General features: G+C 45.8%; 7 protein-coding genes across 7 annotated transcripts; 4 read left to right on the top strand and 3 right to left on the bottom strand.

The window, feature by feature from the left end:
• Positions 1 to 8,068: 8,068 nt before the first annotated feature.
• Positions 8,069 to 9,088, bottom strand: ACET3X_004716 (uncharacterized protein; the record flags this gene model as incomplete). The annotated part of the gene is made up of 1 exon (XM_069451151.1): positions 8,069 to 9,088. The coding sequence occupies one exon, from the start codon at positions 9,086 to 9,088 to the stop codon at positions 8,069 to 8,071; it is 1,020 nt and encodes a 339-aa protein (XP_069306760.1).
• Positions 9,089 to 16,787: 7,699 nt separating this feature from the next.
• Positions 16,788 to 18,732, bottom strand: ACET3X_004715 (uncharacterized protein). Its single transcript, XM_069451140.1, has one exon. The coding sequence runs from the start codon at positions 18,496 to 18,498 to the stop codon at positions 16,948 to 16,950; it is 1,551 nt and encodes a 516-aa protein (XP_069306759.1). The 5' UTR covers positions 18,499 to 18,732; the 3' UTR covers positions 16,788 to 16,947.
• Positions 18,733 to 22,784: 4,052 nt separating this feature from the next.
• On the bottom strand, positions 22,785 to 23,145 carry ACET3X_004714 (uncharacterized protein; the record flags this gene model as incomplete). Its single annotated transcript, XM_069451128.1, has 2 exons — positions 22,785 to 22,924; positions 22,980 to 23,145. 2 exons carry the CDS (start codon positions 23,143 to 23,145, stop codon positions 22,785 to 22,787), a joined length of 306 nt encoding a protein of 101 aa, XP_069306758.1.
• A 257-nt stretch (positions 23,146 to 23,402) lies between these two features.
• On the top strand, positions 23,403 to 23,986 carry ACET3X_004713 (uncharacterized protein; the record flags this gene model as incomplete). Its single annotated transcript, XM_069451117.1, has 4 exons — positions 23,403 to 23,452; positions 23,506 to 23,579; positions 23,665 to 23,837; positions 23,894 to 23,986. The coding sequence occupies 4 exons, from the start codon at positions 23,403 to 23,405 to the stop codon at positions 23,984 to 23,986; spliced, it is 390 nt and encodes a 129-aa protein (XP_069306757.1).
• A 693-nt stretch (positions 23,987 to 24,679) lies between these two features.
• On the top strand, positions 24,680 to 25,938 carry ACET3X_004712 (uncharacterized protein; the record flags this gene model as incomplete). The annotated part of the gene is made up of 4 exons (XM_069451106.1): positions 24,680 to 24,765; positions 24,845 to 24,890; positions 25,063 to 25,109; positions 25,191 to 25,938. 4 exons carry the CDS (start codon positions 24,680 to 24,682, stop codon positions 25,936 to 25,938), a joined length of 927 nt encoding a protein of 308 aa, XP_069306756.1.
• A 6,292-nt stretch (positions 25,939 to 32,230) lies between these two features.
• ACET3X_004711 (uncharacterized protein) lies at positions 32,231 to 34,668 on the top strand (the record flags this gene model as incomplete). The annotated part of the gene is made up of 5 exons (XM_069451095.1): positions 32,231 to 32,511; positions 34,194 to 34,273; positions 34,338 to 34,402; positions 34,583 to 34,600; positions 34,657 to 34,668. 5 exons carry the CDS (start codon positions 32,231 to 32,233, stop codon positions 34,666 to 34,668), a joined length of 456 nt encoding a protein of 151 aa, XP_069306755.1.
• A 16,118-nt stretch (positions 34,669 to 50,786) lies between these two features.
• On the top strand, positions 50,787 to 51,744 carry ACET3X_004710 (uncharacterized protein). Its single transcript, XM_069451084.1, has one exon. It carries the CDS (start codon positions 50,876 to 50,878, stop codon positions 51,710 to 51,712), a length of 837 nt encoding a protein of 278 aa, XP_069306754.1. The 5' UTR covers positions 50,787 to 50,875; the 3' UTR covers positions 51,713 to 51,744.
• The last annotated feature ends 9,890 nt before the right edge of the window (positions 51,745 to 61,634 follow it).

Raw genomic sequence — 61,634 nt, 5'->3', positions numbered from 1 at the left:
GGAGCCGAAGACTGCTTCGTATGCTGATGCAGATGCGTATATCCGATACATTTTTCTCTATTCGTACCACAATGCTAGCTTCCACTTGCTCCTAGGCTATCTCAGCCTTGGGCCAGCAATGTGTTCAAAATCTCGTACCATGAGCTGCATGACGGTATGGGGCCCGCTCACAGGCCATTGCCTAAGAAATCTCGTCCCACGATCATCAACACTGTTACCATCGCCGCATAGCGGGTCATAACGGATCTCGATGTGGCTGGATATCTTAACAGCCTCGTTCATTAGGGGTCACTTTGCGGTTTGCGACATGTCACGCTGGGCTGATGTTGCATTTCTACAAAGCCTTACTGCTATACCGATGCTGGCTTCGATCTGCATTCGCAGATGGCGCTGTCCTGCATGTAGCGATGAGAGAAGCAAAGGCGTAAGTTGAGCATGCGGAAGACAATCCTCAGTCGCCTGACGAGACACCTGCCTGCAGTGGATAGGCAGGCCGAAACGGCCGCCAATACTCTGCGACTGCACGCCCCTTTATTGGGAAAGACCGCGGAAGTGAAGCGCTGGGGTGAGGTCTTACAGCTAAACGATTGTGTCGGAATCTCAAGCATGTATGCTCTGTTTGTATTCAATATGGCGCTGTGGATTCTTGAGCAAAGACTTCGCTCAATCGATGACATGCGTGCATCATCCCCTTGACCCCATTTTTCGTTGTCACCACTCCTTCATGGGTGTGACCATCGAAAAATACACTTATAAAGGCAGTCCGGAAAGCCTGCTCCTCTTCCAAGTCCGCTCAAAGGTGGCTGAACAAACATGTCGATGGAAGGCCCAAATTCGGGCACTGCCAAAACTCGGACTTCCGCTGCCAATGATTTGCCAATCACCTATTACACGGGGGTTTACTATACTTCTCTAAGCTTAGTCTGTACTAGGGCGAGATAGGCTTAGGTGATAGTCTATAAGGTAGTGTATAGAATAATTAGGTAGAAAAGAGTTATTATTATAACTAAGAGAATAATAATACTAATTTTATAAATAATAGAATAACTAGTTAATAATCTATATAAGAGATAAACTATTTAAGTTAACTATAATAAGTATAATAATAAGATCTAATATATTCTTATACCTATTACTTTAGGTCCTACTATCCTATCTATCCCTTCTATAGTAGATAGTTATAATAGCGCTACTATCCTAAGGTACTCTACTATTCTAGATATTAGTCTTTAGTGTAATAGTATATTATATAACTTAGTACGCCCTATACTTAGCCTTCCTTCCTTTATCTATAGCTTTCCTTATATAAGGAGGATTCACCCTTTTGTTACTTGTAATATCACCCCAACTCTTCTTCCAATCGGCCCTGATCGGGCCGAACACTTCTCGCTTCAAGCCAATCGTTATTGCAGATAGCGAGGATCTGCCCCCACTCATTGCCCCATTGTGTCCAGCAGAGCCTTCGGCTCCAATTCGTGTATTCTTATGATAATACTATTCCCCAAAAAAACGAATGCGCAGGACTCGACAATCCCATACCTTAGCAAGAGTCGCGCTCACCGCATGTCTATCAGCTGTAATCCACCCGATTTATTTCCTCCATCGAGAAGCAATGTTTTCCATGTTCCAAGCCCTGATACCCGCTCTTGCCTTTGGTGATGACGCAATCACGCCACGCACCAATCGCCAGCTTCGCCCGCGCGACGCCATGCCAGCTCATGCCGTTGTCGCATCGTGCTTTCCTTGACTGCGACACTCACCAACCACCGCCTCCCCGAAGTGATCACGAATATCGTCCATCTCTCTTGCTGATCAGCTTGCTTCCTCACTCGTTACCTAACGGAGCCCACTTGTTTACATTTCTACTTTGAGGAACCCTGGCCCTATCAAGCTTCCCAATCTCTTCGAAGCTTCGTGATAGTAGCGGAATCGTCTTCCGACAGCTCAGATGAACCCTCGACGGTAACTCCCTCATGGCTAGCCTGACAACCCATGGGTGGCAACGCCCCTGCTACTAAGAAACCACGACACGTAAAACAAAGCATTGTCGACACACAGTCGCGACAGACCCAGTAGTCTTCGGGGTACCATGATTGCCCCAGCAGCTGGCAATGAGTCCTCGAGACCGTACCTGCAATAAGCGATTCAGAATCGCATTGGCGTCCGTCGCATGCCATCGAAGCATATGAAGGGAGGTGGTGATCGTCTGGCGATTCGTCTGGAGTGAAATACTTACCTTTCTCAATGGCTTTTAATTGGCCGTAAGTCTTTTCGTCGAGAGGGAGGTCTTCAATGAGGTTTGCGTTCCTTTCCGCATGCACGTCCCAATCCTCATAGATTGTCCGTTCACCGCACTGGGGCATTTGGACTTTTGTCCATACCCGTGCGGCGACCTCTTGACCAAGCACCGTCAATATCGACGCCAAATAGAACCACCCAATATTTGACAACGACTCGTCGTGGCCTTGAAAGATCATCGCAAAGGCACGGGTCGAATGTTCTTGGAGAACTTTGTGCGCCTCGTCTTTGTTTCCTTGCGCCATGTGTATCCTTGCAAGACAGAGACTAGTCCGGAATTGGAGCTTGACGAACTGAGGGGCCTGGGAGGTTTTACCTATCTCAACCAATCTGATGACCCTAGCCACGATGTCAATGCTGTTCGGGCTCCCCGGACTTTTCAGGACCTTTTGGACATACGCAGAGCACAGATACGTCACAATTGGCAACATGAGCACAATCTCTGTAGTAGCAGGGCTACGTAGAAGGTCTTGGATGAGGTTTTCCCAGACACCAATCGCCTCATCGAGCTTGGAGTGTGTTGATTGCAGGAAGTTCAGCCGGCCAAGCCAGAATTCAAGCTTAAGTTCCGTAAGGGTTTTCTGTTGCTCTGAAAGTACGTCTGTACTAGCGTAGAGGGTTCGTGAGTTCCGATACACCTCACACAAGGTGGAAAAACAAACACCGTCCGCGTCGTTGGCGATAGTATAGCTTAATGCAAGATGCATGAAGCTGTTGCACACCTTGTCTGCATGATAGGCGAATGTTTCGAGAAGGAGGTCCCAGTGTGACTTGTAGAAGGACTTGAAGATTTCGAAACAGCCGTCGATGTCTTTTACACGAATAGCGGTTGCCAAGGTACCATAAACCATCTTATAGGACAATAAGCCACCATTATTGCATGTGTTTATTTCCATCGCTAACTCTCTAAAAATATATTTATGTGAGAGTCGAACCAATGCTCTTGCCAACTTAGCATGTCGTCAATCGCCCTCATCACTAACTCACGATCAGCCTTACTGCGATTCATGAGTTTCAGAGCTTGATTGCAAAGGCTGTACGCTTTGCCAAGTCGTTAGTCCTGATCCGGTTTCCTCCAAGCCGTCAAGGACGTCGCTTCAGCCATCAACACTATAGCCCGCCAATCAGTCTCAATGTGAGCAGAGAGTAAATCAGCGGGTAGACTTGTCTTGACGCCAAATGCACATAATGTTGCGGCGGTATGAATGTCGAGATCGGCTTTGTCGGTTATTTGAACATTTCCAGCCTCAACCCAACTCAAAATCCTGAACCAATTTTGTGGATGGAACCATTGGTTGCAATCTGCCCCGTTGTAGGGTTCACAGCCCCTTGTCCGAGTGTTATTTACCTGTCCCAGCTGACGTGTGATCGTGAACCATTTGAACATATGCTTAAAGTCTTCTCTTGCCCAGAAAGATTTGCTTTGCAACCATCTTGTGGCTATCATTTGACTTGTGATCTTTTTCAAGTCATCAGCACATCGGATATCTGGTCGAGTTGAACCCAAAGCCTATGCTGAATCCTTGTAATCATCTAGGCCGACCTCCATGTACTTAAATGCTGTCAGGCCTAGCTAACAATATATACTATCCCGCACTATAATTAGTAGTTTACTAATTATATATACCTTTTTAGTTGTATAGCGTAGTAGTGTAGAGCTATATTCTAATATTATAATTAGTAAACTACTAGCGTATAAGGTTATAGAAGTAATAGGGCTAAAGGTCTATCATTTAATCCCTTATAAGGCTAGTTTAGTGTAAGCTAGCTTATTATAAGCTACTAGAGGGTCTAGTATTACCTACTTATCTATTATAGGCTTACGCCTAGTAGCCTACGTAAGAAGCCTACGCTAAAAGGTATACACTATAAAGAAAGGGGATATTATTAGGCCTAGCTAATAATATATACTATCCTATACTATAATTAATAGTTTACTAATTATATGTACCTTTTTAGTTGTATAGCGTAGTGGTGCGGGGCTGCGTTCTAACAAATGCTGCCTCAAAATATTCCTTATCTACGCCCCAACTGTCGTTTGTCTCCTTCTTTGCTTCCACAGGCAGAAATACGTTCAACATATCGCTCTCGAGAAAAAGTGTTGCGAGACTCTTGCCTAGATTTACTCCCACGTCGTCGCTCAGCCTGACTGCCCGAAGTCGAAAGAGGATCTTTGGAAGCAGATCACGAGCTAACGCAGACAAAGCGGTTGACTCCTTAGTCCAATGACCGTCGACATCTTTCTTCAAATTTCTCAGACTTCCAATCAGGCGTACCTTTGTGGTCGCCATCGCAGTGTCCCAATCAATGATGAATTGCGACAGCACAGATATTTGGTTTTCCTTGGATTTGAAAAACTCTTCATTGAATCCATATGTATCCAGGGCCTTTGGAGTGAACGTTGCGGTCAAATACTCTCGAATGGCTCGTAGTTGAGCGTGGCTGCCATCCTGCAAGAGCCAAGGCGCAGCTAAAGTTTCGCGAGGTTCAACCAGCAGATACTCCGGAATCTCGATTGCGGCAAAATCGAGGTACTTTCGACAATCTATCGTCAACAAGCAAGAGTAGGTGGATTCTATGGTCGACCTGACCAAAGTGGAAGTGCCACCATCTCCTGCGACAAAATCTTGAACGGTCGCTAAACGCGGCATCGTCACTCCTAGATGATGTAGGACCGCTAGCAAATGAAGGGTATCTTTTAGCTCCAACGAATCTTTTTCTGGTAGTCGCTTCGCAAGACGGGATAGATCGTGCAGAACAACATCACGACGAGACTGATGTTTTTTACTCATGACTCGCTCAACTTTTGACCGTGACGATGCGTGGCGAATGCTTGAGGTATACCAGGACAGAATATAGTAATCGCCTGATACCATCTCGACGAGTTGCTCGCTGACGTTTGCTGGGAAGTCGTCGTTCCTAGGTGTTTCTGTGAAATAATCGCATCTCGAAAGTGAATCCTTCGCGACTAGTGCAATATCTTTCGAAGTGGGATACCCTTCGCTGAGAGAGATTGTGGCAGTTGTGATGCTAGTGTGCTTCGTGACGGTGCCTAACTAGGTGCGGTTACCTGTGAGTAGAAAGCGCATTCCTAAGCTTGCTGGGCTAGAGCGTTGCAATACATCGTGCAAACTTCTAGATTCCTTCTCCTTCATGTGGTCTAAGCCGTCAAGGACTATGTAGTAATTCAATTCCGGCATTTTAGGTAGTACGTCCTGAACAATCTTGTCCTACAAATCCTTACACTGAGTGTTTTTCTGTTTCGGATCCTCTAATGTTTCTTGGGCAAGCGTGAAGAACTGGGCATTCTGGATGCAGAGCTGAAACAAGACTGCACGCATGACGTGCCTGGTAGTCGATGGGATGTCAGTACGATCAAACAGATAGTAAGCTACAGCTGCACGCGTTGGGCAGTCTCTAGCATGTTCCTGGAGGTGTTTGATTGCAGTAATAGCAAGATACGTCTTCCTAGTACTGAAATCAGCCTCAAGTGCAAGGACTTGCGATTCTTTTCCAGCTGCAGCCCAAGCCGTTAGAAATTCATGCTGCAACAGCCACTCTCCTGTGCCACGCACACGGTGGTCCGCGCATGTGCGATAGCGAGAAGTCCAAGGCTCACTGTCGATGTGGAGCCACTCCTTCAACTTGCTGACCTTGCTTGGTTCCGACATGGTATGCATGATTGTGTCGACGTTTTCGCGAATCGTGATGACGTTCTTGTGGGTTTGAAGGACCGTTGACAGAACCAATGCTGCTGACAGTGTTCTTTCTTCTTTTACAAGTTTTCGTAATGTTGTCAAATTCTGGCCCACTTCCTGGTCATCTCCTCCCATTATATTAAAGAACATGTCTGTAACTTCGGCAACCTTTTTGCAGCCATGCGCCCTCTCCGCATCCTTCGTAAATTTGATATACAGAGCGACGCAATGTACAATGTGCTTGAGGATAACGTTCAGGAGTTGCACCTATCGCTTAATCAGTCCAGATGTTCACCCGAGATGACCGGCTCGTACAGCAAGGATACGGCCATGTTGTTCACTTACGAGTCTGGGATGCACTGTTGCCCCAGCCTTCTGAGCTTCCATCACTATGTCAAATCTCATAGAGAAGAAACCGACCTGCTCAAACAGATCTGCCACGTTCGTGAAGATCTTGTAGTAGTTCTTAGTCGTTTCGACAAGTAACTTAATAGACTTCAACAACAGTGTAACGCCAGCTCCCACAAAAGGAATACTAGCAGCTATGGGCAGAAGGAACTCTTGGAGTTTCTAAATCACCTTGAACACCGACTTGAAGGTCTTCTTGGCTATCGTGAACGAGCTCTTTAATGTGTCCCTTATGCTGACGCGTTGGTGCCCTTCTTGATTGGTAACGGCGTATCCTTCCGGTCTAGCGTTTAGAATCTCGTTGATCTGGGCGCTGATATGAGTTTGAAACCCGTTCTTGTCCTTCTGCTGATCGGTCCTGTCCCTGAGGTTGATGCCCGTCTTCGTGAAGAAGTCTTCCTATGCGGACATGTTAACGGGTGCTGAATTAAGTGGGGTCACTTAGCAGTACTACCTCGGCTTCTTCCCATAATTTCTCGAGATCTTCCTCATTCTTGTTGTGGAGTGAAAGTCCATTGCTTCTGACTTCTATTTCTAGAAGCTCCCTCGACTTGCTAGGTTCCATGTTTTTTGCTGTTGACTGAAGCTTAGTGATAAACAGAGACTGGTTGTTTCTACAGATAAGCTGTAGAGCATGCGCAGCTATAAAGTGCGGTAGTCTCACACAAGCGGGGTTGCTGGTAGTACACGCAACATCGATTAGCGCAGTGCGGCTGAACGTCTAGAACCTAAGACAGGGAGGAATTGACCTAATCGCGCATAGATTGACCCCGCAATGTCCGCTAAGATCGAGCTGATGTTAAGGCGCAAGCTAAACAGTCGATACCTGCAGCTAGTAGCTTAGGTAGTAAGTACCCTTTTGAGCGATGATTGGATTAAAAGACGAGCGTTCGCTGGAAGGTAGGGTTCTGACGAGGCGAGGGCGACATCGTACCTAGGTGGTAGGGCAAATCATTAATGACTGAGGCATTGATCAGGAAGTCGACTTTATCGAAGCAGTTCTCTACTGTCCTGTGGCTATATGACTAATCGGAAAACAATTAAGACAAAAGAAATACCCACTAAAATAGTGCTGAGGAACAACTCGAACATTCCACCAGGCCTACGAATTGTTGGGGTTCGGATCGGATTTCTTTTTCCTTTTTCCATGGGGCAAAAGCCTATCCCGGAGCTCCTCAATTCTATCGTCATCGACCCATGTGTTCTCCATCTGATCCATCTGAATCCATTTGGTTTTCATCAGTTTCTGGAACCATCAGCCTCGAAGAATGGTTCACAGGTCTCCAGTCACTATGTTAACACGCTTTGACGTGGTCTTTCAATTCGAAGATAAGGGAGGTATTGGCTGTTCTCATGACGAGTGGAGTTAAATCTCCGCCAAAGTTGAATAGGCCTACCCTCTAGTTCTCTAATTTTGTACGTCTCCTTCAAAGTTGCCTGCCAATGTTGGAAGTATGCAGATGGCGCTCTAACGAATATCCAACGCTATTTCGAAAAAGCTAAAGCCGGTCTTGTTCGTACATCAAAGACGAGTCACTCGCAGTAAGGAGTGGGAGACGCGCTGTCTGTGCTGGACACACACTGTGATATGTGGGGTCATGAATGATGTAATAGTCTAGGTCTTATATTTACATACCATGAAATGCAGCCTTATATCCTCATTTTTACAAAACAGCGTTTCCGATCGCCTGAGGATTCCAAAACACAGCCTCTGAGTCGACGTCACGCTTGATCTTGACGAGCTTATCGTAGGTGGCAGGGCCGTAGTACAGGTCTGCAGCCTCCTCAGGTGTCAGTGCTGGATCGAGGTAGTTTGGATAGGCTAAGAAGTCGCCGTCGGGTTGCGCGGCAGTGAGTGCTGCGTTAAGGCCGTTGACAAAAGTCGTGATTTCTGGCGGGAAGGGTGGTAAGCGATCCGCGCTGGAGCCGACGTTCTCGAAAGGTGTTAGCCTCAGTGTGCATATCAGAAGGCGCTCTTTGCTTACCTGGAATACCCACAGAGAGTCTCGATGAGAGTATGCGGCAGAGTCGGCCGCAGGCGTATTGATCTGGCTGTCCTTGCCACCGTAAAGCGAGATGAAGGTGTTCCAGGGAAAGGTCGCCGTCAGCCCCTTGTCGTTAATGTACTGGAAATAGCTCGCCAGAGCCACTTTAGTCAACGGCTCAGCCTCCCTTGTCACGACAGACTTGGTGTAAAAGGTCTGGTGGTTGTTGTAGCCGCTCAGTGGCTCGACGAGCGGCTCGCCCTCAGCTATGTCCTCCAGTGCCGTAAGCCAGCCGTACTCCTGGACAGTAGTTTTATCAGGCGTCGGCATTCCGCTGAGCATCGCTGGAAACACGGTTTGAGTAAAGTACGCCTGATCGCCAAAATACCATCCGCGGACACTGAACTCGCCAAAACCGCTGGTGTAGACCTCGAGAGTAAGATTGTGATTGACGTATGGCGATGTGGTGACGAAGGTCTGAAGCTTCAAAACAATATCAGCCGCCGCATCGGCTGTCTTGAGAGCTGTCGAGAAGTTGGACGAGTAACTCACGACTTGAGCCGGTGCCGGATGCGTTTGGAGATGGAATGTTGTGATGATGCCAATGCTGTCTGCCGCACCTCTCAGGGCGTAGTACAAGTCGGGATAGCTTGCTGGCGTGACATGCACAAAACGACCGTCTGCCAAGACGACATCCATGGCTACGATTGTGTCGAGCGCGAGGCCTGTTAGAGCTACTAGTCAGCCATGATGTCACGAGGTCAAGTGTAGCCGGCGTTGAGTTGCAGCGTGCGCCCGAAATAAAGGCCTTGCGGGAGGGAAGGGTCGACAGATGCGAGATACATACCCCAACGACGAGATGAATAGCCGAAGCCTCCATGAGTGTAATGTCCACCGATCCCGACGCCTGGAAAAGTTCCATGTGGGAGCGCTCTCTGGCCCTGATTGTATATCCCCAAGCCAAGATTGCCGAGACGAGCACCTCCTCCAACGGTTACAATGCCAGTCGCTTGGTGGTTGTCAGCAGTGCCGTGGCAGTAGATACGGAAGAAACATGAAAACTCACAGTTATCCAGAGAAATGGTGTTGAAGTTGCGCAAGTCTACCACCAGACTGCCGTTTTTTCCGCCGAGCGAGAAGCTGCCGTACGAATGTCCCCCCGATCTTGCCTGCACTTTCACACCGGCTGCCGCAGCACACACAACAGCATCAGAGACCTGCTGAGAAGTTTTCGGTAGCGTGACGGCAGTAGGAACGTATTTGAGACGGAGGTTGTACGGATCGATCAACGAGGCCCAGTCCGAAGATGAGTTGAAGCTAGTCGGGACGCTCTTGCTTTCGAGACAAGCTTGCAGGCTTTGCGTTGAGGCAGCTATATATCCATCATGAGGACTAGAACTTGCCACCATGGAGGTGACAAGAGCTGAGAGGGTGCTGACAGAGAAGATCATATTTGGCAAACAGATACGGTCGCGTTGGTTGGTGAGATACCTGAAAAGACTCTCGCCCAGAGTGCTTATATACGCCCTATACATGCTAGCTGCCAAAACCTTCTCGGAACTTTTAAATGCGCCATAGGTCTCAATATGCTGCGCATTACGTGTTGCCCACGGTATGCTGACCTGGACGCGAAGCGCAGGCTTGTCCCAGTGCTGATTGTTCTCACTGAGTTACGACCTAGCTGCGCCAAGGAGACCGGCTCCGCTAGTACGGTAATTACGAGAGTGTAAAGTCGCTTTTTCAGTCTCCTGAGAGGCCTGCAATGATTATTGGGCTTAAGCTTTGGGGAACGTTTGAGTGTGTTCGGTAATTACGTCGGATCCGTATTGTTAAGCTATGCTGCAACATGCTGGAAATAGAAGAAGGGGCTAGTGGCGAGTTGGGGTTGCTGAAGTCCGAGAGAACCTTGAAAGCTAGGTGACGAACCTTCCGATCGATCTGCAGGTTTACAATATTCGCCCACGACACCCACTGCGCCGATTGTGTACCCACTCCGACTCGCATTGCATTGAATGCACGAAAGTGAGAGCGAGATCGCTCATACCTCCTGATCAGATCTGTAGATGTTAACCCAGCGAACCAAAACCAAAGCCATACGATATACCGTTCCCCAAAGCTCAAACGCAATGATTATCGCGATACAGTAGGCCTCTGCCGCCAAAAAAAGCGACTTTCACTCTCGTGGATGAGTTTCGGGCCTGGACCGTGCTGCTCGGAAGTCCAAGATATCCGAGTGCAACGGGCGACAGCAACTCCGTCCTGCGAAAGACTGGGTATGCCAGCAACAATCTGATGACTATGGAGCCGAATTTCTGTAGGATCCACTGTGTGTCCGCAGCCATGTGCGACGAATGCGGCAACATTGCGTAGTAGGACTACATGCAGCTTGACTCGGCGCAACTTGAGCACTAGTTCTGGCAGGTATCGCTCTTCAATTCGTCCGAGGATGAAGTTTTTCAGTGTGCACAGGCACGTGCAATTGTAAATTGAGTGGCAGTGCAGAAATGCAGCCCGACAGCTAGACCTATATTGCTGCGTTGTTGGCACTCACACGACTCTGCTGCTGGACATACCGCAACTCTCTACCATACTCGTCTTTCCGGAGATCCCAGGCTCTTATCATCACACGAATCCCAACTTACGTCGTACCTTCTTTCGCATACGAGGGACTTTAGCGGCAAGAATGACAGTCCCACCTCCGGCCCCCGACTTCTGCACACAGGTCACGCCAGAGTGTCCTGTTGAAGGAACCATATATGGATACTATCCTTCGCTTGGATGGAACGCTGCATTTGCAGGTTTCTTTGGTCTCAGCCTTGTTGTCCACGTTATCCTCGGCATCCGGTACAAAACTTGGAGCTACGCACTCGCTGTGGCGCTTGGATGTTTAGGAGAAACGGTTGGATATATCGGCCGCATACTGATGTGGAACAATCCATTCGACGAAGCTGGCTTTCAGATGCAGATCTGCTGTCTGATTATTGCACCAGCATTCATCTCTGCTGCCATCTATCTTACGCTGAAGCACATTGTGCGCAGCTTCGGTGATAGCTGGTCCAGAGTGCGGCCGGGCTGGTATACTTGGATCTTTGTTGGCTGCGATCTGTTATCCTTGATCTTACAAGGCGCCGGCGGCGGTATCGCTGCATCTGCCAAGTTTGGCAGTGACTTGCAAGACGTTGGCACCGACCTCATGCTTGTAGGTGTTATCTTCCAGGTAGTTTGCTTGTCTTTCTTCGGCTACTTCCTGGGGGAATACCTCTTCCGCACCTATCGCCATCGAGACGAGATTGGATCGGAGGGAATGGCGATCTTTCGCGACACCAAGTTCCACCTATTCCTCTTCGCCATCGTTACAGCGTATATCACTATCCTGATTCGCTGCGCATACCGGATTCCTGAGCTTGCTGGGGGGTGGCGGAGCGAGATTATGAGGGACGAAGTGGAATTTATCATTCTTGAGGGTGCGATGATTGTCACTGCGGTAGCATTGCTGACGGTGTTCCATCCTGGGTATTGCTTTCCTGTGTTGGCAAAGGGAAGATCTTCGCAAGGGAAAAGTGACTTGAGCGAAGCAAGCGAGAGCTTTGTCTTGGATGATCTCGCGTAGAGAATTACTTGTATAGATGGCGTTTAGCCTGGCCGGTAGGAGGGGGTATTCCTGTATCATGATAGTACCGTCCATTTAATACCCAAATCCATCCACAGCGATTTTTAGAAGTCGTACTCAAGTGTTGACGCCCTCCACTGCGCAGCAGTATTGCTGTGGAACTGTGATTATCGCGATACAGTAAGCCTCTGCCGCCGAAAAGGCGACTTTACACTCTCGTAGGCTACCGATGTGTTGACAAACATACTTTCCTGTGGAACGTGCATCCGGTGGTCGGAAGTAAAAGTGATAGAGGTTGGACCGCGACGCTGCGATTTGAGTAGAGACGCGTCTTCAATTCATCTACATCCAAAGACTGTTCTATACCGGCTTGTCGAACCTCTATCGCGCTGTCGTGTGATTGGCGCATTTCCTCCGCGCAGCCTTGACTGTTATGATTTACCGGCTGCTCGTTGCTGTGATCGTAGAAGGGGACCTAGGTTCCGAATCGGAAACAAGATGCGTCCGTGACCGAGCGATATCTTTACGACGTCCGGAATCCGCAATTCAATGCCGTCGACGAAAGCAGCACTTGCATGCTGCACTTTCGCAAAGTTTTTGCTACCAGCAAAAAGCAAGCATTGTGAAGTTTTCCATTTGCGGAGGTGCTGGTTCACTCTGGGTCATGTCTGACGTCACGAGCTGTGGTGTAAGTGATGGTCACGCTTATTAAGCCAGTAGATGATTTTTGACAAGCCCCTTGTGCTCGGAAGGTGCCGAAATTCGCCTCGCTCCAGGAAAGCGACGCCGACAACGGCATCTCACGTGCTCAGTGTCTGCGCACACCTCTCGCCCACTGTATATCGCGATACAGTAGGCCTCTACCGCCGAAAAAGCGACTTCACACCCTCGCGCACACCTCTCGCCAAAGCCATGGCAGCATCCCGCATCTAAAGGTGCACATGAGGCACACGTCCACACCGGCAGCGACTGCGTGGGACCGGTTCGCATGGCAGCATCGTCTTGGACGACTTGACGGGACTTGTCGGCGGTGAGGGCTCTACAGCGCCTACCCCAAGTCGACCAGAGCGACTCACACATCTGAGGTCGAGAGATGCGGGCGCGACTGCTATGCGCGCTTGGACGATAGCGATTGCGATGGACTCCAGGCGGCTCATGCACGCCTCTGGGGGGCTGAAGCGAGGCTCTAAGCAGCCAAGCTCAACCCCAATGATCATCGCGATGCAGTAGGCTCCACCAAGACCGAAAAGCGAAGTCTACACACTCGTGGCTCTGAGCAGCTGGCACGTCTTGCGTAAAGACTGTAAGGCCGACAAGGAACTGCCAAGGATTCTTGCTGATGACTCCAGATTCATTTCGCCATATTCCACCGAACAACACGTCTGCCCCCCGCTCCGCCCCGCCCCGCCCCTACCTCCACGATGAGACCCGCACTACGTGCAATCGACCGCATACGCATACGCATACACATCGACACGAACAGGAGATACAAGAGAGCGGGGGCGGGCAATGTCAGCCCTCGGTCATGACAAATGCGTGTTTGAGGCTCAGCACTGCGCATGCTGCTAGCTTCTCCTCCTCAGCGACATGATGTTTGGAATGAAGAGGGCCTTGTTCGCTGGTCGCGCGTCGCTAGCCTTGTATCCTTGCCTGGGCTCAGGTGTGGCCTTGTCAAGAGCAAAGCCGTGAGCCTGGGTTGTCGTTGGGGGCTTCATATTGGTGTGCGTGAGCGGGAAGCCAGCAGCAGCAGCAGCAGCTTTATGTACTCTCGTACACGAACATTTCGACTCATCGCTCGACCAAGAACCTCCTCCACAGTCATCAGATGGCACGGTACCACGCCGAGAACCACAATCCCAGGCGAAGCAGACCTAGCGACTCAACACCAAAGTCGTACGATCAACCGTCCTCCAAAGCACAGCCTAGTGATAACCGCGGTACGGTACGCCCCCACCAGGTGACTAAAAAGCGACTTTGCACACTCGTGGAGCTCAGCCCTGGAGCAGCCCAGGCCTCTGCGGCGCGGTTGGTCTGAGACCACGAACGTGGCAGATGCAGGCACGACGGAATACCACCTCTGCGAGCTTCATCATGGTGGGCGCGAACGGTTGTCCATGGACTCACGGCGATGGCAACTCTGGAGGAATGCCAGCTTGGTCTGGTGTCGTTGGTGGGACACATGCGCACGCTGCTCCTCAAGGTTCCTTCGCTGCGAAGCATCTTTGAGACCATCAGCCACCAAATTCAAGCTCTCTGGTCGACCACATCGCCGAGACCACGTCGCTCTACTTTGCGCAAAACGATGCGGGTGACACCGATAGGACGCCACGATGTTCCTAGCGACGAGCGAAACTGGCGGCTCAAAGAGAGCGCCACCCTCCACAAATTGGCGCGCCACTCGCGCACGACGAACAACGACCAAGACGACGTAGCTGGTGAGCTTCTCATCAACACGAACAATGTCAGCATCCACAGAAGCCTCCCAGTCTCTCAATCCCCGTCGCAATCCTTTCGCTAAAGATCGGGAACAATCTCGAGATGCGGATGGTGGAGAAGCTCATGCAGTTCCTCCACGCAGCCAGCGGCAACAGCACGTGCAGTTCCTCGTCACTTGGCCGGCGTTGGTCCACGTGCATGCGAGTACTCAGTCAGCCTGACTCTGAGCATACGACATTATAGCGGAGGTCTTTTCGCTCGGTATGTGCAGTCATGCTTCCATGCAGACGTTGCGTCAACAGCAACAGCATCATGGCCTTCACTACAGAGCAAACTGATGGAGAAACTGGCTTGATGGTGGCTCACACGCCGCTTTTCATCACAAACACTTGTGTGATGAACTTCAGCAACTCGACCAGTCATACATACTGACTTTGCTTTCGGCCTTTTGCTGCCGCGCCTGAGTACCGGCGCGCACCGATGGCCATCGTCATCGTCCCGATTATGCCGACGTTCATGGCTGGGTGGTTGGGACTTGTGTCGTCATTTCACACCAGAACTGTCGTTGTTGAGTCAGTCCGTATCTCAGCTGCTCTCAATGGAACGCCTCATCTGGAGCTGCAGGGCATCAGGGACGGCTTCGGTAGTAGCATCCTGGATTGTGTCCTAGACGACGATAATACTACTGTTCTTGCTTGAAGGAACCATGCGTCTCCTTACTCCACTACGATCTGACGATGATGGGATGCCTAAAACTCTTGCACGACTGCATTGGTGAAAGCCTTTGACTTCTTCCAACCGGGTTATGTTGCTCGCTCTGGCACTAACAAACATCACATTGCTTCATGTCCATCTCACCGGAACGCGGCACTAACCCCGACTGTGTCTTAACCTTACCTCTGCGGCAGCCCTTGGTGAGACCTTTATGCCTTGTTTCTTCTACGCTCTTAATCTATGTTGTAAACGCTCTAGATCTCTATGTCCTACTAAACACCACCGTCCTAACGCAGCGCTCTTTAGTAGCTATTACGCTGTCTATGTGGGATAAACTCGAAGCCCCAGCCCTACTCCGACAGCAATCCGACCAAGCCTTGAACAGTTGGACTCTTTAATCTAACTGGACTGCTGCGATGAGCTGGAACCCTCCACCCTAATGGACTCCTCCGCCTGATTGGCACCCTCCGCTTGACTTTACACCAGTCGCAAACACGGCGCATGTCCGGGAGTTGATGGGATTACTTGAGAGAGCGATTATTGATCCTGATTCGCGAGCTGTGAGTTGCATGGAAATCTACGGTGTTTGACCGAATAGCTCACGCGTTCGGTTATTATAGACTTCGTCCGTACTGCCTGAGGGGACGCTCTATTAGAGGATGAAGACAAAGATTAAGACGTTGGCGAAGTGCAAGGGAAATATTGTTGACGTCAAAGAGAAGAAGCCGGGTGTTATCAAGGATTTCGCAAAAGCGGTACGCGCAGCGGTCTTGGGAGCTTTCAAGACTACTACCTCCGAGGGATGAGTCGTTGGAGGAAGCAACGGGAATCGTCATTTGGGTACTGTTGGATGAAAGTATAAGGCTCGTTGGGATGTCTTACGAATAACGCTGATGCGATCCATCAACGAACATGCGGATTTCCAATGTCTTGAATGCTTGCATACGAAAGCTGAGTGCTTGCATGCAAAGGCTCTTATGCTATGTCTCAGGAGTACGCATAGGAAAAGACATTTGTAGCCTTGCAATGGGGTGTTGAATGGCTTGTCCCCGCTGGCATCCTGTATCGCTGAAACTTGCTGGGTCGCAATGTCATGACAGCTCCTTTCTATCAAGTCATTCCGGACTCTACGTTCTACACTCGTTGGAGGAAACATTGTTAGGAGAGTCGTATAACACTTTTCTTGTTACTGCTCAAACATCATGGCGTTAGATCTTACGTTCGTTGAATAATTAGAGTAGTTCTACTTTGGTCCTAGCGGCATTCCCGTCCCCAGTCCAAGCCACGGCCCGAGCCGCAGTCCAGCCACAGTCCAATCACAGTCCAATCACAGTCCAATCACAGTCCAATCACGGTAGTACTCCACTTCAGGCCCAGTTCAGTCCTGACGTAGCAGGTACAGTACCAGGTTCAGCACACCAAGAGCGCTTCAAACACTGTCTCTACTCCTTCCTGTCTTGTTCCAATGCATGACAGAAGTCAAGAGTAGCGAACAAGTCCTGGCTAGAGCGGCATGCCCTTATATACATCAAGAGACGTTACAGGTGCATAGAAGACGACAAAACCAGAAGAAAGCAACGGCCAAGTGTCACGCAGAATCTTGTTAGCTCTTCGAAAACCAGTGTAGTCATGTACAATGCGAACAAAGTGTATTGAGAAGAAGAATATGTGGGTATCGTATAAGCAATCAACCGAGCAACCCCCTTCGTCACGTTATCTTCCCAAAACGTGATGATCAAGCGCGCGAAGCACACCAAAGAACCCCTCACAGGCCCCTTCCCCGAAATATATATTCCATCTATTCCGCCACCTCACCTCCTACCCTCAATCCATCCTCGCCCCCCACATCCCTCACCTCATACCCGCTCAGATCCCAAAACCTCGGCACTTCATGACTAGCCATGGTCTTGCCAGCCCAGACTTCTCGCAACCAGCGCATCTCCTCTGTCCAGGTCTGTTCGGGATCGGAGCGTTGACGTTCTTGTTCCAGCCATTTTTGTGCCAAGGGGGAACCGTGGGATACTATCGCACACGATTCTTCTGCGTTATGATCAGAATGGGGGGTGGAGGATTCAGTCAATAGCGCCGACGAGACGGTGGATGAGAATAATGATTGCTCGGGGATAGGCGACGATTTTCGTCGTTTGCTGCTTGGGGGTATTTGACAAGGCGAAAGGGGTTCGTGGTCGATGCATCCGATCGAACGTTTGCGGAGGTTCGTCGCTGGAGGAGATGTGTTCGTGTCGACATGCCTGCGGACCTCAACATCGTCAACACTATTGCTGTCGACCACATCCTCGTCCGGTTTCCGTTTCTTCGGGCTCACCGACCGCTTCCTGCTCGACGACATGGAGAACCGCTCACACGCCGCGGCAGTAAAGTATCCGCGCGAGAGAATCTGGTCGTTTAGAGCGGCGCGCACAGCCAACCGGCGTTTCTCCTTACACAAGAGGAACGCGTCCAGCAGTGGAAACAGCGTCCATGCGAAGCGCGCAAACAGCATCTCCACCCCGACGTCCGACTGGTGCAGCTCCCGGTTGTGGTAGAGATGCTCAAACTCTGGTGAAGGCTCGAGCAGATGGAGAACCAACCGCATCTTCCCGTCGTCACTCGACGGCTTCGGCACAAAGACGAAGCGGGGCCTGTCAAAGGCAATGTGGAAGCTCGCTGTCAAGAACATGGCATTGGCCGTATCGTCCGTGCCGCTGGTCAAGCTCCGGTTGTAATTTGACATGCTGTTTGCCTGCCACCAGTCCCCTTCCGCCTGCGGCACAATGTGCGCGACCTGCAGCTCTTCTCGGTATCCACTTATACGGCAGCTTCCGTCGCGCATCTGCAGTGCCATTGTGAGGTTGGAGGGTGGACGCGCCGAGTCGAGCGACGTCGCGTTCGCGGAGAGCTGCTCCCAATGCGCTGGGATTTGGTCGTGTGGGAAGTGCCATTCGCGGAAGTTGGGGACGATGCGGTACGGGTCCCCAACAGGTCCATCGATGGCTTCGTTGTGATCGAGGTGGTAGTAGTAGCTGCGTTCGACCAACGTGCTATTGGGGTCGACCCGGGTGTCGCGCGTGTCAGAGTTGCGTGATGTCGAGAGCCAGCCGTCGAAACGATTGCCTGCAATGATCGCGCAGGCGTCGAGAGCGAACTGCGCATAGAGGCCTGGGGTTTCGGGTCGCTGCGACGCCTCTTCCCCGTTGCCACGGCCGCCGCCCGTCTCCATATCGATCGCATATAGTTTGAAGAGGACATTGATGCTGTCGTCGTAGCCGGGGTGGCGGAAGAGAATCTGCGGGCGCCGCGGTAACTTGGGCAGTTGGGGCGGCGTGGCTGGGGGGCGAGCGTACGGCATCGTCGTCGTGTCGTTGGGCGTGTAAGAGGTTGCGACGTCTTTGGCAAAGGCCGCCAGAGTTGAGCATGTGTGGTTGACCAAGCAACACGACTGCGCCCACGGGCATGCCAAGCCGCTACAGTGACCCCGCCAGCACGAGCAATATGCTGACCATGGAATTGCAGAGCCGCTGCATGTCGCGAAAATGGTGGGGCAAGCTGGTATTTGATGATGCGGATAGTCGTGCTTGGGTTGTTTGTGTAGAGCTAGCGATGCAAGCCTTCAGGGGACGGCCAAGTGCCCCACGAGCCACCGCTAGTCCTCACTAGCCACCATCAGCCACTATCAATGACACAACGCCGCAGCCACCCCCAGTGCAAGACCGATCATGCTGCGCTTGAGGTTCCAAATATCTTCGAGCCTGAGCAAGGGCTCTGACAATCCTATATCCCAAAGACGCTCGGCGCTGATCGCAACCCTCGCACACAACTGCGTCAAGGTTCCACCACCTCACGCGCTTTCCGCTCTGAAAACCACCCACAAATGTGTCAAATTGCGTTTGGGTCTCATAGGGACCTGATTTGCATGGCCTTCGGCATGGAGGTAAGCTGTGAGGAACGGTTGAACTATTGTGTGGCCTTGGTTTTTCGCACGACCATCATGCATTTCATTCACAACGGGAGATTTGTCCAGGCTGGCTCCTACTCTTTATCGCCATCCCTGTAGAGCTGACTCGCGAAGCTAATAGTTCTGCGGCTACACATCGTGGGGTTAGAGGTGTGTGCAGAGTCCACGGCTTGGCTGCTTAGTAAGCTCCATTTCGATCTTTCACGTGATGAATGAGTAAGTACAAAGTCAGATTGCACTACACATGCGAACATTGGAGGAAACAGCTTCGCATGTGAACTTGACAGTCTCCCAAAGCTTTCCAAAGCTGTCCTCCATCGAGTGTCGTGTTTGAGTCAATTCCTGAGCATATTCCATACAAGGCGGTACCCGGCAGTGGACCATTCCCGATCCTTACACCGGGCTCACGAATCCCATTCGAACGGAGGTCTTACTGACCCGACAGCTTCTAATTTAATGCGAGTCGTTTGGTCTGGAGACTTCGACTCGGCAAAAGAAGTAGAAACACGAAAGACTACAATGTTGTTTCGATACGGCCCCAAAAGTTTTCGAACACAGCGAATAGACGTGTACTTAGTGGTTAAAACGAGCTTACAGACCTATTCGAAAAGGAAGATAGCTCTTCATAGTATGCAGTCTATTGTATCAAGGATCTTGCAAGCCAATGCCCGGATATCGCACACTCAGGAACGAGTGTGGTCGGGTTATCGCTGTTCGTGAGCTGAGATCAGTGGCTATCTGGAGTAAGTAATGAACTGGATGATTGCAGCATCTCCTTTGTATCGCATTCAAACAGCTATCCAAGATTGGTATTGTTGTTTGTTTACTCACAAGGTGACAAGACCTTTTGATCCCTATAGCCGGAGCAAAGACTTCCCCCCGAGCCCTTCAGTGCGTAAGGCTTACGAACAGCTCGTTATCGGGGTCACTGTATGAACTTTGGCCGATAGGTTTCTCTATTCGCCAGCAGTATCCCTTCATTAGCCATCAGTTTTGGTCTCCGGTCGTGAAGTCTGGCCTCAAAGCGATCAGATCACCGTCATTTGATCCAAACGCAATTGTTTAAAGATCTGTATTCAGAAATCCGAGGACTGATAGCAGAAGGTCCTGGACATGTCCAGCACATGTGATCAAAGAAAGGTCGTGCGGTTAGTCTACCGCGAAGCCAACCTTAAGGAGAGCAGAATGACCGCGCAGCCTAATCACCCTGTTATGAATTCGAAACAACTTTGCGTGGGAGCAGCCACCTATGGACCAAACAATCACAGGTGAAACTATATTGAGGGCAAGCATGCAAGGATCGAAATCAGGATCATAGAGCGCCGATGAAATCATCGGCCGAGGAGTCTGAATGCATGGAGTGACGTGAGGAAAGGATCCGAGCGGCGATACCATGCTTCGCGATGGAGCGACAACTCTGAGTCCATGCTGGAAATTATTGTACGTACTCAGCGTTTCCATCACTGCTGTCATCCAGCCTCTCATCCAAGTTGACCGTCGGCAGACGCTAACAAGTTACCTAGACCAAGAGCCCTGATAATCAGCGAGGTGAAGGATTGACGAGTGTGATCTGCCCTGGTGGTATCAACGAGAGGATTGGGCTGCTCTCCTCCATGGAAATAGGCGTACGCTGACGAGTCCTAAGTATGAGCTTGTGGCCACGGTCCATAAGATTGGAATGATGAGGGCAGAAACCATCAGAGAGTAGAGGCGCTTTCCAGATTCCTGGGAGGCTTGCGCGTCGCGATAATCATTGGGTTGAGCTTTGGGGAACGATATGAGGGCAGAAGCGATGGCGGTAAAGTGGGTCATATGGGATCAAGACCGGGTATGCTCACCTCAATGATAGAACCCAGCTGGAACACTGAACGATCATCAATAAGCATGGCTTGCTGGGAAATGAAACAGTGGGGAAGGGAACAACGGCAAAGGGCAGCGACATGGGGCAGCATCCAAGGCTTCAAGCCGTTGGGTGATCATGTTGGCGTATGGTTGGCTGCGTGCCCGCATGGCTCCCATCCACAAAGTCCTACTTGTGTTGCTCTGCGCCGCGTTTTAAGTTCAGATTCCTGCGATTACTTATTGAAACTTGCTCTTCCTCGAGGGAAAGCTGTTGCAGAGAGCTGCTTTGCTGAATGGATGCAAGTTTGCCCTCGTACTCGTCTTACCGTAGGCGATACCGCTACTGCAACATGTATCAAATGCGCTGTTACAGCTTGGAAATCAGCTACATCGTCGGATGTCGGAATCCGTATGTCGGTCACGATTTGGTCGATGAATAGGCCTGTCGACTATATTAGCTTGAGCTAATTACAAGTTCTTCATTTCTCAATGACCTGAGGGAGAAGGTTGTAGATGCGTATATATATGGTCACTTCTGACAACAAGTAGCGTTGGTGATTCTGTAATTGTGAGTTGCTCATCGTCTGAAGGTCATTGCCGTACCATGGGTGCGATGCTGTTTCAACGATGTGAACGAACAGATTCTCTCAAAATCAGAAAATTCGCAAGTATAAGCATACATCTTATTCACCCCTGAGCACACAAACTCGGGATTTCGTTTGTGCGGCTAGGTATATGGCGTGCTTGAGCAGGTAGTAATTCGGTAGAACATGGAAGGATGCGCGCTGGGGGTAATATAAGGGCAGTGCAGTGTATCCTTCGTCCCGAAACCCGTGTGTCGTGTGCGCGACTCGTGCGAGATGGGAAGACGATTGTGAATGAGGTGTTTACGTGCGTTCTGGCGTTGATTTACGAACAAGTACTCGTATTGCCTGTGGAGTCTTTAGCATTCATACTTGGCTACGTGCCGCAGCATCGTGTTTGTCTCTCCACAACGCCACGTACTCCAGATAGCCTGAGCGCTTAGTGTCTTTTTCAGTTGCGCCGACGCCGTCATCTCGGCCATTGTCCTGGTCAATGGCCCTTGCGCGATCCAAAGAGGGCTTTGCAGTGTCCTCTTCCCCAATGCGCACAACCGTTGCAACATGTGTCTATTGATGAGCCAAGGGCGACTGCAGTCTCATACTGCCCGTGTTGACCTTGCAGCATAGCAGAAGAAGCCGTCCATGTTGTTCCGTGGCTACATGCCGTACCGACAGGAGTATGTCCACAGTCGCCAAGACGTCAAGTTGTGGCCCATGCATCGATATGCCCAAGCTGGCGCTTTTGGTGCGTGTGTGCTGCCATTGGATCGGTGCTCGCGTGCTTCGGAACGGTCGTCTGCTCGTGAGCTGCGGTGGTATAGGGCGCGCAATCGCGAAAAATGTTTACGAATGGGCCGACGACGTGTATAGCCGCGAGTGTGTAGAGTCGCATTTGAGTCTCCTGGTGGAGGTCTGGCATGGCGGTGGTTGTTGGGTTGTGCGTTGAGAAGAATTGATTGTATGGCTTTGGCGTTGACTGGTTGGGATTGTCTGGGTCACCGCTGTACCATGGTCCTCGGCATGTCACCGTGGTTCTCGTGAGTCGCATACCCCAGAGAATGCATCCAACAACCGCAGTCATTCACTAACGATACAGGATGACAGAGTGCTGCCGCATGACGCGTCCAGCGAAACATGTGCATACATCCATCGACCAAGCATGATGGACTCTGCATGCTCGTCCCCCACGACCCTCTTCTGCGCGTGATGCGAATGTAGTCACACCGTTATCACAGGGTTGTATTCCACTGATTGCTATCTTGTCTGTTGTGTCCTCCCTAGAGGGCTGGAGCCATGTTCGTGTTGGCGGGCGGTCGGGTGGCGTGTCGGAGGGGAGGTGGGCTTGTTCGATGCGCCTGACGGATGGGAGATGGGTTGACGAGAGCCGTGAAGTTCTACCGTTACAGTTAGCTCATGTGGTACTGGGAGGGAGGTATTGTGTGCCCGTACTTGGAGTACCTGGACCTACTTGGACCATGCATAGCCCGGGGCGGCATCGTAGCTCGGACACTGTCCGCGGGTGTCGCGACTCCCACCGTCGTGCGAGCTCAGTCGCAGACGTGCCATGTTTGCCCAGGAAGAAGAAGTGGTCGAGCGCGTCATTTGCGCGTGCCATGGGCGTTGTGAAGGCGGCGGTGGTTATGGGTCGCGTGTTGGTGTTGATATCGGTGGGCGAGGTGTTAGCTCCGGGCGGGTTGTCTACGCCATTGCGCAGCAACACCAGGCCGACACGGTGCCAACCACGAAGCGCCAAGCAAGGGTTGTCCTTTGACAAGGAAATCCTCCACACGCACGACTGCGCCGCTGCGGATCCAAGCACGCCCCTGATGCACAACCTCGACACTGCACTCTTCGCTGCTGCACACGGCGCACATGTGCTGTTTCCGCCGCAAGCCCTCTTCTTCGGCTGAGAACAGGCAGAGGTACGCAACAGGCGCCGTGGAGAGGCTGTGCACAAACATCTAACCCACGCCAGGACCACGCTATTCGCACCCCGCGCGCGCATGCGATACCCCGGAGCAGATCATGGAGAGGATGGGCGGCCGCCTCGTCATCCCCTATCCCGACGGGGACGGCTGGCGCGAGGGCATCGAGTGCCGCCATGAACCATACAACCCGGAGCTGACGACTCCAGATCACCACATGCATCTCGAGGCGGGTTGGGACAAGGAGTTTGAGAGTTTCGCCGAGCGCAGAGGGCAGGCTGTGCCGTCGTCGCCGGACACGAGGCCGACACCGCGGCGTATTGCGAAGCTCGATGCTGTGGAGCGAGTGCATGGGACGCAGTATCGAAATGCGAAACCAGAGGTGTCGTCAGCCTCTCACCCCCTTCCTTTCTACCACCGCTGATCCTTCTCTTCAAGCCACGGCACCATGTCGCACCTTTCCCGCCCAACCCACCAAACGCAGATAACAGCAGCGGGCCGGAAACCACAACGACACTGTCGAAACGATAAAGGATAGTCCACGACTACGGCACAGCAAGAGGCCGTCGGTTGCATCATATGGGGTCGACTTGGACAGGACATCAGGCTCGCGAGGTCATTCAAGGGATAATAGTGCGACAGGCGAGTATTGGACCGGAGGAACGGCACCTAAAGAGGACAACGGACAGAGCCAAAGCTGGCTTAGAGCGGGGGGTTCGCGACGGCTGTATTTCGGAGCCATCACGCTCTTTTCCTTGGTCCCGCTGCTTCGTTGGCTTGCTTGGGCACCACAGCAAGGTCCTGGTACCGTATACCACGACGGTGCAGCCGGCCCAACGGAACGGACCGCAATAACGGAACTACCCTCTGCCTTAGCACCCCTTCTTCGCGTGCTTCTTCCTGCCAATTGTTGCTCGTCTGTGTTGCTAGCATCTTGGCCATGTGGGTGCCGCTAGGTTCGTTAGCGACACGTGGCTCCAAGCTCATACTCGAGCCGACGACTTCACATTGCCACCCCACCTACATGACGACTGCCCCATCGCGTCCATCTGCCCAGCACCTTGTCTAGGTACTGTTGTCATAGCTTACGCTGATCATACCAGAGTCACGCGGTCCAGATTGAAGATCCGCCATCAGTGGCGCACGAAACGGAGATAGTAGAGGACAGCAGGCTTGACGCTGCTGCGCTGATCACTGAACAAGGCTGTTACCGGTGTCGCAACTATGAAAGAACTATTCAGATGGCTACCAAAGACATCCCAGATGGGCGTCTATGGATACCAGAAGCCAAGGTTAGGTGACGCGACGCTGTACGTAGCATATTCAAGTTTGGCAACTCATAGCCTAGTTTTCGATTCAAGTCCCATCACCTATCTCAATCCATGCAAGGCACTGCTTCATCGTACACATCCAGCGTTACCGACATCTGAGCGAGGTATGACAGGCGAACTTGAGGTTTGCTTCACCTGTACTACCCAATACAGTTAGGTCTTTGCGCTAACACGAGCCACATCCTTCGCTTGCGAATTTTATACACCACCAACACTGATAGTCTGCGTCGCATATCTATCGGCATCCAAGATTGTTAAACAACCAGCACTCAGTAGGCGGAGCATCACTGGATATCTTCGTGGTCTGCAGAGCGCGACACGCGGTAAGCTCCACCTCTTTGGGTCTCGTCGCCCGCTGGCCCACTCTACCCACGCCTCCGACTGTGTAACTAATAACCATTCAGACAGTACCGACGTCAACTCGCCTATCTTCACACCTTTCAAAGACACGCGACCAATCGGTTCAACAACAACAACACTTCCCCTGCCATGTCTTCCAAGTCCACCCCCAAGCGCGCTACCAAACCGCGAAACTTCTCACCGCCTAGAGGGTACTCGCCACTGCAATGCTCCATCGATCCAGAGCCAGAGGGCCTGGTGTGGCCCTTCCCCTCTGCCCAAAAGGAACCTGTCGCCTCTTCCTTCTCCTTCTCCTCCTCTGCTAGTCCAACAAAGATGACCTGGGATGCCGCCAACGACCGCAAGCTCTTTCTTCTCACCTTTGGTCGCACTGTCATCCCCGCCGACTACGCGGAAATCTCGCGCGCCTGTCCGGACTCGAGTGTGGGTAGTATCCGGAACCGGGTGAGTACTCTGCGTGCAGAGAGCCGTAGCATGCGTGAGCTTGTGGGATACGACGAGTCTAATGCTGGTATTGGTGGTGGGGTTGTACAGAAGATGACTGTCACTCCTAAGAAGAGCGGGGTCAGTGTAAACAAGGGCGGACGGGGCATGAAGCGGGGCATTGCTAACGACGAAGACGATAACGACGTTATGTTTGTGAAGAGCGAGGAGATTGTCAAGGATAAGGAGGGTGAAGAGGACATGGGTACACCAAGTAAGAAGGTCAAGGTCGCTGTGCTGAGAGCTCTGCCAAAGAAGTCGAGTGGTGCCAAGCGCGCTGGTCTGACCAAGAAGCACCCTTTTGGCTAGTTGGAGCTGGAGAAGCGGGAAGAGCGTGTTGGTGACAAGGTCAAGAAGGTTGCTCGGAAGTCAAAGTCTCGCCCCGTCGTCGACGACTTTGAAGATGAGGTCTAGCGGTGGGGCTGATGTGGTCCATGCGTACTTTTCATAGACATGGCGCTGCGAAATGCTGCAATTGTAATGACTGTGATCTGTAGCTTAGCCTTTGGCGCATGAACGAGACTAAATGTAATGCTAAAGATGTCCACCTGTATAGAATCCGGGATCGATATTGTGCGCTGCAACGAGTTTCTTGGGAACACGTATACACATTGAACATGGGAAACAAATAATCGCCTTCGCTGCATGCAAAAGGCGCATGAGCAGTACAACGACATGGAAAGTGGGGTCATTGCGCGCGCGACGACTGCCACCATGCCAGTGGTCTTCAGCATCCTCCAAAAGACTTTCAAGAACTCCTATAGAAAGCTTTCCGCTGGGCCGACCTATATATCCCCTCACCATCTTTCTTATGCTCTCACCCTCAAGAAGGGCTTTGTCTACGCGCACGCCGTTCTCCTTGGACGACTCCATCTCCTTGACCACGACCTCCATCTTGGCGATACACTCTCCGATCGACGCACAGCGGAGCTCGAGCTGGTTGATCTCGTCTTCACAGCTGTTCTTCGATGCTTCAAATGCAGCCAAGTCGCGAGAAGCTGATGCGACACCAAGAGTAGCAAACCGTTCAATTTCTTTCATCTCACGTGATAGATGAGCAAGATAGGCTCGGTGGTGTTGCCGTCGAGTTGTTACATCGGCCTTCGTGTGCTCTAACATGGCTTGGTTGGGCGCAGAGTCGAGCTCTAGTGCCTCATACATTTGGGATGCCGTGGTACAGAGGGCGGCTTCCGCTTGGACAGAGCGGGCTTTTGCTTCAACAGCGTCGTTTTTGAGCAGCCGGTAGCTTCTTTTCTCTTGCAAGAGCAGTCGCATGATGGGTCCATAGTGCTTGTCGTTTTTGAGCAGATTGAGAAACCTTGAGTCTGCTTCAGCCTCCTGAGGGGTGGAGATGCTGTTGTCGGCGTCGTTGGCGTCGTCGGCGTTGGCGACAGATTGGTCGTCGTCATTCTCCGGCGACATGTTCTGACCTAGGCGGCTGTCCTCATCTAGGGTACTATTCTCGGGTGCGTGGGTGTGCGGAGAGCGATTGCGATCGAACGGACTCTCTACGCAAATCGAATCCCCCAATTTGGTGGTGTCGTCGGCTGGCAAACCTGGAGAATCTCGCCGCGGACGCTCAATGGATGGCGAGCGTGAGGAGTGCTGATTCCGGACGGGGGGGTTTGCGGTAGCTGGTCTGTCGTCTGGCGTGCTTCTTCCTGATGGGTGACATGGAACCCCCGCCCTGGCGCTTCTCTAGCCGGCGCGACCGGTCTGAGGAGGTGTTGGACGCCAGTTTGATGCGTGCCGAAATAGCTCGTGTTGCTGCTGCTGTAGCTCTTCTCGTTGTTGAAGACGTCGTCACGCCGTACTCTACGGAACTAATAGATCTCGGTGATAGCTGTCGTGATTAGCCGAGCGTTACCTGAGTAATTTCCGAGGTAGACAGCACGGTTGTGTGCGAAGGCACCTGCTGGATCAGGACGCCGTGCTGCTGAGTACTGACCACCAGTCGCCGCCCCAGTGCTCCGACACTTGCTTGACGTCTCGTACGCTTCAAGGCAGACGTCCCTCGACGCCTCCCTTGGGCGCATGGTGAGTCTAGAGTGTAGAATGCGTCGCGTCCAATCGCTGTCCAGACTCACAGGTGTTGGCCTCATCGGGCTTAGCGTGTCCGCCAGACCATCACCACCGACAGCACGCGTGCAAGGAGATGGGGAAATAGAACAAGCGCACGAGACAGATGGGGACGTGGCAATGCGGGGCTGGTAAGCAATACCGTCGTATACAAGCTATGCCCAGAGGCATGCATTGCTATTAATATGCATCTACCTAGTGGGGACCGTCTGGGAATACCTAGCTACTTTTGGGATATATTAGTTCGTGATGACAGTGTCATGGTGACATCCAACCCTTATCTATATTAACGGCTGTTCCCACCACTCCATTCCCTCAGCCTATCCTTGTACTCTATCGTGCCCAGGATCCGTCCGTCTTAGCTCCTACATGCTATCCTTCTCCTCGTACCCGGATGTAGGCATGACTTACCTACTATCGTACGAACATTTCAACAACTGGGCTCGACTGGTCAACCATGCCTGCGACCCTTGTGCAGAGTTGAAGGTAGAGATTATCTCCGGCCGAGCACGGCTGATGCTTCGCGCACTGCAGGATATATAGGATGGCATGGAGATTACGATTGATTACGGCAGCAGCTTTACGGAAAATTATGAATGTCTGTGCGTAACATGTAGCGAAAGCGCAGCATCGAGAGAGGACAAGAGACAGAAGGTGAAGCCATGATGAGATACTAGGCATATACGGTGTTCCGACAGCAGGCCCGCGTTACGCCATTGTCTGACATTACTTTGGAGGGGCGATTTCATGTACTAGATAGCTCTAGTAGTATACAAGACTCTACGCATCCCGTTGAACCCTACAGTGACACTGCACTCTATACCCCGCACTGTTGTGCTGCGTGCCCCTCTGCGGGGGTTGCCGACGTCTATGAACGATGTTGCGATAACGCAAAACATTGCGTCTATTTTTGCTAGCATTATAGCTGGGATCTTATCAGTCTATATCTAACGGTTCTGAGATTACTCTCTAGACGCATTCTTAATCTATTCGCTGCTACCGCTGCATAGATACAATATGCGTTACGGTAGTGCCGGTGCTTAAAGGGTTGCTATACAAAAAGCCTAAGTTCTCGCAGTATGTTCTTTGCATTATATCGCGTGCGCCGCTATTCTTAGCCTAAGTAGGTTCCTTACCTCTCCCGTCGTAACAGTTACTGTCGCCTATTTGATAATGTTGCACGTCTATCTTAACTATCTCACTTCTGCGTCCGATAGCTTTACTGACAGCCTAACGAGTAGGTTTAAGGTAGCAGAAGAAAATGCTATTAAACTAATAGACGAAGACCCTAAGCTTTTTGATTTTTTTATTGAATACCTTTACCGCAGTTAATCAATTCTCCCCTGCGAGATCCTGCATCACTCTGAAGACGTGACGTTGGCGCGCCTCTATGCTATGGGAGAACGCCTTATAGCACTGAGATCTGGGGCCTTCTCTTTGTAGAGATTTGTCTAGTCGCTAAGCAACGACACGCCTATCTTAGACGAGAGCATTGATGAACTGCTCTAGATTGCGTGTACGGAAATTGCGAAGAGAGTTAGAGAGAATCCGATAAGGGCGCACATATTCTGGTATCTAGGGACCAAAATCACTAAGCTTTAGAAATCCGGCATGTCTTGTCAATTGCTATGCGATATTCTAGATTTCGGCCGGTATTTGTGCTTTTGGATAGGTAAAAGTAGACTAGTAAAAGCAGACATGCTAAATGGGCTTGCATACGAGAGGTTTGCGCCAGAAAGCGAGTATCCCCTGCAAGCCGCTGCTGACGCTACCCCGGAAGCTAGATAAACCGTAGCTAAGACGGGTGAAACTTGTCTTGACCAAAGTGACGCGGTATAGAGGATATAGACAGATATGTCTAGTCTACTTTTGACTATTCAAGGAAGTGAAACCCCCCCAAGATAGTTTGTCGTGTTACAAAAGCCTGGAGCGAGAAACAGACTGTTCGAGTTCAATCAATCTCAGTCCATCCACACGATCTGTGCTTATAGATATTGTGCCCAGTGGTCGGAGCTCAAGGTTTTCGAAACCCATATGTTCCATACGCAAAAGTCTCTCATCAAAAGACGTACCGCACATCAGAGTATTGTAGGTCAAGGTTCGGTACAGCGTCTAGCGTCATCAGCTGGGTTTTGATGCAGACCGCAAGGAGGTATCCGCATACGTGCCGAAGATGTTCCTGGTTGTGAATTGACTTTCGAGTAGTGATGTGCTAACAAAAGAGAGATAACAGGACCTTCGATCGCTAAAGCAAACGTCATGCAGCCGGTTGGTGGCGACACAGCAATCTGGCGAAGTGATTAGTGCACTGCGTTCTTGTTAAGCTGTGTTAGAGTAGAAGTAAAGCTGTGCATAGCTGTTAGCCGTGCGCGCGGTCGCCTAGTGCTTTATGTTATAAGGAATACATGCAGAGCACACGTGCGTAGCACATAGGCTTTCGCTAGATAGATAGCTGAGTACTTGGTGCTTGATGGTATCAGAGAGGGAGGAGAAAGGGTTTGAGTAAAGTATAATTGTATCGACTTCGGATTGTATTTACACCATGTACAAAGGTCTATAAAGCCATATAATCCTTCAACCCTATAGGCAAGGCGTTCGAGTATCAGGAACACCGTAGTGATATCCAGGGCGGCCTTGTATGCATGTCTCGTTAGGCAAGAAACAGCAGTGCGCATAAGGAGGCTTCCCGGTCCAGGATTTTCCAAAAGCCGATATGCCCACAAGCTTACTTGGGGCAACCGATGCCCTTTCCAGTGCTCATGGAGCAGCAGTCGGCATTGCACCTACTCCTGACCCATTCGTTGCAGAAGTCTCCGTCTGCGTAGCCGGGTCCTTGCTTGTATCGGGCCTTGTCGTCGCGGAGGCAACAGTCCTCAAGGTGCCATTTGACGTCGCACCAAGCCGATGTGGTCGTGGCAAAGAAGCTGAGGGCAGTAATGGCCACAGAGAAGATGGTAGTCGAATGCATGTTGATGCGGTAGGTGAGGCTCAAAGAAGGTATGAGTTGGACTTGAAAGAAGGTGGCTGTTGCTGTTGGAGCTGTGAGAGTGAATGAAGCTGAGCGATGATGGCTGTACGAACAAGAAGAACATGGCTTTATATATGTGAGAGAGCTGTGGTAACTCCTTGGTAACCTTGGAATTGCTTGGAACATGAAGGTGTTTACAACTAGTACGGTTAAACATGCTTGTTGTTTCTTCTTGATTTCTCTTGATCACCCGACTCGACAAGCGCAATTAGATAGCGCTCTTGCGGAGGTTGATCGGCTTTACCTGTTTCGGTGCTACTCACTCAAACGTGTGTGAGCCAGATAGGAGTAAGCGCTTGACCTCAAAGCATAAGCGCTAGAACATATGTGTTATTCTCGAGCCACACATAGGCTATAGTGCGACTGTCTTGTAGCAAGGCAGAGTAGTTCGTAGTCGAGCTGGACTTTGTCTTTGTGCGCAATGCGCATGTTCGGTACGACCATCCAGCCTTGAAACCGTTCCCTAAAGCACAGCCCAATGGCCATTGCATTACAGAGAGGATTGTGGTTGTGAACACATTTTCGAAATTGCACCTCTTGTAGATCCTCTGTGAGGACTAGGGAATTCGGCACACCTGGAGCGCATGTCTGATAGTCTCACCGATATTTTTGCGCAAAGGCGATGCGCCGATATCACGAGCTCCCCAAGGACGTTCTATCCTTGTTACAGCACGGACCAACGGCGTCACCTCTACTAGAAACCCCGTTGTAAACGCGCTACAGCTTCAAGGGGAATCTAGGTTTCCAATGTTTAGCTCCATAAACAATATGTTGTTTCGTTCCTGATACTGCGAGAGTGTAAAGATCGCTTTTTTTCGGCGGTAGAGGCCTACTGTATCGCGATAATCATTGAGGTTGAGCTTTGGGGAACGGTTGATTGTGTGTGGCTTTGGTTCGCTGTGTGTGGCTTTGGTCGGGCCTACAGCTGTACCTCTACTACAAACCCCGTCGTAAACGCGCTACAGCTTCAAGGGGAACTCTGCCTAGGTAGTCTGAGTTCTATCAACATGGTGTCGTTTAGTTCGCGCTACTACCTAGGTACACGGGCCAACGGCTTTAACTGTACGCAACTTCGACGGCTTTACTCGTATCAAGAGACCGACAGCGTAAACGCACTACAGCTTTAGGAAGACCTCAAGCCTTGGCTCTATCAACATCGTATGGTTTTGTTCCTACCACGACTCAGGTCAACGGCGGTAATGATGCGCTGCCTCGACGGCTTTATTCGTACCAGAGGCTCAAGGGCGTACACGCATTACGACTTCCAGGAGACCCAAGGCGCTAGCTCTGTAAACATGGTGTCATGTCCTTGCTGTTCACGAATCGACCTCATCGCGCTATGGTTCGCAATGTCTATAAAGACATGCAGTTGTGCCGCCCAAAGTAACTCCCCACCACCATCAGCTCCAACAGCAACTACATTCATTACAACTCCCACTCTCGCTTCTACAAGAACTCTTTCAAGCAATCTCTTTGCCTACCCACCCCATCAAGATGCATTCCAACACCATCTTCTCGACTGTCGTCGCAGCCATTGGCATCTTCGCCACGGTCACGTCTGCAGAGTGCACCGTCAAGTGGACCGACAACAACTGCTGCTTCCGTGACCGCAAGGCGCGCACGTCCCAAGACGGCTGGACCACTATCATCCCCGGCACCAAGACGGGCGGCGAAATCCGTTTTGCAGACGGCAACCTGTGCCCCGACTCGGTCAAGGCCACTTGCAGCGCGAACTGCTGCGATCCGAAGACGGGATGGGGAAAGGGATGCCCCAAGTAAGGCTGTTCTGTCAGTCTTTTGCGACCCGTCTTTTCCCGACGTCTGCGCGACTGTGAGTTTATGCTTAGACACTGTGTTTGGCCTAGGATCGCAGCTAACGGAACTACAAGGTGTTTCCGGTCAATTTTTTTTCCAGACGGCAGATATTGGGACGTGGCGCATGAGCGGGGTGTGGAAGAGGTTGATATGCGCGAGAACATCGACCAGACAAGACATTCCACTGTAGCACAAGGGGTGCCAGCTGGGGGTGGTTTAGCCTAGAAAACTTGTTGATGCTTAGAGAAATCAAGGGATCGCATTCGAATGACTTTGACCACCCAGTGCATTGAGAAGAGCCAATGTGATCCGTCAGCCTCGACAATAGCCAAAACACGCGTTCGTCACCGCACTCGTTCGTTTCGACATGGAACCGGGGGGTTTTTGTACTCTGGAAGATGATGGAAGAATTCGTAAGTACAGAGATGATGGAAGAGTAATGCGACAGTGACGCGAGAGTCATTCGGACCAGATGTTGTCGTCGACGTCCAGAGTCTAATCGCTAGTAAGCAATCTGTCCATGGTAAGCAGTGCCACGAGCGCATTCTATCCAACGACGCTCGTTGGCCTCTACACGGAGGTCTCGAGTGAGTGGGGGCATGGAGGCGAGATTGAAGAGGATGGTGATGGGAGTAAGTGCATACGAGGATGCGCGCAGACCTGTGAGTGACAAGAGTGAGAGATGCATACTTGGTTACATGCGTGTGCGTGTTCAAGATGCACAGCATATATGCTATCCTCACCTTTCACTTACAAAGGCGGCGCGGGCAGTCGCAGCCTTGCGCTTCGGTGGTAGGCAGCCATGTGCGGCTCGCCCGTGGGTCTTGTCCATTGGGAGCTCAGAAACGGGAAGAGGAGAAGCGGGTGTGTGCAGTGTAGTGCCCTGGGCCTGCGTGTGGAGCCGCGGCGGGGGCAGAAAGCGGCGGGACAGCTCCAAGTCGAGCTTGGTGGAGATGCCAGGCACGGCACGCGTGGCGGTGGCGTCATCTTCCCGGCCAAGAGAAGCAGCGGCTCGAGCTGACGGATGGCTGTGCTCTTGTTGTTAGACGAGGCGGGCAGACGACGCTTCACCACAACGTGCGCGTTGCGCTCGCCAGGGCCTTCTCTCGGACGCGGCCAATCGGGGAATACGTCAAAAGGCCGCCACTTACTGACTACGTAGCGCCCACCAACGCAAATACGCCTCACTCCACTACTACGTCAACCACGACGCGATTCACCACCATCTAACGCGTCAAATGCTTGCAACGCCTCCCCTCCACTCTCAGCCTGCGGCTTTGGGAATAGCGGTTCGGATTACACAAAAGGAGCGCAGTTGGACTCCGAGCCTCGGCCGTTGCCATACATCCCTTTGGGCTTGACGACGCCGGCATCTGTCGTCTGCCTGTTCCGCCAGCCACTTCGATGGCAGTCGCGCATTACCTATACTCTTACTTCTTGGACCGACAATTCGCCGAAGCGACGATACCACCGCCCTATCCATCGCTTTCGCACGCGCCTTCTCGACAGCGCTCGCCACCTGCGCATCCACAGCCTTTGCACAACCACCCTGATGGTCTTCACCTCACAATGCACTATCCTTATCCAACATCGATGCGCTCTCTTCCATCGCTACTAGTCCACTGCGGTTACATGAGCTCAGCCTCCTTACGACAACACGGTCACTCTGGTTCTGTGGGTTCCTTCTCCCACTGATATCAGTTGTGACTATCTTTCCACCAGGTGCGTCATGACTGAACAAGTTGCACGTAAACCATATACTGACGTTGCGTCTAACCCTCTGCAGGTAGTCTTGTCATTCACCAACGTCCTGACGAACAGCGGATGCCTATAAACGTTCCCACGCTAAACGTAAGCGACCGTGCGAATCGATCGATCCCCACAACGAGCCGTACTCACGCACTGGGCGAATATGCGATATCGCTCCCGTCGTATACACGAGGAAGCACTAGAGGCTGTGCGGCTGAAGGCCCGTTCGATCTAGAATCGATCCGCAGCAGCTTTCTGGTCGCATGCTATGTTTGACCGTAGCGCAGACTCCCCAGGCCTGTACGCACCGCTCGAACCTCCGTTCTGCTATGTATTTTATTGTTGATAGCGTAAAGCGGATCTTCTAGCTAGTATTCGACTATTGCGAAGCGCATGCTGATCCCAATACCGGACAATAGCGAATCAAACAATCAGGAGGTTCTACATCAGCTATCGGCCACGCGATCCTACCAACGAACCATCACCGGTCGCCGACTCTACTGATAGTGGTGTTGGAAACAACATGACGTGTGCGACTCAGGACAGGACGCGACATACACGGCCGACGTCACCTGCCCAAATTAGATATAGATTGTCGCCTTGGAAGGCATCGCAGACGGACCGCTGGACGAATCTGGCTAGAACGACCCGAGTCTGTTCTGTCCTGTCAGCATGCTAACCCCCTCTGGAACCAGGTTCAACTTCGCCCTGAAGACGGCCTATCCATGCGCGAGTTATACAAGAACCACCACGGCGCACATTTAACTACAATCAGAGACACTCTGACGCGATCGATGTGGGTGATGTCTCGAGAGGGCACAAAGTAGATTCCGACGTTATGCAATCCCGGAATGCTAGCACCATCCTAGCAGGAACGCTGCTTGCGGAGGTGGTGTACGAGTCAACGCACAATCGTCGTTTCAAGACAATCTGCATCCAGTTTCCGCCAACCATCGTCGAAGGTTTCGTGCGAAATGTCAGGGTCTCCTTCCTGAACACCGCAACTTCTCATACTACTGTACTGGTGACGACAACAATATACAAGCCAGCATACGTGTTCGAAGAGCTGCGTTGCTTTCAGTCACACGACCACATCCATCACTTCGCTTGTTCCGCCCGTCTTTTCTTGCATATTCCAGTATGCTGAGGCAGCCTTCCTTAAGATACCACGACAACCACGGTACCACGCCAAGAACCACGGTACAGCGGTGACACAGATGAAGCAGACCCAGCGAATCGGAATCAAATCTGTACAATCAACCGTTCCTTAAAGCTCCACCTAATAATTATCGCGGTATAGTAAGCCTCTAAGAGATCGAAAAGCGACGTTACACTCTCGCATACGTGTTCGGAAGCCCCGAAGGACTCACCCTGCCTATTTGGGTACCTTTGGTCTCTGTCTCGTCTTCGTATTACCTGGTTAAAGGACGCTATGGTAAATCGCACTCGAGCTGTCACGGGGGGGGGCTCTCTCCAAATCATGCGCACTACCACGTACAGCGATAGGGTCATGAATCGGATTATAGAAGAAGGTAGCACGCGAGGAACTACCAATCTACCAATAGAATCACTCGATCTACAGGTCCGTTATGGATCGGCAACTCGGGGTGAGAATGCGCAGAAACGCCGCGTTTGGAACAGCAGAGGAGACAGAAGAGCTAATCAAGAGTTGTCACTGCGGTAATGTCGCAAAGGTTTAACACCTCTTGGGCTACATTCGCCATAGCATAGAAGCGATAGTCGCTCATATACGGTTTTCATGAGCGTAGCCCTCTGTAAGGTGATGTGTTCTGCGGTTTACTGCTTGTGTGGATTAATAAACATGGTCTTGATTGTCGCCTTTCCTTCTCGATTGGGCTGCGCAACCAACTGCGGCAAGTCAAGGGGCCTGAGTTCCAGCCTTGTCGAACAGAACACATACTAGCGACCGCAGCGGCAACCAAAGAACCTTATCTCGTTCTACCCCATCATCAACTTCTCGTATCCGTAAAAGTCTTTCTTTTCGAGACTTCGCGTCACCAACATATCATTGTAATAGCCTGACATTTCCGTTCTGCATCACAAGCGACAAGGATGGACCTGAACTCCAGATGGCTAAGTTGTCGTTCGTGGCAAGCTGTCGAAGTATAATCGTACTGCTAACATCAGCAGCCAATATAATCAAGCCGCGCGGCTCCTGGAGCCCGACCATCCATGCCCTTCCAAAAGAAAATCGCGCGCCCTCTCGTCGACGCGCAAGGATCCGCGACGTGTTGCGAGGACTGCGGCTGCGGTTTGTTGGTTTTGCATTCGGTCTCTTACAGCAGGAATTGCTGATAGAGCAACACGGGATTGCGATGCATCGAAGTCGACACGTAGCCACATCCACATTATCCCTCTGTGCGGTGCTGTGTCTATTCTTTGCTTCAACTAGACGGGCCTGTACGCTAGCGATTGATCGAAATGCTCTACGACGTCGCAATTCGCGGCTAAGCTGCAGCAACTCTGCATGCACATGTCAATCGCAGACATTATCTTATCCCTTATACGCGTAGGGATGATCAACAAATCTCTCCTATCGGGTGCCCTATCTGGCCCCACACAAGCGACTTAACTGTCCCATCTTTAGTCGCTTGTTTTCCTGGCTGTCATGGGGTTCCAAATCCTTACATCGTCCCGAGAGTGAATCTACACCGTGCTGTTCCTGCACTTTAGATCTCAACGGCCCTCATAGGACGCTCCAGTGCATTCCTCATGGTTCCACGGCCTAGCGGTCAGCGAACGGATCATCTCATGACTTTTTATAAGAGTGAGAGTCTGGGCACACTCTTCCTAGGTGAACTGCTTATTTCAAGTCTGGATCACTTTACCTTCACCGAGTCAGTTTGTCTCCTCGACTTATATGCACCACTGACTGGAACTAGCGGCCCCTTCAACCACCTGACTTCCCTATTGAGGACCCCACATGATCAGACTTGTCAACAATCAAGCTAAGCAAGCTAGGTACCCTAGCTTAGCTTAATTAGTAGGTACCTCTACCTCAGCTTAGCTTAATTAGCTTAATAATTAAGATCTATAAGCTTAGCTTATTTAGCTTATTTAGCTTAATAACTAAGGGGTACCTATTAAAATAGCTAAAATAGGGATAGTATAGAGTATTATTACGTAGTCTTATTACTACGTAATATTATTACTACGTAATCCTATTTATCTAAGGGGTACCCCTTAGCTATTACGTAGCTATTAATTCTATTAAGCTAATTAAGCTAATTAATTAAGCTACTATAAGCTAGCTTAGCTTAATTAAATAGCTAGCTTGATTGTTAACAAGTCTGCACATGATGGAGGTTTCATTGATCTAGATGGCCCTAATGGTACCGGTAACTGTCGTGCTTATGATCCAAGAGTAGAATGCTCGAGGAAGTTCCAAGTCATACTTTGGATCTGCAGTAAGCAGTGGCGCTTCGATTATTTATCCGAAACATCACGCGACAACGGCTGGATAGAAGGTGCGGTAACTATGCCCGATTAGTTCTTTCTGGACGACGACTTTCTGCCGGATGCTTTCGAATACGATCGGTTCAACGGTCGATGGAACTCTATCAACAAGAACAAATCGACCTGTGGTGCATAGGTGATACAGATCCTACTAGCTCGTAATTAAAGGTGGTACACAACAGAACATGTTGTTCGTAAGGCATGACAGAATCACGTCGGGACAGTTCTCGGATCTCACTTCCTTGGCTGATCGAGCAGTCGGGTCTGGGAGCACAGGAGCACAGGTCTTTCCGTCCATCCAAGAGAGTGTAAGATCGCTTTCAAGCTCCTGGTGGAGGCCTACTGTATCGCGACAATCAGTGGGGTTGTTCACCCATCTGGATGAAATCACCAAAAGAAGGCTCATTCATTGTCCACCATAAGTGCTTTCTTCTTTTGTGGGAGAAGTGGGAATAACACGTTGATCAACCCAACAGTCTCTGATCTGATCAAAGACTCAGTATTCGACGATGAAAGCGCCCTTCATCTCGATGTCTGCACGATCTCTAGTGCTTAGAGAATGTTGGAGACAACAGCACTCGTTGGACCAGACACCCTACTTATCCAGGTGACTGATAACACGACCGTTCCATATCCATCGAATGTTAGATACACCCGGATGCATCCTGAGGACCAGATACGATTGAGGTATCTGTATTTCAGCAGAGCACTCGAACAGTTACTCCAATATGGAACCTTGTTATTGCTAAGTTCACTGTTCGTGCTATCGCTCGCACCGTATGCGCACCCCTTACTGACCTTGGACAGGGCAACGGCACGAGCCGCTAATCGAACTATCGAGCTTGCATTCAAGGCTACCCGATATGGATACGGCTACGGCCAAAAGGACACACCGGCCGTACTTTTGCTGACAGCCATAACTGCATACCGTGTCATCACGATCGCATTGTTGCCTACAGCCTCTTCACCGGCTTGCCGTCTACGGCTTGGGATTCCGCGATTGAACTGGTGACTCTAGCACTACACTTAGAAGCGCCGGATCATCTGGATTATACCTCCAATACACCTTCACTGCGATTCAGCACAATATCATTGAATAGCATTGTGCTTGCGCCTTGTTACCAGCACGTTCATTTTGTTGATATCAGAGTTGTTAACAATTAAGCTAAGTAAGCTAGGTACCCTAGCTTAGCTTAATTATATCGTACCTATACACTAGGTTAGCTTAATTAGCTTAGTAGGTTAAAATTAATAAGCTTAATTAATTAGCTTAATTAGCTTAATATTTAAAGCGTTTTTAAGGCTGTATAAATACGTAATAATAGCTATATTATAGCTTTTTTTTTAGAGTTAAGTTTCTAAATCGCTATTAGTATTACTACTATCTCTAACGTCCTACGCGCTTACGCTATATAATACTTCTATCTTATTATTTATTATAGAGCTTCTATTATTAAGTTTATTATTATATAGACTAGCTATACGCTACTTTTATACGTACTATATTAATACTAAAAGCTATAGTTATATACCTTGTTAGTAAGGCTCTAAGAGATTACCTAACTTACTAAATATATACTTATACTTATAGTTTAATACTAAGATAAGAAGTATATTAAGTATAAGCTTACTAAGTTAAGGATAATAATCTTATATTAATTACTAGTATTTTATAAAGTTATTAGTATACTTACTACCCTTCTCTACTTACTACGTATATAGCTTCTACTATATATAGTTATTATTAGCTACTTTATTACTATTACTAACTATAATAGGATTAATAATACTATTAATTATATTATCTATATTATTTAATAGTATCTTTTATTATTATATAGCTAGTTAACTAGTATTATATTAAGCTTATAAGCTATAGAAACTAAAGTTATTTAACTTAAGCTAAGTAGGTTTCTTAGTAGCTTAGAATTAATTATAATATAATTAGTAATATAAGTAGAGTATTATAGCTATATAGTAGGTAAGTAATATATCTAATTTAGTATAATACTTACTAGCTTTTACCTACGCTATATATATATTAATTATAAGGTAGTCCTTAGGTACCTTATTATAAATATTATACTTAATAGCCTTATAAGCTAGTATACGTAATTTATAGTAGTTAAGTATATACTTAAATACTAAGATAACTTTAGTAATATAGCTAAACCTCTTACTATTACTACACCCCTTAAGGTATTTTATAGTAGCTTTTAATAGCTTTAAAGTATTTATATACTTTATAACTACTACCTAATTATATATTATAAGGCTATCTAATCTTATCTAGTATAGTATATAAAGTAGTTTATTATACTATAACTTAGTATAAGTATCCTTATCTTATATATACTTTATATAGTAGTTAATATATATATTAATTACTAGTTAAAGCTATATAGCGCGCTTAAAGTATAAGTAGAAAGAGTTCTAGTATATAATAATAAGTTTAATAGGCTTAAGGATCCTATATTTATTAGGAGGTATATTAGCTAGTAGCTTATAATAGGTAAGGTACTAAAAGTTAGTAAAAAGAGTATATTACTATAGTATTTTAATATAGTTAATAATATTTAGGAGTATACCTAAAGGCTTATTATACTTCTACTTACTTATATACTTACTTTTAGTAGTAGTCTTAGTAGGATTATTATTATATAAAGTACTATTTTCTCCTTAAAAGAGTATCTAGCTAATAAGGTTAATTATATAAGGACTATAATATATGTATTAATAGTATAGGTTAAAGCCTATTATCTACGTAATTATATTTATTATAGTATTATTATTACTTATATTATTAAGTATAAAGTAGCTAATATATTAAGCTATTATATTAAACTCTATTAATATTTAGATAATAACTTTTACTATCCTATATCTATTATAGGCGCCTATTAACTATAGTAGTATAATAGGTAGGTCTATAATATTATCTTACTTATTAATATAGTAAGTAATAATACCTAAGAACTTATACTTACTACTTTTTATTATTTAGCTATTAAAACTTATATATATCTTACTTTATACTTATAATAGTTCTATAATAACCTATAGCTATAAGTAGTTATATAAGTATATAATATAATAAGAGATACTATTATAAGACGTTTATAGTACTACTTCTACTTAAATATTAGCTAATAATATTAATTATTAAAAAGCTAGTAATTTAAATATAGATAGTAGGAGGTTAGCTTTAATAAGCTAGTTAACTATATTAAGCTAAAAGCGCTAGGAGTTAAAGCTAGAGAGCTTATTTATAATACTTTAGCTAACCTAATTACTAGTAAGTACTTATTAGAGGATACTTATTATTATAAAATAAGCTATTATATAAGGTAGTAGGTAGCTATAGCTATATCTCTTCTCTCTAAAGTATTAATAGGTAGAAGATATTAAGTTTATTATCTTATATACTTTTATAATACTAAGGTTAATAAGCTTATACTTATATTAATAGTAGTATATAAAATATATATATTAAGGATTACTTTATAGTATAATACACTAGCTATAGTTATAGATCTAGCTTTTCTTATAATACTATAACGCTATAGGCTTTATAAACTAATAGAGATAATTTTAATTAATACTATTAAAGTTATCTTCTAACTCCTTATTAAAGGCTATATTATTAGACTTACTAGTTATTATTATTACCTCCTTACTACCTTTAGTAGGTAGATTAATAGACTCCTTTAATTATAACTTATATAACTATACTTTAAAACTTAATACTTAAGATACTTTAACTAAGGCTTTATAAGGTAATAGATAAAGTAATAATAAAGGGCTTTTAATAAGTATAGCTTAGCTATAAGTACTACTAGGTATAAGTTTAGGATACTTTATTATTAATACTATAATAGCGTTTTTAGTATATCTCTTCTATAGTATAACTATAATAAGGATATAGTAATAACTGTAAAAAGTTAATAGTAATATAGTAGTATATAGGTAGTATATAATATAGCTAAAAAGTATATATTATAAGTAGTATTATATATATAGAGTTAATAATTATAATATAAGATAAGAACTTAGGTAGTATAAAATATATTACTTAGTAACCTCTATTATAACTACTTAAAGTAACTACTATAACGTAATAATTAAATAAATTTAATAGTAGTAATTAACTTACTATAGTCTATTAGTAAGATATATAGTATAAGATACTATAAATATTATATTATAGTTATATAATTATATAGCTAAATAATATATTTTTTATTATATATATCTACCTTTACTTATAATAACCTTAATACTATATATATATAGTAATATTACTTATATACTTAAATCTATTAAGTATAGTAAGCTTAGTAGAAGTATATAATAGCTATAGCTAGCTCTTAGTGCACCTACCTAATAAGGGGGAAGACTTATCTAGTAATATATTATATAGCTATATAAGCCTTCCCCCTATTAGGCTAGTCTAATAGGAGTTAGTTTTTTTTTTATAGGACTTAAATTATAGTAGTAATATCTCTATTATAGGATCTTTTTATATATACTTATATATATATAGCGTTATTAGGGATTTTTTTTATATATTAGTTACTAACCTTAATACTAAAAAAGTATTATAAGATTACTACTATAGTAAACCTAATAACCTTATATATAGGCCTTAGCTAATTAAGCTAACTAAGCTAAATAATTAAGCTAGCTTATAGTAGCTTAGCTTAATTAATTTATACCTCTACGCTAGCTTAGCTTAATTAAATAGCTAGCTTAATGCGCTAGCTTAATAGCGATCAAGCTGGCTTAATTGTTGACAAGTCTGGTTAATATCTCCGTTGTGATTGAAAGGTCGAGACACTGTGTCAAAGAGTTGGTGGTAAAGTTAGTAGTGTTGCTGTTGGTGAAGATGGTCCATGACCTCAAAGACGCCAATATGAAGGAGGTTGACCTTACAGGGTCTCTCGAATGAGAGAATCTGCAAGTAGAAGGATGCACAGGGAAGGGCTTCGTGACATCTTCTTTACCGAAGATGAGGTTTTCACATTCTACCCTTCGCTTGAAGAAGATGGCTATGGCGAGTCCGAGAGTGTGCCAAGGGCCACTGACGAACCAACTGGTCCGCCCCTGATTTTCGCAGACCCAGAGCAGTCGATCTACCTTGCAGACATGTCGGGCGATGGACTTCCTGATGTCGTAAGGATTCGCAATGGAGACATTGTTTGTTGACCCAACCTGGGATACGCCAAATTTGGAGCTCGTATCACCATGAATCATGGACCATAGTTCCGTACTCAAGAACCCATGGTACTGCGATGACGCATCAGCTTAAGCTAATCACAACTTCCACAATTCTTAACGATCTAAACGAACAGGTTCTCTTAAATAAGAGAATTCGCGAGTAAAAGAATGCTGTACTCAAGACATTTTTAACACCGGCCTTGTGCTGTTGGTTGACTATCGTGGATCTGGCACGCACGACATAATCTCTCCATACCATGAAAGGGTGGATATTTATCCAAATGAGTCTGGTAACGGCTCCGCAAGTCGAGTGCGTCTCTTCTGTCTCCCACAATATGACAGTCTCACACACGTCGCAGCTACCAACTTCCTGGGTTGGGGCACAACATGTTTGGTATGGCCCACAAGCTCACCAGTGCCAGTAGCGAAAGCAAATTACGTTGATCTTATGGGAGGTACAAAACCGCATCCATTTACGGGTGTTCGCAGCACCTTGGGGCGGAGACACGACTAGAGCCCGCGTGTTCTCACAAGTTCTATCTAAATGATAAGCAGAACGATCGCTTATAGGTCACACGCGACCATTCCTGTTCGTTGTGTCGTGCAAGTGCACGCCTTTGACGACCTTGGTTACTGTCGTTTCGAGAGCCATTACGCATATCACCAAGGATTCTCTAATGAATCCGAGCGTGAATTTCGGGGCTTCGGAATGGTCGAGCAGTGGGGCTTGGAAGAATTTCTAACGACAACTGAAGACTCAACCTTTGTGACGATGCGGTTGATGTCGACTCGGAATGGCGCGTTCCTCTGGTTTTTACAAGAACATGGTACCACACTAGACCCTTCGTTTGAAACGACAACGGAGGATGTGGACACATATATGAATACATACATGGTTATTTGGCTATGGTGGCGATGGTGTTCCGGGAGTTGTGACCGTTCGAAACGAAACAATCAGCCGAGCTTATGCGCACCACTACTACGGCTCTGCAACGACAAGTGGTAGCTTTAACGCCTTTTGGGCAAGACCCTTTCCGGATTGTTCGCTCCCTTCAGGTCTGAGCGCGCCAGAAACTCGAGAGGCGTGTCTGACCCTCGAAGGTCATGAATCGCGAAAGGAAGTTTGTTTATCCCAAAAAAAGAAAGGAAAACGATCTTGGAAGCTTTCCACACGCAACAACAGAGAGCAGCTATGCCTTGAATCCAGTGCAAGTGCACGGGTGGCTTGACAATTACGGCCACTCCATCTTCTCGGCCCCTCTTCGCGAATGTATCACCTGCCACCTGGAGCGCAGTCCCGAGGATCCGCAAGTACAGAGTGATATAACAATCTAGATCGAAAAATACGAAAACCTCTGCAAGACGCTTAAAATCTCGTATGGTCGCGTCCAAATGCGGAGTGAAGTGTTGGCTCCATACCAAAAAGTCCGAGCAGCGACGTATCGATTGCACGTAGAGGACGATTTCACTAGCGCGATCATTCATCCGGATGACGTCCTCGTTCCTCAACCATCTGAATCGCGATCGTATGAACTTTTCGGTATAAATATCGCTACCGGTCAGCGGAAGTCCTAGTTCGAGACCTTGGCTAAACATCCTTTTACTTCCGAATTCTCTCATTTTAAGAGAACCTGTTCGTTTAGATCGTTGGGAATTGTTGAAGTTGTCATTGGCCTAAGCTGATGATGGATGTAGCTACAAGAGCAGTAGATCGTTTATATGATCGTTTAGGTAATTTAGTTCGTTCAGTACTAGACTCCATGTGGAGAGAGGAACCTTGGCCGAAAACCACTCCTCCCTTCTCACGAATCTACTCGAGTTTCACTACGAAGTACAGGATGGCATCCACAGCAAGTGCAAGCTATTGATAGATCGCAGCCGAGATATCTGTCGCAGCGATAACTTGTCCTGTCTTTTGCCTCTCGGAAAGGTCTACTCTGACGTAACAAACGGCTAGACCTCTAGACTTGCCTTTACTCCCGGCCGTTTTTTCAACATCGTGTGTCGACAGCAACTATATGCATTGTGGGAGAGCTTGATAGCAAACCAACCGAAATGATGTCAGAATTAGAAGAACACTAAACGTTTTACACGGATCTTGACAACTCTAACGGCCACTAGTAGGTACTATTAGGTGGGACTTCTTTTCGTCTAGGCCCTGATGCATCACCCTAAGACGAGCTTTAGTTGGCTAGGGGTCACTTTCTTGGTGTCCGTAGGTACACGGATCTGGCTGGTAGCAGTAACAGCGTCGATTTGGACGGTTACAGTCTTTATTGATTAGGACACTCGATGCGTTTGATAACGAAAGTCACATTCAGAATGACTATCGGGAATCATCACCTTTCTTGATTATTGATAGTAATAGCAATAGCTCGCAATGCGCATTCGACGAATTCGCTAACGTCGTGGGAATAGCTTCTATAGGAAAGACCTCGGAGTCGTTAAGCCATACGCTTGTAGGTTTCTAAGCTACAGCTATTAGGGAAAAAATCGATTAGTTCTTCGGAAACTCCTAGGGTGACCTGACCGCCTCATTCCTCGCTATTACCACCTTAAGGATGATATATCATCCGTGTCAGTAGTGGCTGGCCAACAAGACAAATGGAAAGCGGACTTCTTTCAATGCTACTATTACTAGAGAGAACCACTGGTCAAGCCCTATAGATATCATATATGCTATCCTCACCTCTGACTTACGGCACCGCGAGGCAGTTCTACGGTATACCTTATCCTACCTATAGTACGGCTATGACCTATAGACGATGAGCGACTTATAACTACTTGAACACTATCGCCACTATAGCTAAGGAACTATATATGTATCTATATATGTGTTAACATTATCTATTGGTAAGCCCTCTGGCTGTTCCCTTGACGACTCAGATTACGTTCGCTTGCTCGGACGGATTCAATTGAGAGATTTAGAAAAAGGATTAGACCGAGCCCGACCCCACGCTGTCGTCTGGTACGGGTGCGCCGATCCGCTGGGTTAGGTCTGGATGAAAGGTGCTCCACAACAAGCGCAGAACAGTGAAGTGCTTTGAGCCTTTCTTCGATACTAAACACGACTTCAAGTTTGACCACAAGGTCGATGTTAGCTCCACCTTGCTCTTTGATCCAATCTCCGCATTGTTGCGACGATTGACCTAAACCGCACATAGGAGAAATTGGTCTTTACACCTTGGAAACAAATTACGTTTGATGCCAATGATACTGTAGGGATCAGCGATCCGTCTACCGACCAAGATATTGGGACGATTCTACAGCTACTTTCCCAAACCGAATATCTCTCGACATGGTACGACGCTCGCAAGAACGGCCGAAGGGGTCCCGGGGCGCATGGTGCTGCAATCAAGGTTCTGACACATGCAAATACTCCACGCGAAGCTCATCTGGTCAGTTTGGGGCGAACGTCTCTTGGGATTCAAAACAATGGAAGCAACGGAACTTACCGACCAAGGACCGAACAAGACACTGAAGGAAACCCTATCTCCATTTCAGACGCACAGATCGTTCATGGAAGCCGGAGAGCGGTGGGTTCTTTCCAACGGCATGGGAAAAGAGCTGTTCCGGTGGGACATTCGTGGTCGAAGGACCAGAAAAGCTCACGACAAGTTGCATCGTCCCGTATCCACGTACCTGATCAAGTTCGGTTCAACGTAGATTATGGTTAAGAAGTCTGTTTGTGGCGAGAGACTTCCAGACGCAGCTTTGCACAAGCAACGCGGAAATCTTGTCCATCTTTTCGACCAAGCCGGCGTAGTAGTCAACGCGGGATTAGACTTCAGAAGCAACACTGTGGTGGTCCGACGCCAGGTTGCCAAAGACTAAAAGACCACTCTGAATTGGTCGACAGACGTTGCTCTCGAGGAGCCTGTGTATGCGTCAAAGACCACGTGTTCAAATGATAAACGTGCTGGAAAAAGACGCAAGCACAACACTGTTGAATGACGCTGTGATAAATCGCGGTAAAGGTGTATTCCCCAAACACCTGGCTTCACTGCATGCAGCTGTATACAAAGACCACGTATGATGCTACGAACAGGCAGACAGAAGCGAGGGGTCCAGATCTCAGCACCACGAGGTACGAGTACAACGAAACCAGTGTCTTGAGTCGGCCGACAGTCAACCTGAGAGAAACGAAAGCGGACGGGCAGTTGGTGTGGCAGCCTATTGTCAACCAAATCTCATACGACGCCAGGGGACCAGGAACAGAAGTTCAATAGGGCAACCAAACCACGAATACATTCAAATATGATGCCGAAACATCTAGTCTCATCAAAATCCTGAGAAAACGTAGTGCTGAGGGGTTGCAGAATCTATTCCATTACAACGATGCGATAAGAAACATGACGCGCATGAAAGATAATGCGCAGCAGACCATTTACTTTCAGAATCAGCGAGTGTATTCAATAACTAATTATACCTACGATGCCTGCTATCGACTCATCAAGGCGTCAGGGCGGAAACACCTGGGACAGGCCACAGGCGCGCCGAGTGCTCCCATACTACCGTCACCCGAAAACTCGGGCAAGGCGCAGTTGAATCAGCCTAGAGATGACAATTCAACAGGCCGGTACTTTGAGATGTATACATACGATAGTACCGACGATCTGCTTTCCATAAAGCACGAAGGCACAGATCCTTCTCACCCAGGCTGCACAGAACAATGTAGAAACAAGTCTCCAAGCCAGCTAGAACCGGGCAAGTACGACAACAGATTGACTTAGAAGACGATAGGATCGCAAAAAGAGACCTACGACTACGAAGGCTCGGCCGGTTTTCAAGGTAACATCACGCGTATGCCAGACTTAAACACAAGGACCTGGAACTTTCAGAACTAAGTTTGATCAATCTCTCAACAAGTGATGAATAATGGAGGCACCCCTAAGACGGCATGTTACGTGTACAAAACGGACGGTCAGCGGATTCGAAAGTGACCATGCGTCAATCGTCAAGCGACGGTAGGCCAGATGCAACGCAAACTCAAGGAGAGAATCTATCCGGGTCAGTTTGAGGTCTTTCGAGAGTACGATGGGTACCTCGCCAGAAGCGGAAGCATTCTCAGTTGTGAACGACGAAAGGCATATGGCTTTGATCGAGACAAGAACTTTGGGCGATCCTCCCAGGAACCTGCCGATGTCGAGGTGACTCTTGAGATGGGCTGGCAGTTGGCGTGGGGTATCGACCTCGAGTTCCCCAAAGCTCGAAACCAATGATTATCGCGATACAGTAGGCCTCCCAGGAGCCCGAAAAGCGACCTTCACACTCTCGTGGGGCGCTCCCACACGCTCCGTGTTGAAGTGGAGCTACCCGGATCTGAGGCGAGCTTTGCTGGCTGCGAGTACTGTGAGCACATGCTGAGGGTATGCGCTTTAAGAACTTGGCGCGTAAGAGGCAGCGCACACTCTTGCGCATCAATCTTGGCAGCGCTGCTCCTAGAGTGTGCGCGCTTTAACATGTTGTCAGCTTGGTGATGGGTCGTGTTGTGATGCTTTGAGTCAGACGCCAAGTGCTCTGCTTCCTGCTAGAGGACATCGTTAGCCTTTAACCTTGTCCACCCTCGTCAAGGAGAGAATCCTTTGTATTACCTGCAATAAACTGTACGCAGAACAGAAAGTGACGTTCAGAGGATCAAGTATGTAGTGGGATTATTTTTACGCAAACGCAGCTTTTTACATCTTTGTTAAGAACCTATTATGATCCTGTCGCCTCTTCACTTCCCGTGCAGCGAATACGACGAAACTCCCCACAACCAAAGCACTCCCTGAGAATGCCTGGGCTCCGGCGTACGAGCCAGCGTTCGAAGCTATAATCGCACCAGAAACTGGGGATCCAATCAATGCGCCAATCCCAACGGCAGCAGATACAATACCAAGTCGCGCTCCAATTTTGGACGAATCAGAATTGATAACGGCGACTACTGCCAAGAACAGGGACTGAACGCCGCCGACAGAGAGACTGTAGAACGTCGTCCATATGTACAACCCAGGTGTGGAGTGTACTGGTATCCAAGTGAACATGCATAGTGCAGACGCGAGCACGAATGCTATAAACACGTTCATTGTGCCAACGTACCTAGCCAAGAGACTAGGAAGCAAGCGGCCAACAAACCCGATGCCGTTCAGAGTAAGCGTCAGATTGAGTGATTGGCTGTAAGACATTCCGCGCTTCTCGCGGGCGTATGAGCTGAGAAAGAAGAACGGGAAAAAGACGCCCAGATAAGTCTGCAACGTTGTAAGCAACCATTCTAGACAAGTTTCCCCAAAAAAGGGTAGGCGAATCAAAACTGACCAAGAAAGACCCGATAAGATACAAAGTAAACACAGGCTCCTTGAATATACCCCAGTCAAGTAGTGGCGCTGGCTTTGTAGGATAATGCTTTGGCTTGCTGCATGTCAGAGCAATCGCAAACGTCCCCAGCTGTAAGAACCCCATTGCTCTTAAAGTCCATCCGAAGCCAATTGTTGACAACAGTGTTCTTGCCATGCTTGGGTAGACCAGACCTCCTGTCACACTGCCGCAGGCTGCTAGTCCCATGACGAGTGGAAGTCGTCTTCGGAAGTATGTAGTAATGAGAGTCATCATAGGCGTCAAGAGAAGTCCGTTGCCCAAACCAGTGCAGACTCCCTGCGCCAGCACGATCTGCCAGTAGTTTTCTGTGAGGGACGTCATAAAGGTTCCAAGGACGACAAAGACTGCACCAGTAACTGTGGTTACACGCAGATATCCTGCATCCGTGAGGCGACCGCTGACGATGCCCATAAAGAAGAGGAGGAAAACCGCAATCGACCCAACCCATGCGATGTCCGAACGTGCCTGCTGTAGAGTCGAGACGTAGTAGGTCTGAAAGATGCCGAACGAGATGATCATACCCCTTTAAGAACGTATAAGCTTCATAAGAGTGATTGTTCAAGGTGATGACATACCATGTGTTCATGATGACGAGGAAGCAGGCCAGGACTTTAGGGCAACGGGTTAGTGAAAAGTTGCGATGTCCAATATTCGCGGACTTACCAGCCATCCAGGCAGCCAGACCTCCTTCCGGAGGTGAGTAAGCGGTCAAATCATCCTCAGGGAGCGCATTGCTTAGAGAAAGACTCAATGCAGCTGTAAAATCCGGAACGTTGTGACCTGATGAAGACCGACCGTTAGGTGTTGACGTTGCTTCCTCCTGATTCTCCATCACTCTCAAGTCTGAGTCTTGTAGCTCTCGAAGAACCCGCAACTTACAGCTTTAATTGTGTGTTAGTTAAAGGTAGATTAAGCTGTGAATACACACATTCGAAATTTGAATGCAACCTTTATAACATGCGAGCTATTAGTAGAACTATAGATCAAGGATTATTACGGCAGTCCACTCTCTCACATGCATCTTAGGACATCAGGGCACTAGATCGAATACAGAGTCAAAAGCCGAATCTAGTACTAACAGCGGATCAGGGAAAAAAAACCAATTAACTCCACCGTATTTGTAATTCCGGAAAGTGAACTGCATCTGTAAGCAAAGTGATGGTACAGCAGACCATGTGTCCAATCGGAGCACTCAGGGTGGGTCGGCTTTTGCGACCGTTCCGGGTTTAGCGCAAGCCTCACCCTTGCGGAATGCTCTAACCATATTGTTCTTTCCACCTCAAATAATCACCATTAGACTGTGCAGTGGATTTTTGCTAGCTGACTAATTTGTTTCATTGCATTTGTCAACTATTTGTCTTCCTATCAGGAGCCCGAAGTGATAGTTCTTCTATATAGCGGCAGAGCTTACTATAAGTCCGGAAGCCGCAATCATTCATTCGAAGTCAGCAAAGAATTCCTAAAGATTTATCTCTTGACCCTTTATAGTCTTGTCCTTCGATATCATAATACAGATTTACGACGATGGCTATCTCTATTACGTTCCTAAACAAGGTCAGCATTACCCATATTGGGACTGCTACGGCAATCCTCACTATCGATGGCATCACATTTCTCACCGATCCGTTCTTCTCCCCTGTTGGCAGCGAGTGGCCAACTGTGCACGAAGGGGCGCCTCTCAAGGTTCACGCTGACCCGGCCCTGAAAATGAACGAGCTTCCACACATCGATGCCGTTCTTCTAAGCCACGAGAACCATCCCGACAATCTCGATGAGCTCGGACGACAGCTGCTGGATGGTCGTCGTGTTGTCACTACGAATGACGGTGCAAAGAACCTTGCTCCACGACCTAGTGTTCTCGGGTTCAGTGATTGGGAGGAGAAGAAGGTCAACATCGCAGGCACCACCTTCAACATCACTGCTACGCCATGCAAGCACTGGCCAGGCCACGAGTGCGTTGGATTCATCCTTCATACTGATAGTTTTGGTATTGCCCCGGATGGTCGACCTAACGCAATATACTTCTCCGGAGATACTGTTTATGTGGAGGCTCTCGCCAAGATGTCCGAGAAATATCACATCGCGGTCGCACTGATGAACCTCGGTAAAGCGACCTTCTACAACGTCGATTGTGAAGGTCAGCCAGGTCAGCCAGGAGATTCTCTTCAGATCACTATGGATGGCCGCCAAGCTGCCCATCTCTTCCGCGACATCAAAGCTGATGTACTTGTGCCTATGCACTTTGAATCCTGGGATCATTTTACCCAGCACAAGAAGGACCTTGAAAATGAATTTGAGAATGAAGGCATACTATCGAAGGTCCGCTGGCTCGAGCCTGGTAAGACTGTAGTTATCAACTAAGAATCTTGGGTTATGTAAATAGTAGAGTGGGATCGAGAACAAAGAATTGAACACTAGTTCTATAGATGCTCTATAGGTCTTGTTCTACATCTACTTTTGTAACGTAGATGTAAAATACATCACAGGTAAGTCGATCAATAGGTGATTTGGTCACTTTTGCCAAGCCCCTACCAAACTTCTACCTCTATACCGATGTTTGCCCGACCACGCCGTTTATATGCGTCAAAAGAATTTTATTTACAGCTTGCCCTTCAGAAGCCCAAACAAGACGCGAATATCTACCAGCGACGTGCTGCTGCGATCTAAAGATCCCTCAAGCTACACTAAGCAACCGATGCGCCAGACGACTTTCACGAGCTGTTACTGCGCTCAAATCACGAAAGCTCATAATGAGGGAGTGGTGATGTTGTATACTATGACACTTTTTGCAAGCACTCCAGAATAGGTAGCCATACCTTAGGAGATGTGAAATCGAGCAGATGAACTCTGCTTGAATCTAGACTGCCACTAGTGATACAAGTCAGAACGAATTTGAGTGCTCGCTCTTGACAACAACAACTTGCTGGATAAAGCTTATAATGCACTATGCGGGCTTCAGCGTGCATGCCCTTGGAGAGTGGAATAAGTACTCTTGTGAGATTGTGAACGGGACAATGAGCAACACACAGCGCAAACTAGTGATTGTACGTCTCTAAAACACCATCTTCTATGTATACGACAGAGATGAAATGGTAGTCGAAGATGAGAATGATCGTCAGGCCCTAGCCAGGTTCGGTCAATTCAGCATGAAATTGGAACTAGCAGTCTTGGTGTCTCCCTATGGGGCAACTATAAAGGTAAAAGTGGAGCCAAAGCCTATTTTCACTGCGAATGTGAGGGTTCACATGGAGGTATGGCAGGCACATGATAATAATATTGTGGTCATCGATCGAGCCGAGGGCGTACAGGTTCTTGTCGCTGTCGGCGGGGTCGCGCTCGAGATCAGGGTGTTCCTCATCGAGCATCTTCTGCATGGCTGTCCATTCAATAGGCAGCACACACACCCACCCTCCTGTGTAATCTTCACGGCGCAGCGGACGCGCCATCTGGTTTCGTCACGAGTGGAAAACGTTTTGAGAACAAAGAGTCATCGCTGCGAGATAAGGATGCGAGCTGTGACCTCGGCCTTGTGGCCTTTCAACACCAAGCCTTGTCGTAGCCTAAGCGCTCGGCTGCCCGTATGTCAGCACAGCGTGGATAATCCGGGGGTCAACGAGAGGACATCAGGTGTAATGGCGGTCGATCCAGAGCTCATGAAGCTAACACGCCCAGCTAATGGAGTATCTAGGTGCGAGCGCTGTGTGCATATCCCCGACGATTCGAAATAGAGCGTGGCGTGTTGAGAATCGACTGATGCCAAACGCTGGCTAGCTCGCAAGGAGCATGCACGACCGCCGACCACATGGTGATGAAGCCTTGTTAGGAGCTTTCGCTTTACTCCATGGTTTTCTGGTTTCTAGACAAGTGGCGACTCAGTACTTTATGGCTAGCGATCTCTAAAGAGCAGCGTGTGCAGGCGTGTGCCGGACTGCACTTGGAGGTGCGGGTGCAGAGTTGATCCATCTGGGCGGAGACGCAAGGTTTCTGGTCCTAGAATTTGTACAAGCGCAATGGGCACCTCGGCTCTTTTGTAGTTTATCGGGGCACATTCTGGTCAGGGTAAGGTTGTTTGCAACGGCATTCAGGATATTGCTAGTAGAGAATTTACAAGAACGACAGATGATGCCTAGCTCTGGCTCGTTTATCAGATCATTTCTCGCAAGATGTTCTTTAACATATTCAGGGCGACAGTTCGCATCAGCTATTGATCTAACAAGGGACATTTGCGTAAACAGCAACGCGACAAAGGGGAAATACCCAAAAGAACAGGCTGCTTCCGCAGACCACAGGTTACAGACCACTAGATAGGGGTGCTAAAGAGAAAAATGGCGCAACAACAGGGTGTTCCGTGTCGCCATACCTGAGTGGGTCGTCGGTCCTCTTTTTAGAAGCATGTTCGCGCAGATAGAGTCTGCTAAGATGGCTGACCAACTGCTTCAAGCTAGTAGTAAAGAACTCGCACTTGTGGCAAGCACAGCCTTCGTGAACCTGGAGCTCTAGGTGTGAAGTTGATCTGTGCGGACAGGGGTCCTTGAATTTTCGAGAGTGCTGCCGCAGATATTGCGTGAGCCCCTTGCGGAGCTCCTTAGAGACTCTGTGTTTCCTAGCGAGGTGGGTCATGACCTGGGCGCTCGCAATGGAGAGAGCATACTTGCATCGACTACATATCGGGGCCTGGCTGTAGCGATCTACATGCAGATCGAAGCTGGCCAGGATGGTTGGTGTGCAGTCACGATTCATGATGATGGAAATGGCAACACAGCAAGCAGGCAGGGACAAACAGCATCCGAGAACTACGTAATGGAGACGACAGGAAGAAAGGTTAAGAGAGTTATCAGGGGCGTACGGACGGGGGTTGGGAAATTTGAACAAAGTTCGGGCGAGCATTAGCCCAGTAGTAGGACTGAGGTGTTGCTGATAGGAGCATCATTTTCGCAGGCCCCGGTCGTGTCGTTGTTGGTCACAGGTTGAGAGTAACATGATTGATCCGAACTGCCACTACCGTAGAGTATTGTTGCAGCGCAAGCTGCACCCACGAATAAGAACACGAATGGGACAAGCCCTCGCCTACTCGTAATCACGATGGCTTGAGCAAATTTCTCGGCCGCCAAGGCTAAGAAGGGCCACGATTTATTGGAGTAACATGCCGCTCGATGCCGATGCCGTGTGTGGCACGACCTCGGCCGTCGATCGTTCCCCTGGTCTGTCGTGTAAAGCGGCGTCGCTGCCTGACGAAGGCGAAGGCGCTAAGCAAGCTCGGAAACGCGCGTTCTCTTATTGAACATGCTACAGTGTCTGTGCGCGTAATGCCTAGGTTCGCGTAATGCCTAGGTAATAACACTATAACCTTATAAGAAAAGAAGCTATAATACTACTAAAAATTATAATAAAGTTATATAAAGCTAGATTTATACTATATATAGCCTTATAGAAGTTTTAGCTTACTTAGAATATTTTTTAGGGGTGTAGATTAACTATATTTTAGTTCTTTAGGGTAGAGCTACTAGTATAACTACTAAGGCTTATATAAAAGCTATAGTATTACTAATATACTTCTAACACTTTATAGCTATCTTAGGAGCTTATAAGGCTTTATACTTACTCTTTTAGGATAGTTATATAGCTTTTTAAGAGTTATAAAGCGCTTTCTAATATTACTTTTTAGTTATCTTTTTAGCTAACTCTTTCTTTTATACCTCCTAATATCTCTCTTATTTAATACGCCTTACCTTAAGTAATTAAAGCTTATAATAGTAGGTTTACTCCTTTAGCTATCTCCTCTCTACTTTTTAAAGTTATTATTATATAGCTTATTATTATTATAATACTTTATTATCCTAAGCTTATTAAACACGCTTAGGTAACTAAAAAATAGCTCCTCTATAATACCCCTAAGTACTCTTAAGCTATAAGGTATAGGACTTATTATTATACCTTTTTTTAATAGCTAAAGACTCCCTAAGGCCCCTAATCTCTCTTTAGAGGATACTATTTTAAGCTATAATATAGTATAAACTTTATTAAAGCTTCTTAATATCCTTATTACTTTAATCTTTTACTATATAGTATATAATAGACTTAATCTTAAGCTAGTCTTCTCTACTAAGTATAGAAGTTAAGCTTTTATCTAAATCTAATACTTCTTTAGTAAACTTCTTAAGTATAGTATCTAAGTTAGGTAAGTATATACTAGTTACTTTAAATAATCTTTTAATAGGTAGAGGTTTAAAGGTACTACTCTAAGCTCTCTAAAAGAGTAAGAAGAAGTCTCCTTTACTAATATTAAGTAAACTATAGCTTAATTAAAGAAAGTTTATTAGTTTAGATAAATAAGTAGTTAAGAGAGGCTTAAATATCTTAATATTAAGTAGTTAAAGTGTATAGGTAGTATAAGATAGAAATATAGCTAATAGGATCTTATTATTATAGTAATAATTAATAAAATCTATTATTATATAAGATCTATAGCTATTAAGGAGTAGTAATTAATAGCTAGTTAAAGTATACCTTCTAGTCTCTCTTTTAAAGACTTCTTTAAGCTAAGTTAACCTAATATTATTATTACTCTAACTAGAGGGAGATAAGGTAATAAAGACTAAGTAGTTACCTACTTTAATAGTATCTATCTAGCTAGATTAAATAGCTCTATTAGCTCCTTTAAAGATAAGTAAAGGACTTAGAACTAAGCTATCTAAATAAATATAAGCTAAGATAGTTATCTACTTAGTTAAGCTATCTTAAAGAGCCTAAGTTACTTTTTTTTAGTTATAGAGTACCTTATTAAATACCTACTTTATTCTACTAAGTATTCTAAGTTAAAATCCTTTCTTATCTATATTAAATATATAGGTTAGTATAAGGTTATACTCTACTATCTTTTTATATAAAAGCTTAAAGTATAAGCTATACTTAGCCCTTAAATTAGCTTTATACTATAACTAGTCTATCCCCTAACTATACTAAGTAATAAGGTTATCTAAATACCTATTTATAAAGTAGGTAACCTAGCTTTTTAAAACCTCTTTTCTAGCTAAAGATAAAGTAAACTACTATATTATTATCCTTATAGGTAGTAAACGTTATTTAGTAAGTATTATAATATATTATATAAGCTTAAGTTTATATTATAGGTAGAGGGATTAATAGCTAATACTATAGGGTCTTATTTTACCCTAATATCTTTAAGTAAGCGTACGCTAGTTAATATTAAACTTAGTAGTAACTTTTATATATAAGAAATTATCTCCTAGCTTATATAATTTAATTTCTTTAATTACTTCTTAAATTAGATCTATATTAGTAGAGTTATATTATACTAAAGTTATAGTATTATAGTATTAAAGGTAGGTATTATATAAACCTAGGTATTACGCGTATAGATACTATACTTATTAGATTAAGTTACTAAGACTAAATAATACTATCTATCTTTACGTAATATTAGTAGTAACGTACCTTAGATCTATAGATTTATTTTAAATTATCTAAGATATAGATATATTAACTATATATAACTAGTAGAGTTTAGAGTACTATAAGATCTATAAAGTAGATTTATATAAGTTAGTTATATCTTTACTAAAATTTAAATTTATAGAGATATTCTAAGGTATATATATAGGTAATAAGTATATCTAGAGTAGTAGTTCGTATATTTATACTAGGTTTCTTTCTTAGTTTTTTCTAACTATACGTCTTTTCCTTCTACTAAGTATTTTACCCTAAAATATAATATAATATTAGATATTACTAGATAATAGTAGGAGAGGTATATTAGAAAGTATATTATAGATAAGGCCTTACCTATCTAAGAACCTAAAGTAGGTATAGATAGAGAATAAATATATATATAGAGGCTTCTTTTCTTACCCTTACCTTCCTTATGGTATATAATACTATTTAATACCTAAGAGATCCTACCCTCTTTAGACCTATTCTATAATAGATAACTATCCTAACTCTAGAGCTATTCTAACTCTAAGGCTAACTAGCTAAAGCTCCTACCTAGGCCTCCGCCTATTATACTAAGGTATTAATAGGTAGAAGATATTAAGTTTCTTATCTTATATACCTTTATAATACTATAGTTAATAAGCTTATACTTATAGTAATAGTAGTATATAAAATATATATATTAAGGATTACTTTATAGTATAACGCGCTAGCTTATAAAGAAGACGTTATATATAGAAGGGTAAGCTACTTATAGTTTTTTATTTTCTATAAGTAAGGGGGTATTATTAAAATAGAACTTTAAAAAAGTAAAAAGTAGCTATCCTTCTACTTATTAATTATAAAAGTAAATAAAAAAGATAAAGTAAAAATATAGTTTAAACGCTAGACTAATTAGTATTTTAGAGTAGTAAAGCTCTAATATCTATATATAAAAACTAGAGTTAAAAAAATTTACTAAAGGTAACTAAAAAGACACCTATTAAACCTTAGTAGGCCTAATTAGGATTACTAGTATTAGCTAGTAATATAATTATAATATATTATAAAGGGAGGAGGATATAGTATATTTACTATAACTAAAAGAGGGTTATATAAAAACCTAGCTACTTCTAATATTTATACTAATACTAACTTACTTTAAGTATCTTACTATATATAATTAAGTTATACTATATATAAATACTATAGATTTCCTCTAAATTTTTATTTAGGAAGTCTTCTATTATAGTCTAAAAACCTTAACTAAACTAGTACTAATTAATTTATTTATAAGTGTATAATATACTAGCCTTATATATACTTAGTAGCTACTTAAGGTAGTCTATAATAAGTTAGATAAGTAATTACTAGAGTTCTACTATATATTCTAAGATAGTAGAGTATCTAAGAGGGATTAGATTAACACCTATATTAGTAATATTATTATAGAAGAGACTATTAAGGAGAGGAAGATATAGATATAGTAGAAGAAGGTTAGGGAGGTTAGATATAAAGCTTTATAATAGGCTAAAGCCTAATTAGCTTATTCCTTAATAGGATCTTAGTTACGTATAGAGGGTATACTACTTATAAAATCTAAGTAGTAAGTAGCTTACTTAGATTCTATACTTACGCGCTAGATAAATAATACTCTAAGCTACTACCTCCTAAATAGCCTTTAGACTATAGCTTTCCTTAGCTTCTTTCCTTATTAAATATAATAATAGTATACCTATATAATAGCTCCTTAAGTATAGCCTCTTTATATTTTATATTTAATCTTAATTAGTAGAGCCTTACTCTAAGACTCTATTAATATAACGCGTATTAAGCTCCTTAACTACCTCTTCTATTATATATAAGTAGGTTAACCCTCTATATAAGATTAGTATTACTCTATTACCTAAAAGGCTTTTAGATAATAACTAAGTATAAGCTATTATAAGATTACTAGCCTAGGACTATAGCTTTATAAGATACTTAGTTAATACGTAACTAGCCTTATATAATACTAGCGCTAAATATATATTAGGTAGCTAGTAGACTTTAGTCTATAAATAAGATACTATCTAAAGAAAAGCCCTATATAATACCTTAGTAGTACTAAAGTATAGGACCTACTACTTATAAGACCCTTTATAAGAATATATATTATAGTAATAAGAAAAAGCCTATTAAGCTCTTTAAAGACTAAAGAGGTAAGTTTAGTTAGCTATAGTACTAAAACTATTTAAAGACTACTTAGAGTTATTAAGAAAATAGTTATATAAGCGCCTACTATATAAGTCCTATTAGTCCTCTATTAAATAAGGTATAAGCTATAATACTAAGTTAAAATACTAACTAGTATAAGAATTATAAGCCCCCCTAGGCCTTAGGGATAAGGCTTATAGTATTATCTTATATTATATTATTAAGAAATTTTAAAACTAAGCCTAAACTATCCTAGTATATTTAGAAGTCTCTTTTTACTTATAATACCTTTCTATCTATCCTTTATATTATACCCTATACTACCTTAATATCCTTACTATTATAATTACTACTAATACTACCTAGAGATTAAGCTTTATTATATTATAGTAATTATAGTTATAGTTATTATTATAATTATAATTATAGTAATTATAGTTATAGTTATAGTTATAATTATAATTATAATTATTATTCCTTTTAAGTAGCTATAAAGCCTATATATTAGTAGTGGTACTTTTATATATTACTACTATAGCTACTATAGCTATTAAAGCTATTATAGCTATTATACTATACCTATTACTATTATATACTTAAATCCTATTATATTATATCCTAAGCCTTCTATATTATTAAATTAATTATCTACTACTTATACCTATCTTAGCTCCTTAATAATATTTATAATATATAGTAGTTAATCCTTAAAGTCCTTATTATAGACCTCCTTTAAGTACTTATACTACTTATTAGTTATTATAGTATTAGTAACCTATATATTATATATATACTAGACTTATATATCTTAAAGAAGAGTAAATAACTTATTAGCTTTATTTATACCTTTACTAGCTAGTATAATAGTAGTACTTATAAAGAGGACCTTAGTAATAAATACTAGGTCCCTAAGTATATAGTTAAATTCTTTTTTAGTAAACCTATATAATAGGCTAAGAGATTAAATCTAAGTTTAGAACTTATACTTAAGGTTACTTTTAAGGGGGTTAATCTTAATAATAACTTTATACTTACTATACTACTTAATAGTAGCTACTATAGTTACTAAGAGAGTTACTAAGCTCTCTAAAACTAAGTACTTTATACTTATAATAATATTATATATAATAACCTTTATATTAGAGTTACTAGATATACTAAATATATTAAAGTATAGTAGTTAAGAGAAGAAAATTTAAGTAGTTACTTAAATATTTCTTTATTCTTAAGTACTATAGTTATAAGCTTAGATATAAGCTTTAAACTATAGTTTAAAAACTCTTTTTCCTCTTAAACTCTTCTTCTCCTTAATATTACTATAACTTTCTAGAACTACCTAAAGTTTAGGGCTTTAGCTTTAACCTATCTATTATTAAATATATATAGCTATATATAGTAAAACTAAGTATTTAGGAAATATACCTTTACTATAATTTATTATAGTATCTTTTAATAGTATTATACTTATATCTTTTACTAATATATTTATTATTTAATAAGAAGCTATAAGTATATAAGTTAAGGGCTTATAAGAAGTATTAATTATAGCTATATATAATATATAGTATAATATAAGATATTATATAAGGAAGTAGAAGTTTAAGTAAGAGTAGTAAGGAATTTATAAATAAGGGCCTAAGCGTAATACTTAAGCTCTTCTAAGTTAATTAATAGAATCTAGGTACTAAGTAAAGAACTTAGATTCTATAATATTATTAGGTGTTAAGGTAACTATAGTAGTTACTATAATAGTACCCCCTCTTATTCTTAAGCTCTAGTAAGTATTAATTATAAGTATATAAGTTAAGAGATATTAAGAAATCTTCTATAGAAAGTAGCTATAGCTATACTATCTTTTAGATTCTAAGTAAGTTCCTAAGTTAATTTATTATAACTTATCTATTTTATATAGTATTTATATCTCTTACTATACTTATTAAAGTAGAGACCTTTAATACTATTAATAAAATATTATTCTTTATTATTTATTATTTACAATAATAGGTTTAGGTAATAGTATATTCTAGTTAAGAATATACTTATCCTTCTTAGCTATAAGATAAAGGAGAGATATATAAAAGATAGGGTATATCTTTATAGATTTAGGTAAGTTAAGGTAGTATATATAAGAAGAGACCTTTTTAGTAATTCTATAAGGTCCTAAGATCTTCTAATTAAGCTTCTTTAATAGTTATTTTATTTAGATATTATATATATCTAGCTATACTTTATTACTAGCTATATAAGCTAGTATAAGTAGCTATTTATAATTTATATATTCTTACTATAGAGCTTATACCTAAGTTATTTCTTTATAGATAAATTTAGTAATATCTTATATTTTATTAATTATTATATTTACTTCCTAGGCTTATAGTACCTAATAAGTAAAGTATACCTTATTTATAAGTAGCTTAAAGCCTATTTAAGGGTTCTAACTATAGTAAGCTATTATTAAGGAGATTCCTATAGATTCTAATATAGTATTATTAACTTTAAACTATACTATAAAGAGTTACTATACTTAGTTATCTTATTAATAGTTTATATATATATATATAAGACCCCCCTAGGCCTTAGGGATAGGGCCTATAGTATTATCTTATATTACGTTACTAAGAAATTTTAAAACTAAGCCTAAACTATCCTAGTGTAT

The sequence above is a fragment of the Alternaria dauci genome, chromosome 4 (assembly GCF_042100115.1).
Source record: "Alternaria dauci strain A2016 chromosome 4, whole genome shotgun sequence".
NCBI lineage: Eukaryota > Fungi > Ascomycota > Dothideomycetes > Pleosporales > Pleosporaceae > Alternaria > Alternaria dauci.
Note: the sequence above shows the minus strand (reverse complement) of the source record. Positions and strands in the feature narration are given on the sequence as shown.

What these genes read in the sequence shown, in the direction of transcription:
- ACET3X_004715 (XM_069451140.1), bottom strand. Translation starts at nt 18,498, where the DNA reads ATGCCGTACGCTCGCCCCCCAGCCACGCCGCCCCAACTGCCCAAGTTA.
- ACET3X_004710 (XM_069451084.1), top strand. Translation starts at nt 50,876, where the DNA reads ATGGCTATCTCTATTACGTTCCTAAACAAGGTCAGCATTACCCATATT.